Raw genomic sequence first — 72,089 nt, forward strand, 5'->3', positions numbered from 1 at the left:
TATTAGATAGCAGAACCTGATGCATTTTAAGAAAATATACATAGATTGGACCCAGCTATGACTGGGGCTATGCCTCACAGAGGTACTGCCCCATTTGATGGAGTGTTTCAGTATATTGTATTTTTCAAAGAGCTATTTTAGCAATATCTCTGCCTGGATTTAGGAACTAACAAAGGAAGATCATGCTAACTTTTAACTTGGCTGCTGAATATTGATTATAAGGGAAAGAGCTTAACCAAGGTTTAGGAGAGGCAAGTTCAGGAAGTTAGTGTTCAGTAAAAGACCTTCCAGCAACTACCTTCACAGTAACGCTCTCCAAAGATAATGAAATAACGAATTATTCCCTTATGGTCCTACTCTGAGGGCTCTGAATTATGATTTGGAATAGTCCTGGGAGGGCTTAAGTTAATGATCCCAGTTCTCTTCCATCCCTTGTGCCTGAATGTGTTCAGTTGCTAACAACCACAGTACAATGTTTTAAAACAAACCAAAATCAGCGAGCAGCCAGAGTACTGTTAGCCATTCCAAACTAGGCCAGCAGTGCACATTGTGGTTTTCATTGTACTTCATGAAATTTTTCTTATGTTCTTACAGGCAACTTTATGAAAGTACCTATATAAAATGCTGATACTACATCTTCACCGTCTATTTTAGTCTCTTTTTTTAACTTTTAAGTTGCTTCAAGCATAATTTGGGAATTGGGCTTTTATAGAGCTCTTGACTATGAAAAAAGATGAGTTGTGTAAGTTTTTATAGCTGATTCTTCAAGCTGTCATGAATTGATTTCTCTAGGGGAAATCCATAGGCTTATTCAGTTAGACAAGGGACATAGCACTGGCATACTGCCAGTATGTTTGGCATACTGGCCAAATAATCATAAATTTGACAGCTGTCCAACAGCTTTAAATCTAAAGACTATGAGTTCTGTTTCACTTTCATACAATATACACTGTTGTGTTGTATTATACGTTTGCAAGTTGGTATATAATTTCTTTGTATACCCAGTACCCATTAACATGACATTTACTATTCATTTACTACTTCATTTGACTGTTCTCACCATAGCTTGTGAAAAGATGAAACTAGTTAAATCTATTAAACTATAGATATCCTATTTCTGTTAACTCCTGTTTCTAAGGACCCAAGCCTGCCATTGTAATCAGTGTCAGTCTATTTTACACACCATATCTACATACTCAGCAGCATAGCTTTCCCTTCTTCATTTTCAAATGACCCCCAACTGCTACATACCATTGGGCATTTATTTATTCAAGACTCCAAAACAGAAATAAAAAATGCAACTCTTGAATAAATCATTCTTCACTTTTCTATCAAAACATAAATGTGATCACTGAACTTTGCAAAATTATGCAACTTGCTCCCTTAAAAAACAACAACCAAGAACAAAATCTTAAACTAATGAAAATAGTACCATTTGAAATAACCAGTGAAACACTGCAAATCAGTCCTTAAAGTAGTAATGGCTGATAAAGTAAAATTGAATGAGTCAAGAGAGAAATTCTTTTGCTTATGATCTCTCCATAGGGCTGGCAAGCAAAGCACTGACACAACAAGGAGCTGTGTGTATGCTATTGCTAAAAGACTGCATATACTGATCTAGTTCAACATATACATTTGGTATCTAGTTAGTTTCTTCTTGAAACAAAGTCTAGTACTGTTTTTCACCATTTGAGTCCACGTGGGTCCCAGTGCTATCATCAAATATTCTGAACATGGGTAATAGGGATAGGTGGTATATTCTGTGAATTCAGGGTAACACTAGGCATTTTTAGTGAAACCAAAAAAATGTTTAACCTAACCTGTCTGCTATGGCGATACATTCAGAAATACGAAAGGCATAATATTTGTAAATTTAAAAAAGTTTTCTATAAAGTCTAACTTATTAGGGACTAGTACATTATCTTTAATAATATCAAGTGGTCCACTTAAAATTTGGTACTCTCAGTCTGTACAGAAAATCTTGTCATTGAATTTGTCTTTTATTTCTGTAGTGTATAATTCTATAATCTGATTTGAAGCACACTCAGATGTATCGAACCTAATTTTAAAAAGTCTTTATCCTAGTGAAAATCATCTCCAATCAGCAATTAGAAAAGCAATGTGATAGAAAACAGGAATCCTATTTCTCTTCTCATTTAGTTCCTTCTGAAGCAGATATCTAGTGTTTGTCAAAATAGAACTGAGGAAGAGTATATTATTTGCCACATTTTGAGCCATAGAAGGAACTGCTCCCTCTTGCTAGTACTATAGCGAAATAAGCCAAGCAAAAAAATAAATTAAAAAAGGATTCTTTATTCTTAAAATCAAATGTCAAGTCAAGTGAAAGTCATGAAAAGATTAACAATTAATATTGCCCTTAAAAATCTTTTTCCTAGGGGATCTAAAGGCATGTACTGAAACCAAAGCATAGAATGAAAGTTCTGTTTGGGTTTTCTGTCTCTGTTAGGAAAAAACAGTATTCTGGTGTTATGTTATACAACCAAGAGTCTGTGTTCACTTCAGAATTAGTGAGAGTGACCAGCATCCACGTACAGGCAATCTCAGTCCAGCCCGGGTGCGAATGGGTATATTTAAAGCTGTATGTGAGTCACAGCAGTCTCACTAGCACTGCGTGTGAGGTGCTAGCTCTCCTGGGAACATAATCCTCTGTTATTGCAGTATAGGGACAGATGGAGGTGTTGCATGAACAAGATAGTTGGAGGCTTCTCCCCTCTGTGTCAAGCTGTGCATTGGAGGCACACACCCTGGCACTATGAGTTATACTCTCTCAGAGGTCATATAAGGTAAGCAGCCCCCTGGGTGAGATGCACAGCAGGCTGGACCAGCAGCGCAGCCAGAAAGGCGTATGTTTCTTGGCTGTTAAAGAAAGCCACAGCTTCATTCCAGGCACATGGGATTAAACAATCAGAGAGTAGACACAGTGCTATATGAATACCACCAGTTCCTCGTACTACAGCAGGGAGCTAGGAGATGGAGGCTAATGCTGAGGATTAGGAGGATTAAATCCTCCATTATTTTCTTCATTAAATCCACACCTGCAACAATAGCCATGAATCTCTCCCTCTTGAATGTGGGAGAACTTGTCTGCTTTTCTGGACACATGATGGGAAGCCTGGGAAGTATTGGGCGACTGTCAGCACTCAAAAGATTTCATTTGTGCTGTCACTTCAAAGCTGGCAGCTTAATAACCCAAGTGAGAGCAGCAAGCAGGGCTGGTTTTGTGTCCCAGCCAAACCAGCTTGTCTGGACTGAAATCCTACCTCCTGACTGAAGTGAGACGGATTCATGTGTCCCCAAGCAGACACATCAGTGTAAGAGCACGAGTAACACACGCGGTCAAGACTCTCCCTCAAGCATTTACAAATGGCTGATGGTCAGAGCTGAAAGGAAATAACCCTTTGTTAGTGGCATATCACAAGCATATTTAGGAAGATGGTTTTCCACATGCCAGATAGGTAGAACCTGCTGGAAATGCGGGTCTGTGCAACAACTTACACAACAAGCTATTCTGGGCCTGTTCCTGCTTAGTAAGGTTGTGTACTCTGAAACCACTGAGAATTTATGCAGCTGCAGAGCTTTATCCATCCAGAGTAGTTTGAAACTCACACTAATCTAAGTTTGAGACATCCTAACCTGAAACATTCTGGCTTCTCAAATATTTCTTATAACTAGGAGAATTGGGAAATGGTAATATTAGGATGAGTAATGTCAATATTAGATGATGTAACCTTTCACTACAAGTAATGATCCACTTGGTAACACTGACGAAGTATGCTGCAAGAGTACACATATCAGCATCATCTAGTCAGAAGAGAGACATATTGTAAATATACTTAGGTTCTCCATATCCCTTGCTTAGCCAACTGTTGATAAGAAGTAATGCTAAATTATCAGATACATCATTTTCTTCCTTCATTAACAAAGTAATCACCAGCATATCAAACACATCCCTTTTTCATCTGACATCTTTAAAGAGGACTTTAAGATTCAAAAGTGAAAGGTATTTTGTGCTGTAAATACATATAATGCTTACCTCAAAGAACTCCTGGACTGGTTGAGCCCTAGGCATGGCCACAGAATAAATTAGAAATAATAATGAAAACCAGTGGCTCGTCCTGTTGATTTTAAGGGAAGCAGAGTCAGATCAGTAACTTCTTGCTAAGAATAAAGGTTCTAGTCTCTAGTCAAAGCTTTCCAGTTGCCATCCAGGCAGACTACATCTGTGCCTCATTTAGTTCTATGGTCTTTCAGAAGGTTTCATTATAATCCTGGGATTTTGTTGTAGGACCAAAGCAATGCTGTGCAATAACTACCAGGAAAAACAACATAAAAGGATTAGTTTTTCAAAAATAGTAACATAGATGAAACAAAATGCAGAGTTCTTATGGTGAAGTGTAGTATTATTTGTGTAATATTATTCTAATGATTTTTGGATTGATGGAGATTTTGCAGATTATTCTAGATACTAACATCTTCCTGGATTTTGTATCTAGGTCTGTACTAGCTGTTTTGTTTTTTTTTTTTCCATTTGTTTGACATGGGATAGTTATGTTTAATTGTTGATTTATTCACTATGTGTCAATATTCAACTCTCTGAGGTACACAGTGGATGATAAAAAGAGTTCACCAAAATACTTTTTATTATTTCAGATGTCATAAACATTTATTTGCTGTTCTAAATGTATACATATATTTGGTACAGCACAATCTCAACAGCATCTAAACTTATTTTAATAAGGAGGAAAATGGTAACGAAATGATAGTTCCTAAAAAGATCAGGAAAAACAATCCATTAATATCTAACTGACCTTTCTTAAAGTTTCTTCTATATTTAAAACTCAAATCAAGCAAACATTCTGAACAATCAAGCAAACAACATTCTGAAGATATACAATGTAGAATTTGCTCTTGCAAACACATATACACTTTTTTTTAATGTAATTTACTCATATTGACTCCAATGTGTCCAATTCATGTAGCTAGAGTATAAACATATCTTTTGGAGGCTGTGCCTTAAACCTCTGACGCACCTAGATGAGGAATTGGTTCCCCAGATGGGTTTCCTCCACTTTTCTGCTCCTAATAGTACAACACTACAGATTGTCAGCAAGAGCTTCCTGGGTGACCTTTCAGCTGCCACTCACAGAGATCACCTAGTGCCACTTGACACACCCTTGCGTATCGGAGGCATCTGCAGAGGACTGGCAGATGCAACAAAAGACTGATGATAGACCTGCACCTTTCTGAAGCAGCAGCTGGAGGCCAGGAGAGATATCACATAGCAACTAAAATAGTACTTGACACCTACGTTTTGGCAGCTCAATTGAGCTCCTAGTTTTAGAGGTCCTGTCAGTTTCCAATACATTAACACACAGCTGCTAATAATAGCGTTGTAAGGATGATGGTCCAAGGATACAGGTGAAGCAAGGTTAAGCATTTGTAAACATGTACTAGAAATTCAGTTTCTTTTTTTTTTTAATCTATTTGCTTCTCTTATTAGGTGGGTATTTTATCCTTTTTCCTTGAGAAAACGGTGTTCTGCACCAGCCTAAAAAAACAAGAGTTATTACGCAAGAAGTTACTCAGTCAAGAACAGGGTCATATACATGATTCTCATTTTTATTGTTAACAAGCATATGTATTAATTTTTTTTCACACAGCATACGATAATTTCTTCATGCAAGTGCCTTTTGATAATACTGTTAATAAATAGAATGTCCAAGTACGTAATTCCTTTCAGGCATGTGCTTCCAAAACATGTCACTGGCAATTACTGCTCTCTTCACAAAATTCTAACTCCTTGATGGTAAACAACATACTATTTCAGCAACCATATAAATTATAATAAAGCTTTGGGCCCACCTACAAAGAACACTCTCAGTATTAAACGCTCATGTCGATTATTCAGCTACATACCAGTATATGGAATGTTTTGACAAGAGTAAACCTTAAAAGTTTTCTTTCTTCTCAGAACTGCTCTACATGCCCCAAACCCTACACAGCAAAATGAAGGTGCACCTGTAGCATAGGAAGGCATACATGTGATATCTTTAATCTAGTTAGCACAGTTATAAGTAGCAATGAAGATGCAGCAGCGTAGGCTAGATAGCACATGGTGTAAATGAGTATACAGAATCACAGGATCACAGAATAGTTGGGGTTGGCTCGGATCTCTGGAGATCACCTGGTCCAACTTCCCTGATCAAGCAGGGTCAGCTAGAGCAGGCTGGCCAGGACCACATCCAGTTGGGTTTTGAATAACTCCAAAGAAGGGGACTCCACCATCTCTCTGGGCAACTTGTTCCAATGTTCAACCACCCTCACAGTAAAGAATTATTTTCCATACAACACACACAAAAATACAAAAATCTAGTGACACCTTGATCCTTCCTGTTGTACATTTTCCCAGCTTCCCACAATCAGTGATTTAAGGATTTCTTGAGCTAGGGGTTGAATCTGGCCACTATCTTCAAAGGCCACCAACAGACATCTTCCATTCATTGTACTACTTACTCCCTTTTTTATAGTATTAGCTCTTCAGTTTCCAAACACCATCATGTTCCACAATTTGTGTCACATGGAAAAGTACTTCTTTCTGATTGTTTCATATCTGTTATATGATTCACAGGATGCTCCTATTTCTTGTATTGTGAGAAAAAGGGAATGATTGTTCCTTGTTTCCCTTTCCATGCCTTCCATTATTGTAAAGATTTCTCTGGAGCTGCTCTCAGTCATCACTCTTCTAGGGTCAAGAATTCTAGCCTATTTAACTTCTCTACACACAGTAGCTATTCTTTACCTCTGAAAGCCTCTGTTATCCTTCCTTCAACTTTTTATTGTTCTGGTATGAGCAAAACTGCATGTATGAGTAAGGATACCTCAGCAAAAATTAAAATAATTTATTCCTGTTATCTACTTTTACTAGCCAAGGACTAAACAAAAAGATGAACCCATATACTAAAAGAAAATTAAATATCTATTTATCTATCTATAAATATTAGCATTCCCACAAGTTATTTAGGGGTTGGCCATTTTTTGGTGTAACGGTGTAATTTTTTGTAATTGATTATAAAGACAAGCAAGAGTAGCTAGCTAGTCTATGCTATACAGGATATACTGTCTATAAAACCAGAGAAACAATACCAGTTCAGATCTGCAAAGACAAAGCTCTACTGAAATGAAGGCGTCAGACAAATCAGATACATTCAAGAACCTGAAAAAAATATTCAGTAACAATCCATTTGTATTGCCCAAAGCAAAGAAGAATGCAAGATGAAACCAAGTGCCTCACTTAGATGAGGGAAGCGTATCCAAGCAACAACATTAAGATTCAAAAGAAATAGGTCATGTGAAGAGAAGCACTAAATTTAGTAATCAAATGTATATTCAGCAGGAAAGATAAAAAAGGTTTAGTAAAATTACTTCAACATCAAGAAAAACAGAAAAAAATTAATAGATTCCTCATCAGAATATCTTATGAAGCTGAAAGACATTAGAGGCAAAAACTCTGCTCTCACTCGCAGCAGTGAAACTGAAAAGAAATTCCATGACAATTAATGGAGTTAAATTTGTATGAAACATAAAATAACTCAAAGCAGATTTTGGCCCAGTATTTTACTTTTTATCACCTTTATTCTAGAAGCTTGATAAGAACTCAGGCTGGCTGGGTCTCTGTACACATGCAGATGGAAGTCGGGATGTGATAAGAAGTTGGTACAAAAGTGCAATGGCAGAACTTTCACTGACAGGACTGACAGGGTCCTGCTGGCAGCCATTAGGATTTGCTTTTGATCCCAATTATGTCAATAACAAAACTCCCCTGGATTATGCAGAATCATATCTTTGATTTAATGAAAAGGTGTGGCCATAGCTGCCTTCGGCATCCTCTCTGGAGCTAGTCAGTGCAGCTGCAGAACTTGTTCACCAAGGAGCTTAACTTGAGGTGTGAGTGACAGGTAGCTGAGGCACAGATGTGCTAACACTGCACCCAGAGCGATTCTGCTTCACAGCCAGCTAAGAAAAATGATAGTTTGCCCGTCTCTTGAGGGATTTTTCTTCAGGTTCATAGACTCCATGTCTTGTTAAATCTTTGAATAATCATGGGTGGTATTTATTGTAACAGTGGAGTTTCTGTGACCTCAGAGGCACTAGCTCTGTCATTCGCAGGAGCCATTTCTTCCACTGTTGAACTTCAGGTTTGCCCACCTCTGGACAAGCTCTGAACTCTACGCCGCAGGTGAGCCTGGATCCCCTTTCCAACAAAGATGCAGATCATGCAGCCATGACAGGTAATAGCTGCTGGGTAGCTGACTTTGGGGCTCTGCTGGAGCTAAGAGACCCTGACATGCACAAAAGCAAACACCTGCCTCTGTAACATGGTCACTTGTCCTTTCCTCCTACTTAGCTCAAGACTCAGCAGGAGCTGTGATCCAGGGGTCCCTGCCTCGCTCAGCACCATGTCAGCGCCATTTTGTTGCTGTGTGCCACAGCAGCTCTGAAGGCAGCCTTCTCCTGAAGACTTGCAGGAAGTATCAGTGGCAGAAACAGAGCACTTTTCCTTCAGAAGTGGTAGCATGTTTGTATCCAGAGGAAAAAAATCCACAAATGCAGCATACATGCTGCTATATGCCACTGGATTTGGAAAACCAAGATTATGTAAATACATACTTTTTTTTTTAGTAATATGACTTCTTTCTGTAGGTTTGCTGTCTCTGGGAGTAGCCATTGATTTTGACCTCTTGGCACTGCTGAAGACAATAGACTTTCTAATCATGCTAAATTTGCCTTTATGTATGAATAACTGGCACAGTAAAAACCACTAGCTAAAATCAAAACAAGCATGACAAGACTGGGGTAGGAACAGAGCCATTTTGTGTAAAGGGTAGTCCTGTGGTTTGAATGGAAATGCAAAGGTTGAGTATTGTTTGGAAGGGCAGTGTGCATCTGTGTGTCATAAGTACCCAGCAAGCAAACAGAAGAAGCAGGGAAAAAACAGCCAGAGAGAGAGCAAGAGGAGCAATGTTTGTATGACACTGAGAGAAAGGCAAAAGAATGAACTGTGAGCAAAGAATCTGCCTCCTCTTGTTTGATTCTTCCTCTTTCCAGGGAAATAGGGCTTTGTGTACATTCCTTGTAAATGAAAACACTGTAACACAGAGATAACTGGGTTCTCTGCCTCTAAGTTCCCTAATTTAAAACAATTTGCAAGGCTTTTCCTGGCCAGTAACAGAGGCTAAAAAACAGAAAAAAAAAACCCAGTATGTTTTAAAACTGAGTTTAAGCATTTACTCATCATGACATTGCCTTACAAAAGTGATCATTATATTAAAAACAGCCAAACACCAAGGAGTGAAGTATTTCCCTCTAGTACTTACTACTACTATTTTCTAATAGCTAGAATCAGTACAAATAGCAAATATTTTGTTTTGGCCTTACTAAGCACTAATGATGGATCATTCAAAAGAATAAACAACAATTACAAAATTGTAACCAAACATATGCTTACTAACTTTAAATATTGTTTTCCATATTTTATTGACACATACTTATATAAAACAATAGGTTTCATTAGTAAAGTTCTTTACACATACTGTGTACAAAAATTACTAGGATTTAATATGGATGGAAAATAATATAAGTTATTTTTATGAATCTGGTTAATGTTAGATTAAGAATATAGAGAAGTATGAAAAATATTAAGAGAAAAACCTACAATATGAAATTATTTCTCAAGAGTAATGACTGGAAATTGTCAGGTTTGGAGCTCACCAGATATGAAGTACACACCCACAGGACACTTTCTGCTCCTGTGCCCAAGGCAGATGTTTGGAGATTGTTGACCAATTGTGTATTACAACATAAATTTTGAGGTTAAAAAAAGGATGTAGCTAGATGTAAAAAGAAAATCCCAAAACATTGCACAAGTTTTTATTTACAACGAACAGAGTTAGGATGAGATCGGAATTACACCAGAGAAGTTGCACTGTTGTTTCTTAGGTTAATTAACTAGAAGCAGGAGGAACAGGAGGATTTTAGGCAGCTGAAACCCTGCAACTAGCATCAACTGGAGTGACAAGCGCTCCAGGACACATGATGGGGAGATGGCTGTACTGGTCGGCAGGACCCTGCCTACCCCAATCTGCTTTGCAGCCACAGCTGGCCTTAATGACATTAATGATCACAGGAACATAGGGCTAAAAGATCCTCAGGAAGCCACCTTTCCAGCCTCCCTGCCTCAATAGTCATGCAATTCCAACTTAGAGTATCTTTACATAGCCCGTTCTTAAAAACCTCCAATGACAGAGCCTGACCATGCCCCCAGTATCTTAGTTTGTCCTAATGTCTAACCTAAAATCTCCTTGCTGCAATTTTTGCCCATGACAGACATAGAAAACAGATTATTCCCCATCTCAGCAATAACTTTCCACGTATCTGTGGACTGTTATCATCCCCCAGTCAGTCTTTTCTTCCCTAAATTAACCAATCCAAAATCATTGTGTATGTCCTCTAGGCCCTTCGTCATTCTGGCTGCTCTCATCTAGGCACTCTCCAGGTGGTCCACATCCTCAACATGCAACACCCAAAACTAGACACCATACTCCAACAGCTTTACAATTGCTGAGCAAAGCAGGATCACTTGCCAAGTCTTGCAGACTATAATCCTCATAATATGTCCCAGCAGGACGCTTATCTATTTGTGCAATAACAAAACATTGTTGACTCACACCCAGTCTGTGACCACTCAAAGCCTGAGATACTATTGTACAGAACTGCTACCTAACCATTTTTCTCCACCAGCTGATTATTCCTGCCTAGGTTTGCAGCTGTTTCTGTTGAATAGCATCTCATTTTTTTCATATTTCTAATCTGCTGAGATCATTCTATATTCTGTCCCTGTCCTCCAACATACTTACTCCTTTGCAGCCTGATACATCTGTGAATTCAATAAGCATTTCCCCTTTTATAAGCATCCTTTGGGTCACTAATGACTAGCACCAGATTTGATAGAGAACCACTCTGTTACTCTGGTTTTCCAACAAATTTTGCATGTGCCAAATTGTAGGTCAACGTAGACCATACTTAATTCATTTTCTTATGGGAATCACATGAAAATTTGCCTGAAAACCAAGACATATCACATCTATAGTGCTCCTCTGTCCACAAGGTATGTCATCCTGTCATAAAGGTAATCATATTTTGAGACATGATTCCTTGTTGACAGTTACTCATCCCTAGGTTATTTTTCTGTGAGGTACAAATATTTTTTATTTGTTCCAAAATTTTTCTAAGAATTGAAACTCATTTGATTAATTTACAAATTTATACTTCCTGTTTTTCTCTTATCTCCCCTCCACCATACTTGTCTCTCCACAGCCTCCCTGCATCTCATCTATCATCCATCTCAAAGAAACTTTTTAATGACACTAACTTTCTATCAGCAAAATTTTTAAATACCCTAGGATGAAGTTAAAGAGAGATCTGAGGTGAATTTGAAAATACCTGACTTCAATACTCTACCCTTAACTGAGGCTAAAATTCTACCCTCTGTTGATATTGCATCAGTTTCCTGATCTTGCTAGTCTTTTTAGTGAAGTCTACAAGGCACTGCCTTCCTGACATCCTTTAGTCTTCTCTCTCTACAGTTAGAGAACCCTTTCTATCTTACATTAGTGTGGCTTCTAGAGTGGTTTGTTATTTTCCTGGCTACTGCATTTCGTTTTCTGTCTGTGTCTTTTTGATTTTGTTTTTACATGCTTGTGTTATCGTTTTATTCTGAAACTCACTATCCTAACTTACTTTCTGCTTCGCTGTATGTTTCTTCCTTGGGTTTGAACAATTTAGCCAAGCTGATTTCTTAACTACACTTGGTGACTTTCCTTCACAATGGAAACCCGTGTTTGTGCCCTTAATAGCATTCCTTTAAAGGAGCAGCTCTTGTGAATTCACTCTTTTTTTCTTATTTTTCTGTTAGACAAGCCTCCCAGAGGACCCCTACCCTCCATTTCTCCAAGTTCATTAAGCTTCCCTTCCTGAATTTCACTGGTTTTATTTTGAACCTGCTCCTCGTCTCAGTTGTGCAGATCACTAACTCTGCTATTTCATGGACGGGCTCATCTAATGTCCACCCTGACATCTTCAGCTAGTTGCTTTTTAATGTTTATAATCAGAACTAGAATAGCCTCCTTGCTACTGTGTGCCCCTGACCAAAAACCATAGAAGGCTGACATCTCCAGCTTGTGTGTTCATGTGGGTATTCATATTCACAGCTTAGTAAAAGAAAACAGAAGGTGGTGGCACAGGGGACTCTGCTTAGATGACACGCAGTCTGATGCAGCTGAACGTACCATCAGCACTGGCTCTGGCAGCCTGCACATATGAACCAGGCAGACACAGTACTCAATGGGAGTGCCCTTCCACTCACCTGAAAACATGAGATCTTATCTCTCTCCAGCCACTCTGGTATCCAGGAGGGAATTTCAGGCTAATCACATCTGAGTCAGGCACCCTGTAATAGCCAAGTATGACAAGACAGAAGTTCTGGCTAGCAACACTGCATGTCATGGCCTCAGCTGCTGCCAGTCCATGAAGACATATCGAATTACCCCTCTGCGCCGTTCACTTGCTTCTTGGAGCACTTAGACTTCTTTTGGCCTCCCCACAGCTGACTCTTGCACATGGTTACACAACTTCCTACTGCAACTGCTGTGGGTGATGTTTCAAAATGGTGTTATAGGTGCTCCGGATGCAAACACACTCTGATTTTGTAAACAGCAACTCAGTCAAGATTGCTATTTACTTTGCTTACATGACATGACATGACCCTGAAGTAGCCAGCATGATCCTCAGTCTTCTCTTATGACTCTTTTCAGATACTTCAGAGACTCTTTTATTCAAGCGCCAGGCTTATAAAGACACTTGTTAGCCCCAACCATCCATCCCAAGTAGTGTCCCCTCACTGTCCTGGCCAGTCTGGAAGGTTTCCCAGTCCACGGACAATCTGCTCCCATGGCGGGATCAGACATGAGTCTTAGAAGGGTTACCAGGCAGCCTGCTCTCCTGCAAAGCAGGAAGATGAAGGGACAAGAGGCTGAGATAGATTGTTTCTCCATGCAGGGTAGACCTCAGACAGTAACTGTCGCAGAACACTAGCCTTGTGTGACAGAGGGACTCCCACTCCACTAGTCTCACTTAGAGCTTCCAAGACTTCGGGTATCTGTAGGAACAGCCTGCTCATGCTCACCAGAGGCAGAGACATGTTAGGTGGAAGATGCTGGCAAAATTCTTATGAAGGAGGACCTCCAGGAAGCTCAAGACTTCCACACTTAAATATGGCTGGGGAACAGGATAATACAGAGCGGTCACACTAGGAACATAACCAGCATGCTGCCACTAGTCTCAAACTTCCACTCCAATTTGCAAGGGAGCACTGATGCAGCAGGAAAACCCACCCTCATTCAGATCAGACAAGAAAAGCATGCAATAAGGATGCTCCATTAGCCAGTTGCTTCTCACATAGCAGAGGCACATAGCCTCTCCCCTCGTCCCAGCACTTGTTTGTATGCAACCCTCATTCTTTGGCAGATCACTACAGCTCATCCTAAGGCCATGCCACTTTCCCATTCTCTAGAACATCACCTGTAATGCCTGTGCTGCATTATCATGTATATCCTTCTCCCAGGAATGCTCCTGCTAGTGAATCTGCAAAGCAGTAAGACAGAAAACAGTCGTAAACACTGCCTGTGGGCTGCGCGGCCTCTGTAAACCATCAGGGTCTAAAAGCACCTAGTAACCCAAAGCTCTGGACTCCACCAGACTGACATGGTTACTGCTTTTCCTTTTTCCACTGATTTACCCAAGGCTGACACAACCAGCTGCCAAACTGCCATACTACTGAGGCCTGTAACCAGGCAGCAGAGACTCAACTGATGTCAGGATTCCTCCCCCATCTCAGCAAGACCAAGAGGTCTTCACAGAGAGACATGGACAACAGGGCTCTGAACAGACTTCCTCATTTATACATCGTGAGAGAGACAAGTCCTCCAGCAGCTGTTTGGGTTTCCCTTCAGGCTCAACCATAGCTAGCTCCAACACCTGCAGCTCTGGGCCCTGAGGCAGGTGACACATGTTGGGCTCCTCTCCTGAAAGAGCATGGGAGATAAGCCAAGCCCTCCCAGAGACAGCCAGGCATGGATGGGAGCTCATACGGGCTATGAGGGCTTCAGGGTCCTCTTGCTGTTGCAAACAGGTTTACTTGTGGAGATCAATCAATTTTATTTTGCTTGTTATCCTGAGTCGCAGCAAAATCTCAGAATAATGTGGCTGTCCTTCTCAGCCTGGGCTACCTGGGGTGCAAGACTTAAACCTTGAGCTGGAAGTCATGCCTGAAGTAAAATATGGAGAACATGTGGGTAGACACTCAGAGAAGGACCTGTGGGAGCATGAAACAAAGGGCCTGCAGAGGCTGTGTAGCAGTTAACTACATGCTTGCTGAAGTGCCACAAGTGCCACAAGTGCCACAAGGCTGCAACTGATATAAGCCCCTTCGCTTGTGAGCTGGGATGCTATCTTAGTTGCTGCTACCAAATCAGAATAGGCACAGTATATGATGTTCCTTTCATATAAGTACCAAGCATAAAAAACCCTTTCCCCTTAGTCTGTATGCTTCTTTATGCTGATTTTAGCAAGGTATTTGTGAGAAGTGGCATGCTAAGTGGGTCATTATAAAAAATACTTTGTTATTAAAAGTATGGGTACTAAATACTTGTGCTCTCTTTTCATGCTTCATTAAGTCACAAGCTCTAGTTGACAAGTAACTACATTTTCTGTGGGTCAAAAGTAGGATTTAAAGTGTAATATGCATAATATGGAAATTCTGTGTATTTTAAGTATATTGAGATAGGCAATAGTACAATCCCAAATCTTAAATAGATAAAAACAATGATAGTTATCTGTACGCTGACCTCTAACATAGTTGGCTTCAAAGTTACTATCTGAAATCCAGAGTAAGCAAGATGGTTCTGACACTCAAACTTCTATAATGTCATCTGGAGGCTTTCTCTAGCATAGAGGTTGACTCTTTTTCTCAGTCCAGGACAAGGGGGATATGTGAGGCCAGCTGTATTATTCTTCTTTTCCCAGCCAAGGGAACTTGCTTTTTTCTTCTGATGCTATCAGGAAAATACGTTTGTCTTGAAAAAATGTAACAAAGGAAGCTGTAAGGATAACAACAGTGAGCAGGCATTTCTTCTTACTTTGTCATTGAGAGAGGAAAGTCTTTCTATTTTAACCTTATCTATGCTAGACAATGGGATCTGGAAATAAAATTCAGGCTCATATAGCAACACTGGGTAACATACCTCTTTTAAAGAGAATGGCATTAAGCTAATCCAAGAAAGTCCCACTAAAAATCAATATAGAATCTTATTACTGAAGTGAGAGATTACACAGTGGTAGGGATCCTTTCCCTACAGTCTCAGAGATAGTATTTTCAGTGTCCAGAAATTTCTCTGAAATATCAAAATGAGAAAATTAATCTGAACTATTTGCTTCTCATTATGATATAGCTGTCTTTCATTCTTTCACATTGCAGTATCAGCCAACTGACATTCCTCTTCCTTCTATCAGCATTATCTCAGTGTTTTCTTCATGCACAGGAATGTAACTAATTTATCCATGTAATCAAGTAAAGTATAAAGAAACTGAGCTATTTCTATCAAAGACTAAGAAAGTAATACAGAAAGAAGGACTGTTAAAAGAGAGAAGTTACTTGTACACTTACATTCTTAAACACGTGTAACCAATTAGTGCTTTTGTGAGCACTACTGCATTGAAATCGTGGAGATAACTGTATCTAAACATTTGTGTGTTCCAGGAGTAGGGCCTAAATCTTGCTTATGAGGTTTTAAACTTATTACTCCATTGCAATTAAAAGGAAAGAATCACAGCATTCAAAGCTATTCAGGCTGTGTGCAAATTCCAGAGAGTTTCACTGCAAATGTTTGCCTGTGATCATATACTTCCATATTCATAGATATTCGTATTTTCTGTAAATAAAATCTTTCAGAGAAATAATAAAAAATGAACTCTCCGGAGAAATGTTAGATTGCTGAACAATTGTGACATAGCCAAACAAACTTTAGCTGAGATTGTGTAATCTGCACAATCACTGTTATTAAAATTATAGAATAATTTTAGCTGAGAAGAATCTCAGATACTACCAAATTAATATTATGCAAAGGATTTCAGACAGTTAAATAAACAATCTTCCATAAGATAGCATCTGTTTTTCTAAAGTGCCTCAGCTCAGTGGCAGAATTCAGAAGAAATGCAAGACTTAAACTTCTCACCACTGCTTACACTCAGTGCATCTTAGTGCCTTCTTTAAGGTTTATTTATTGTTCACTATGGATGCAGTTCTTACACAACTGAGTAATAATGCAACCTCTATCGTGACACTGAACGCTGCTTAGTTCAAGTATATCCCTTTCCCTCAGCATTCTCTTCTCCGTGGGTATGGCCAAACTTTCTTTCAAAGTACATACAAGTGTTTCAAAATACTTGAAAATGGAGAGCACGACGTGTGTTTTACTTGTTTACTTCATAATTGTCTTAAGGACAGATACTATTTAAGCTATATTCAGAAGTAATCATTTATTTCTTACATGGAAAATCAAACACAAACCAGCAACCTGAAAATCCAGTGCTGCTGTCTCTGTAGGCCTTGCCAAACAAGCTGGTGAATGATCTCACTTTGTGGAGGGGAGGAGATGTTGGTTTGGGTTCTGCCATCTCTCCTGAATGACTTGTCAACTGCATGCAGGCAAGGAGCTTTCTGCCTCTGATGTAATTTTCTAAAGCTCAGGCTCTTGCCTATTATACAGTACCTTAACTAGGGAGGAAGCAATGGCAAACATACTCATTCAGTAGACATGTATACATATTTCTCTTGGAGACTTAAGTTTCACAGTTCAGAGATGCTTCTGAAGATGATGCGGCTCACAGGCCGCAACAGAGCATCAACCCAGGCAAGACTTCACCCTCTGTCTAGCCTTTCCTCACAGAGGCAGACATCTTCATTGCTAACCTAGGCTTTTACCTCGGGATCGGGCAAGGTCCCGCAGGCACCTGGGCCCTAGGAGCACTGTCCCAGGAGCTCAGCCTGAAATGCCAGCAAAACTGCTTTCGGATGGCAAGAGCCTCGGCCCTCCCCTCTCGGGGGCGCTGGGCAGCGTGTGTTGTTCCCCCTTCAGCCAGAGTCACACGCACACCCGCTGCAGCAGGCAGCCGGCGCCATGTGCCTGACCCCCCGCGGGCAGAAGGCGACGGTTGGCACAGCAGGGCGACGGCGCGCGCGCGCGCGGCCCTTCCCCCTCCCGCTTCCGCCCGGCGACGGGGCGCTCTAGCCGCGGACGGCCTCCCCGCTCTATGCTGTGGGCGGCGGCGGCGGGGATGACGCAGGCGGGCGGGCGGGCCCCGTGATGGCCGGTGCCGCCGCGGTCGCGGTCGCGCTGTCCGTCGCCGCGCTGCCGGCCGCCGCCTCGCTGCCCGCTCGCTGCGCCGCCGCCGCCATGGCCGAGGAGGAGGCCCCCAGCGAAGGGTGAGTGCAGCGGGCGGCAGCGGCGCCGCGCCGGGCCGCTGCCTTGAGGGTGACCCTCGCCCTCCCTATAGGTGCCCTCGGCGCCCGCCCGGCCCTGCCTGTGGCGGGGGGCTCCTCCTCGCGCGGCTCGGCTTACCGCGCCCGGCCGGGGCGGCCCCCCAGCGTGTGCCCTGCCGCAGGGGCTGGCGTTCCCGTGTGAGCGGGTGTGTTTGGTAAGCGGGTCTCTGCCTCTGTCAGGTGCGTATTTTCCTCCGCGGCGTCGCGGTTCGCTGTGCGCCCGCCGTGCGCGGCCTCCCGTCCGGCCTCCCGCGCTGCCTGCCGCTTGTCCTGCCGCGAAGCCCTGCCGCGTCCTCCTCCTTTGCCTGCAGACGCAGCCCTCCTTTGCCTGCAGACGCAGCCCTCCTTTGCCTGCAGACGCAGCCCTCCTTTGCCTGCAGACGCATCCTTCCGCGTGCCGTCTCCAGGGTGATTCCGCCGCTGGGCGCACGCAGAGCCGCCTGGCGCTACCGAACCGTCCTCTGCTGCTTCGGCATCTGTGTGCGAACTTCTCAGTTCCTGTCCCGGGTTTTGTAACCGCAGTAGGTGCCTGCATGCTTCACTCACTGCCTTGCTTCAGCGTATGCACGCAGTAATTCTGCCCATCCTTCCTTTGCACCCCAGTCTCCTCTGTGCACACGTCTGTATATGCAGATGCCCCATGCTTTTGTGTGTCTTTGCAACTCTGTCTGTACAAATAAATATCCTACCTTCTTATTCCACATGTTCTGTGTTCATATGTTCATATGTTCTACCAGTTTTCCATTGTATTATGTGGTTTTAGTCCAAACAGTATTCTATCAGAGTATATCTAACTGTGCTGTAGTCCTACATATGCTGTATCTGCTCAGTCAGAGAAGTGTACGTACTTTGTATGTGCTACTTACAGACATAGGCGCAGAGCAGGCAGTAAAGTTTGTCAGTCTCTCTGCCACTCTACCATTATTCTTCTGTGTAATTCCTGATACAAGGTGGGGATGAGAGCGCATCTTCACAGAGTAAATATTTGCTCTCACTCTGACTTTTCTTCCTTTTTAGTACTGTACACCTACCTCATCTTCAGCTGTCTTCACTAAACTTTTCTTTCTATTTGGTGTCCCAGGACAGTCTCATTGACCAAACTAACTCCTCTGCTGTAGATTGTGCTGCCCTGTTCTTAACATGCATTTGATATCCCTAATATTTGTTTGTAACTACTGACTCACACCCTCATTATGTGCCTTCATTATAGCTATTAATCACTCTTCTGCCTGATGCTACGTAGTCCTGCACTGTATCTTCATACTAGGTACACCTAAATGGTTCCAAAATAAGTTATTAATCACTGCTCTGCTCTTCTTCTGTCCACATATTATTAATTGGTGTATATCTTCTCATGCCTTGTCCTTCAGTGTATGTTTTATTTCTCATTGTATGCCTCAGCTGCCAGGACAGACCTGTTATGATATCTTTCTATTGCTCTGAAATATACTTTTTGTCTTCCCTTGTCCCACTATAGAATATATAGTTATCCTATCTTTGAGTCTTTTTTATTCACAAAACATACTTCTTAATGTATCTACTGGTCACTTATCTCCCAATTTTCCATTGTATTATATGTTTTTAGTCCAAACAGTATTCTATCAGAGTATATCTAACTGTGCTGTAGTCTTACATATGCTGTATCCGCTCAGTCAGATAAGTGTACGTACTTTGTATGTGCTATTTGCAAACATTTTTCCCTTTATTCCTTCATCTCCATCCTTCAGGTAATGTATCACATGGCTGATTCCTGGCCCCCAGAAACCCACTCTTACTTTTTCCTTTTTTCTTTCTTTCCTTTCATAATTTTTTGAGGAAATCCACCTAAAATTCTTTAAGTACTGGCATGAAAATCATGCTGTGTACTCATGACTTCATATCCAGGATAATATTAGTTGCATGTGGTCATGTTACGTGTCTCTTCTGTTATTTTTGAAAGCTAGCTGCACCCTCAGTCTTGTTCTCTATTTAGCCCTTTTTACGAATTCTGGCTTTGATACTTCATCTTGGATGTTTTCTGCTGCCAGCTTAATTTGACCAAACCTGGACTATGCATCTTCTTATGCCTTCAGCTCCCTCTCATGCCTTTATGCCTGTATATACACAGCATTCTCTTTTTTAGTATAAGCTTCAAAGACTTTCCTTGCAAGCCCTGTGCCGTTTGGTCTAATCTGTATCTCTGTTCGGTCCTCCTTTCCTCAAACTTAAAACTGGTGGTTTTTTTAATATCTTTTCTTTACAACATTACTACTTGCATTTGAAACCACATTTCCCTTCTTGGTTCTGCATTCAGATGACTTTCTTATCCATTCACATTCATAAAATACACGACATTTGTAAAGCCTCTTGTTGATGATTTATAGGTTTTTTAAATCAGTCTCTTAAAATAGCTCTGCCTCAACCTGTTTTTGTTTATATGTTCATTCAGCGCATTAGCCTGAACTGTATTAGCTGCCTGATTTGATCACATGGAGTGCTGCTTAAATAGTGCCAAGTGCCATCAACTTCTGTAACCTGTCAGAATTGCAGGATTGTCATGTTAGATAATCTGGGCATAGGGTTAGGAATCACAGGCTAAATTTTCGAAAAGGACTGTGACGAATCTCTCATCATGGTTTGCTCAACTGGATAGCTTTTAAAGGGACTTGATTTTGAAGAAGTTGTCAGTGTCCCCCTTCTGAACAATCAGGGCATTTAAAGTGAATCTTTCAGAGTAAGCTTCCCAGTTCACTAAGACTTCTAAGATCAAAATCTCATGCTTTTTCTCCATAGTTTCAAAAAGTGCATTAGCTACAATGAAATGTTAATGCTCCAGGTTATTAGCACTACTGATCTGTTTCTAATATTAGTCAAAATTAGCATTTCTTCATCCTTTCAAGTTGAGCAAAGCTCAGTACCCAGAGAAAATTTATAAATGAGTGAAATGTGTTAAATACTTTTGGATTTAAAACTCTGTGACAATGAGAAGAAGAATTATTAGATACCATTAAAACCCTAGATTAAATTGTTAATGACAAGTATATCTGAAAAATAAATAGGAAGTTTACTTTATCTGCTTCAAAAGTTGGTGTTACTCATCTTGTTTTGCAGCATGCCTGGTTTGTTGAAATGTAGTAGCTATACAGGTATAGTGAAAACGGAACAGTGTCTCAGTAACTTCCTAGATGATCTTGAAGGATACTCATGACATTGTCCTAACTTGGAATGAAAAATTAATTAAACAAATGTTTTGAGTCTTCATCATGGAAGCGATTGCTTGGTTAACGTGTCACTTACTAACAACTCCCGAACCTCTTCACAGCCTTGAACCTTCTCTGTTTAAATTACAGAAGTAGATTTCTGTCTGTGAGGCAATCAGTCTAGCGTAATCCTTTTGCCAATATTGAATTCACTTATATTCACTCTGGTTTCAGCAGGACTATTTATGGCTTCTGATATAAGTAGTAGTAGCAGCTACTAAGTATATGTACATATCTGGGAAAAATCCCAAAGATGGAGCACTGTTTTCTTTCCCTCCGAGGTAAGTGGATTAACTTTCTTTGAGAAAAATAATGTAAAGGGGTCTGCACTTACTCGCTTACATCAAATTGTTTGCGTTTGGCCCGTAGTCTCACAAAATAGTGGTTTGGAATAATATTTAAAATTATATACTGTAAGTGTTACTGCAACACCAGTAATCACAATTATTTTTCCATTATCCTTCAGGCTTGTTTGTATTTTGATTGTTTAGGTATGTGGTTTGAAATCTTATAGTATTCGTTTTACAAATTATGGAAGCAAGTTACTTGATTAAAACAAAGAGGAATGTTGTATCAGACCTAATACAGCCTATGTCTGTCTCGTAGTGAGATGGTTCACACTGATATCATAGTGATATTAAAGCATCCTTTTATGGGGCAGTCTGAATTCAAATTTTTGCTTGCTTTCTTGCTGGTTTCAACATCTAGGTTCTAAAGCAAACCTTAAGCAGGTGGGCTGTTGAAAGCACAATCCTGCTTACTTTCCTTTGTGAAAGGAGACTTTTTCTAAAGGCTTGTCCTATAGCATGTATGACTAGCAGTGGGTCTGGGACTTGCAGCTTCCATTTTTTAAAGAGACAGTGAAACATAACAAATTCATTGTGATAGCGCATGTAAAAAAGGAAAAAGGAATGTTTCCTTCCTCTTTTCTGATTTTGTCTCTTTCACAGGTAGGGTTGTGTAAGTCGTGACCTCAGTGCTTAATGCCTTTTACATTACATTTTTGTAGTCATCTGAAAGTATATGTATGAGCAGGTTTTCAAGTATTTATAAGGTTCCCTCAAACAGTTTTCCTGTCCTTGTATGATTTTTGGAGAGGAGTGTCTGTGGTCATCAGGAAGATCTCTCTTCTCCCCCGACACAAACTCGAGGGAGAAAAGGAGAGATGGCAAAAAGATAGGAGCTATCTTCTCATTCCAGTGACAGAAGAAAGATGATCATGATAGTGTGTTTACTATCCCTATACAAGGAAGAATTTCATGTAAATGCTCCCTTGAGAAGCTTGAATAAGCACATTAGGGAATAGAACAGTAGTGTTCAGGCTTTTAGTCAAACATTACTGACAAAGGGGGGGAAAATTGTAGTGAATATATAGGAGTGGATGATCTGCTCTTTTCTTGTTTTTGACTGCTCTTTGGATTCTCTTGTTTATTGGATATTCCTTGAATCAAGTTTATGGCAGAGATTTAGAAGATAGTTTTTATTTGTTCATTTCTTCATTTTCTTTCCCCTTTCCTGGGTGGTCCTCCACTGTTACATGTGATGTACTAATCTCTGTGAAATGGATTTTTAGATTCAGATGGACCAATTTATATGTTTACCTGCCATCTTGCAAGCTCCTTCAGTGTAGCAGGAAATGATATGATAGAGCTGCTGGCAAGGAGCTAAAGAACCACAGCAGGGAGGAAATAGCAGTCGGTCAAGATGTGTTCATGAGGCCTCAGGGAGGCCCCTGAACTTCCTTTCACAGTTTATTAAAGAAAAAAAAAAATGGGCACGACACACTTTCCATTTATAGATCAGCAAACACATTTTTATGATTTTTTCAGGGAATTCTTTAGTGCTTCATAGTTCTATATGATTCTTAAGGCAGACTGCCTCAGGAATCATAATCTAGAGGTTTGAATACCACGTTACAAAAAAATTTTCTCCTCTGCTCTTTCTGAAATGTGTTCTTATATTAGACAATATGAAAGAAGCAATACCAATGTACTCTGGAGAGCTGCAGAAGGTCTTTCCCCCTCAGCAGTTCTTTTCGAGCAACAGGGAATCTTTCCCATTGCCCCTTTCCAGTTGCATGTGATGAAAACACTGGTTCCCATCCTAGGCGAAGCAGTATTCAAGTGCGTGGTTTTCCCTGTCAGTACTAGGCCTGAAGGTAATCCCAGGTAATCTTCAGCTGTGTTACATGTGGTTCACGCTTCAAATATCTAATAAATGGACACAGAATTCTTATAGATGCCATTACAGAGAACATACTTTTAATATCTTGCCTGAAGTTGTCCATTCCTGCTCTCCTTCAGTGATTATCTGGCTGAGTCATCTGTTGTAGTAGAAATCCCGTGTTAAAAATCCTGCTAGGTTTACCAGTCATCTGGCTCAAGTCTTTACATTTCAGAAAGACGATGAGGAGTGGAGGGGGGAAGACAGCAGTTATACAGTAGCTTTTCAATTACATGTAGGATGTTACTAAAGGGGGGTAATGCAGGATTAATAAGCAACATTAGGAAGTCTGCTACTAACACTGTGGATAAAGTGGAAACTTTTATGTTTACCAAGCGAACAGTCTAGTATGGAAATTACCAAACTGGGATCCCAGCCCCTGTAAGTGAAGTTATAAGCCCAATGGAAATTTAAGTGGACTCTCAAACTGAGAAGGTAAACTAGCTTTGGAGCTACTACTGGAAAGATTTGGGGATAATAGTCTAACACAAACTTTTGCCAGTGTCACATACCTTTGGATAAATTCTAAGTTTTTTAGAGGCTGTTTGAAGATCAGTGTTGTGCCAGAGTTCTGTTCTTTTGTTGTTGACATTATACTAAGCCTTGCCTTCTAGGCCCAGTTGGAAACCTACTCCTTGAAAAAGGACAGTGTCCATGCTGAGCAGATCTCCACAAGCTACAGTTTTTCTGAACATTACTGAGAGAATCAGAAGAACTTTCCTGGTTGATGAGGAGGGGGGAAAAAAAGAGGGTCTAATAATTTATCTGATGGCTTACAAAGATTGCTTGATGAGGAAACTTTGATTTTCATATTTCATAACTTTTCAGTGTTTACTTGCAACGCTGACATTCTTTCAGGATAGGGTTTTGTCCATAATTTGTATTGACAGCAAGAGAGAGGAGGGCATGGGAAGAAGGGTGAGTAGCTCAGTTTATATTGGCACCAAGAGATCCAGATGAGAAGCTGAACAGCAGGAGAGAGGTCAGTGGAGAAGAGAGAGATTTGTGAGTCAGTGAAGCTGTGTAATGGGATGAGGTCACTCTGGAATGAGGTTAAGAGGGTAAAAGAGGAGGAATTTAAGGGTAAAGCCTTGAGTGACAAGAAGAAAACATGGAAATCAATGGTGAAGGAGGAAGACTTTCTGAATGAGTTATAACAGAAAACTGAGGATCATGTGAGACTGCAGAAATGAGCAAAAAGTATATCCCAGAATGCTTTCCCTAATAAAGTCGCAAGAGGATCTATTGTTACTGAGAAAATCCATTCATACATTGCAGTGAGGAAGAAAAAGGTATTAAAATGGAAAAAAGAGATGGAGTGGCCTAATACTAACAGACTATTGTTGAACTTTTTTCTTGATTACATTTAGTAAGTATTATTATACATGAGCCTAAAGGCTTATTAATTGTATATATATATAATACTTTTCCATAGCAGAACATTTGAGGCAATGGCTTTTTAGACTTGTTCATCTTCTTACCTGTTTTTAAGGTTATTTACACTTTTCTTGACATCTAAAAATTTTGCAATGTAGGCATGCAAGCAAAACTATCTTCGAATTTCTGGGAGAATGGGAGGGACTATGCACTTCCTAGACAATATTCATGAGGATTTTCTAAGAAGTGGAGACTAGGCTCAGTAGGCCAAAACATTGAATGCTGCAGCTTGACATAGGAAGAAGTAACACTATGTTTAAAAAAAAAAAAAAAAAAAAAAAAAAAAAAAAAAGGATGATGTAGATGATATTCTAATGGTGTGCAGTGAAAGGCTGTGGTATGAATGTGGCTTGTGTATAGCATGTTTGGAGCTAAGTGAAATAACTGCATGCTTTAGATAGTCTTTTATCAGTGTTCTTACGCAGTTCTTTATGGAAAAATAAAACTATATATCCATCTCCTATGTAAGTTGTGATCCAAATTGTGTGTAGGAATAAGGAATATAGACTAAAGATAAGTGGGGTAATGGGCAATTATGCAGATTTACAAAAGATGCTTGTTACATATATATTTTATTCTTGTTCAGTTTGATGCAATTCAGGGATAGTCTGACATGTGGGCCTCTGGCAAGGTTGGTATTAGAAGGCTGATAAATAAGGTAAACAGTACTTGCTTATTTTTTTAATATGTTATTTATTTATTTTATTTGAGGTTATGCAATATCCGAAGGACATCAAGAGTATATCAATAGGTGAATGAAATGAGAGTAGTAGAGTTGTGTAATACCTGAAAAATATCATTTTATTTATTTTAGTAATACATTTCTTCAAAAGTTCTTCATGTGATGTACAATGTGATATTTGTAAAAACAATTACTGTGGCAATGCCAGGTTCTATCAGATTTGAATTTCCTGTGGTGGAGCTGAAGGGGTGTAGATCCTCACTAGTATCAAAGCTGTGCTATGTGCATGATCTCTGTCACGAGGCTGAGCAGTTGTAGTGTGACTGTGCAGCTCCCCCTTCCCTCTCCACTGTATCTGCATCTTTATCTGTGTATACTGTATTCTTTCTTGCATGGTCTATAGTTGCTAATATGGTTTTTTCCTAGATCATTGATTTTAGCTTTTAAATTGAGATACAATGAATCATTAGAAAAGATGGAAGGCAATAATTGTTAGCAGTTAGAATACTGTAAAGTTTTTAAGGGGAAATGCTTGCGTGTTAGGGAGTATGTTGTAAGTTAGGGAGGAACAGTGTTACTGAGAACTTTTTAGGATTAATTAGTTCTCTGCTCTGTAGTATATTTGTGACCTGGCTTTAACCGGACTATGGAGTTAGGACAGGAGTTTATCTGGTGTTTTGAAGGAAGATAGAACACTGCAATTTGGGGGGGATTTATAGTCAGTTGACAGTGATAGGAGTAAGGAATAGCTGCATGACCACAAGCATGTTTTCCTCATTCCTGCAAGCATTCTTAATGGTTTCTTGCATTAAGCACTAACGCAATTTATTTTGTAAGCAGTATGGGTGTTACAGGGTGTGGGCTTAGGCTTCTTTATTGTGGTACTCACTCAAAGAGCATGTGCCACTTACCTCTGTGTCCTGGAATGTGTACCTGCACATACACCTAGAAATGGGATGGAAGAAATGATAATAAGGTATAGAAAGGATACATGTGGATAAAAAGTGAAAGGCAGTACTGGGAGACAGAGAATAAAATGTGTTCGTGGTGGGAAAGCTCACCTATGGCTGAGGTTCAGCATGGGAGAGAGCAAAACTTAAGTGCTCTCCACTGCCTGAATGCTCAGGTTTCTCAAATTAATTTTAACATCATGAGGAACTTGAATATCACTAAGATAGCCAGAAAATACTTATTGTTCATGATTTACCTTATTTATGTTCTCCGGTTAATTTTAGTGTTAGTCCTGTGTAGCACTGCTCATATAAGTAGAGAGAGTAATAAAATTTGCCTCTGAATTTTTACATTAATTTTGATGTTGAATGTTCTGAATACAGAGTTCAAGATGCAGTAAATACATGAGAAATGCATTGTTTTTGCCTCTGACCTAATGTAGCAATATTCTGCAATAACCTACCATGGGCCTTTTGTTGAAATGGGGCTGATGTACATTACACTTCCTAGAAATATTATGCAGAGATTTTTAAAACATTATTTTCCATTTTAATGTTACTGAAGTAGCCAAGAGTTTCACAACATTTAATTGCATGGAACATCTTGGCTTGAAATTTTTCTAAACAGAACTTTATAGGCAGGCTTATAATGCTATCTGGGGAAAAAAGTGGTTTCCTTTTTAACCATAGAACTCATTTACACCAATTTCATATATTTTTTGTCACTTCATGAAAATGCTGAACAGACATTTGTTAAAGGATTAGGGTTTTTTTGTGTACCTTTCCCACACCCCTAATTCTTACTTCTGTGTCTCACCTTTTTAGTATGCTCCTCAAGGTCTTGATGTCCCTGAGGATTGCAATATTTTTGGTCTTTTTATGGAATAATCATGAAGTGGATCAATGGAATAAGTTTCTTCTCCTGATGTTTGTCTGTAATTGCCAGAACTTAACTTTTGTCCTTGGAACATCTCATTCAAATTACTTTTGTGGTTACTGCATCTGACTTCTACTGTACATGCAAAAGCTGTGCCCCTGGATATGCAGTGTTTGCAATAAGACTCACTGTGCATAGATTATGTATGCTGGAAGGATTCTGACTGCATCCATCATTCTCAGAAACCTGAAGCACTGAAGGACATGTTGTGCTTTGGGGGCAAAAATGAAAGACTACAAGAAGGACTCCTTACAGTGGTTATATTGTTAAAGCTTTCATGAAACCATATCCTGAGCCTTGTCCCTGAGATGTCCCTGGCCAGTTAAATTCAAACTATCTGACCAAGGCCGTGGTTATGTGTTACTCTCTGTCAGTGGCAACTCTGGCTTAAAAGCTTGCCACCTTCCACCTTGCCTCACTGGTCAGGCTTTTTCCACCTTGTTAGGCCATAGCTTTGCCAGTTGACTGTTTCATCTCTCTCTCAGCTGGATATCTGGAATGATCTGGTTTAAAACATAATTTCTCCTTAGGCTGAATCATTTCAGAAATCTCAGTTAGAGAACAGCCACAAAAATAGCCAAACTGGCCAAATGGAGCAACTAGTAAGCTTTTAGATCTGATTTGCTGCCAGTGGTGATGGCCATAGAATCAGGCATTGCATCTCCCAGGTTACCTCATACTGACTGTGTCAGGAATGAAAATGCAGAAATAGGATGCTTCTCAGAATTAGACTAACATACAGACTTCTTTGTGTTTTATCTTCCTCATTTAAAAATAGGCTTTTCATTACTTAACAAACTAACGTCAAAGATTAACGCCAGTCAACTTAACCAGGCAAAGGTTTATGTCTAGTACATCTTTCTTTGCTGCTCCTTGTCATCAGGTTCTTGTGACTGTGGCTTTAAAAACACGTTTTCATGATTTCAAATGCTAGTTTGAAATAGCTTTATTGCATTTTTCTCCCAAGTATTTTTTTCCAGTGCTTTGTTAAACAACCTACAATCAAGGGAAATACTCCTGGGAATAACTAGAGAACACTGTGGAACTTGAGTATAGTGAATGCTGCAGAGAGAAATATTTTTTCTGTACTTCAGATGATAGTGTTCTGTATGTAATAGTGTTGCTTGTAAACATTAACAAAGAAACACTTTTTTATTGCCATAATCAGCCATGTAAACAGCATTCAGTATTCTGGTGTTGCAGGCCATTAAATTAATAAAATGGGGAAGAAAAAGTGTACAACTTTAGCTTAGGCATAAATTAGCCAGATGTAAACTTGTATTGTTTTAGCTTGTTCCATAGCTAAAATCTTGGTAATTTGCAACATTATCTGTAGAAATACAATTTAAAAATATGTTAAGCCCTAATTTTCCCAGTGATATCATTCGTAAGTCCAGTGTTTTACAGCTGCTTCAAGTGACAGGAAATTCTGTTTTCTGCACTCCTGACACAGATAGATGTTTCAATGCCTACTTTTTGGTCTATACTGAGAGTTTTAGTTACTTTACTAATTTCAAGATACTTTGTGAAAAGCAGATTTTATAATCAGCACCATAGAAAAATCTCTGTGTATGTCATCTCAGTAGGTCAGTAACTTGTGGCAGATCATCTTGTAGTAAATGGTATTGCTCTCATTTACTCTGATTCAGTGGAGTTCTGTCACTTTGTTTTTTTGTTTTGTTTTGTTTTTTTAACACACAGGCTTTCCACAGATTATTACATCTAGCTGTACAACAGTTTTGTGCATAGGCCATACATTCTTAAATTAAAATCTTGAAAAGTGAGAGAATGTGCTGCATATATGTGTATTTATATCTCCTAGATAGAGTTATAAACAACCGTTATTGAACATTGAAACTGTCTTTATATGGTAGGGCTTCTCTTCAGTAATCCACATCACAAGCCAGAAATCAGGTGGACTACTCAGCAGTTTGAGTGTCTACTTCAGCATAACAAGAGATGTTCTCAGTCATTCAGTGTTATCCAGGTTTTCATGAGCTTTTTGTTGAGTCTGTCAAATTTTTAACTGGCCATAAATCCATCAATTGTCTTGCTTGTAATTGTTTCTCACCAAATTAAATAGCATTAATCAAACTGACAGAATGGTAGTATGGGGAGTTACCTATTTGCCACATTCTTCACCTGATTTGACCTAATTAGTAGAGGTGGATGGGTGGGTCAGGTTCACTGTGCCTCTGCCTCTGCTTGATTCTTAGTTCTTTCAAAAGTTACCCTCAGGGAATTTTAGTTGAGCTGGGACAGCAAGTATGTGATTCAAATTAACATTCAAGCAGCTAAGGAAAAGAAGTACTATCCTTAGTTGCACTTTACACACTATGCAATTATTCTTTACTCCCTAGATATCTGCAGGCAGTAATCATTATTTATTTTTCACACCTGTATCCCTTCTTATGTTTGTACAGATAAAGAGTATGTTTTATAAATGTGAAGTTGTCTGCTTTGCTGTAAGGCGTTCTGGTATTCTCTAAATCCTACTACTTTCAGCCTGGCCATGCTTATGTATGAGACTCCCTCAGCCAAGCAGACTGTAGTTGACAGCTCAGTCAAAAAACATGTCCACAATATATTTCTTGGTTGAGTGGAAGAAGATTTCTGCAATTTTCTCAACTTAGAATGAACTTGTTTGGATGAATAGATTTTTCCTCTACCTCCAAAAAGCTACAACAGGAGCATTTTTGTGTTTGGGTTTGAGTTGGGAAGCTGTAGTAACATTCCCCATTGCTTTTAAGCCTTAGTAGAAAGAACAGCAGAAGCACACTGCTGCCTGATCATCACCTTCCATTAATTCTTTGATTTTTCTTTTTATATATATCGCCAGGGACTCTTGAAGTCTTAAGCCATTTCAGACTACTTAGAATAATCAGTTAAAAAGGGAGCAGAAATACAATTAAGAATTATGTGCCTGGACACCTTAAAAGAATATACCCTCTCAGCTTTGAAATTTTCCTGTGGGAAAGAGTAGCTGTGAAGTTAGGTCTCATTTTCCAACTTCAAGTTGTGGAGTTTGTGCCTTTTCATACCAATGGAGTTTGATGGTTGTGCTATTTATAGACAGTGTCTCCTCTGAGACTAGTGTATTTGGGAGTCTAGTTTGACTTGCTCCTTTTGGGAAGTTGCTCCCTCAGAACATCCACATTATTCACTCTTGGTTGATTGTCCAGCTCTGGAAACAGATGATGTAAAATCTTTGTGCACCTCCAGAAAAAGGCCTTCATTAACTTATCTGGAGAACCAGAGTGGCATGGTGAGTGCTTTCTAAATGAGGTCTCAAACTCAGTGTCCAATTGATTAAAAATGGAGAGGAGTCTGGCAAAATACACTGAAATCAGTTCACAGCATAGTTAATAAGCATCACACCCTGTGAGGCAAAGTGAGATTGTTATACATGTTGACTAATCATAAAAATTTTGATTTTCATCAGACATCTCTTTCCTTTCATGTATCCTGCAAGAGAATCTCCTGTTTCGGGTGGTTCACAAACATCCAGCTCACCCAGTAAAAGAAAGAATATTGTACTTGATTAAGCAGCGTTTCTCTTTAGTTAAACAACGTCGTATGGTATTCTTTTGTTTGTTTTTGATTGTATATTGAATAATGATGTGATTGGGGCTGTCTGTGACTCATCCAGTGACAGCCTGTCGTGGGGGAATAGACCTTCTCCATATCTAAAGCCATTTAGTGGTTGTCTCTGGGATTTCATATTACATTCTGGTCTTCTGTCCCAAATGAGTACAAGAAGTTTGAAGTTAGCAGCAGTTAGGTAACAACAGTGGTCTGTTACCAAAGCGCGTGGGTTCTTTGAGCACCAAGGGGGCCAGCAAATCCTCTCCTGCTCCCCACTGATTTTACCTGCCTCCAGAGCTCCATGCTTTTCTAGGTGACTGGGAAGGTAAGTGACTCCAGATGGGGAGTGCAGGAAGATTCCTATGGCATGGCTGTGCCCTACTGATTATTACTTATTTTAGCAGGGATGTACAAACTGGTTTATGTTACTGCTCAGCCACAAAAGAAAATATAGGTTACATTCCACTAGTTAAGTACCTTGGTAATGTGATGTGTGACTGCAATGCGTACAATCACTATGAAAATGATAGCAGTGAATGAAATCTTTAGTTTTTTCATATTTTATTTCCATTTTTGGTGGGCAAACTCATGGAAGGTCCATTCTTTACTTTTTGGTATTGCATAACTGGTTTAACTTTATATCATAGAGGTAAAAATGGTAAGTCTTATAAGCAATTAACATTCTTATGTTCATTTAGAAGACACATTTAGCACAGATGTACAAAATAAGTTATACCTTTGGAAGACTGGAATGTGCCTATGCCAAAGAAATTATTCAAATATCAGAATAAATAGTTGATTGTTCTGCACATATAGATAATACCTAGCAATGTGATAAATTGTTTTTGGAAGGTGAGTGTGAGGAAGAGCAAAGGAATAAGCCTTGAACATAGGTAACTAAATATTTTCTACCTAAAATTCTTCCCATCACTTTCTTGACAGGACATCTTCTTCATTTACTCTCTCAGTTCAGAAATTACAGAACCACCAAATTCCCAACATAATTTTACTATAAGCATTTCAGCTTGCTTACTTTATTCATCAAGGTGTACATATGTGATGTCTTCTCTGAATGAAAATCTCAGTATTTATAAATAGTACTGATAACTAATAGATGAGAGTGAGCATCTATAATGTTCCAACCTCCTCATTCTGATGCCATTTTCTGAATATTTTTCTTCAGTATCCATGTGTCTCCCTAGGACTGGGAAATAAAATCTTGGGGCTGCGTACTTTGGATTTAATTTTTATTTCCTTGTGGTCATATCTTTGCACTGTCTTCATGTTACAGTTATACGTTTCTATAAATAAATAAATAAATAGACTTCTTTTTGGACTTTTGGGTAATGCAGGGGTTTCCCTAAAAAGAAACATTTCATATTGTTTTAGTCTGAGGGAATTAGTGACTAGGTTTTGTACTTCTGACTTGGGAATTGTGAAAGAAAATGTGTAATTCAACACATCACTAGAAAAAAAGGTTTGGCTTAAAAGGGTAGTGACATAACTACTGTTTAATATTTTATCTAAGTAGTTCATAAAATTGGACACAGTTATATAACACAATACTGTTAAACTCAGATTTAACAGTTATTTGCTGGCTATATTGCTTTTGGCTGGTATCAGCTTTAATCTCTCAGAAATACTACTTTTAAAGAGATAAGTATGTGGATTAATGTGGAAGCAAATTACTTGGATACCGATTCCTGTAAGATGCTGAGTTTTTTCAGTTCGTAGATTGCATGAGGCCTCTGAAAGAACATATGGCCTTCATTTTCAAGTTCTCAGAGACTACGCCATTAAAATGATTCCAGAATTCTGGTGGTTTAGGAAGATTATTTACAGAAAAGCCAGATATCAGTATGATTCTTAGAGAAGTAAACTGTATTGGATAACAGTGGGTGATTGGTTGATGAATTCTTTTTGCTCAGATGCTTATCTTCTGATGTCCCCTAATATGTTTCTAGGAATCTGAACTGTGCTGCTTGCAATTGCTTTGTGCGTTCTCAGAAAACCTGCCATATTGTATCATAAATTTAAATAGTCATGCAGCTGTGATAGCTCAAGCCCCTGGAAGGGTGGGGGAAAAGATCCTTTGGATAAAGAACTTGAAAGGCCAGACCTGTAATTTGTTTTTAATGTGTTCTGTAAACTCTGAAAATGTGGACATTGGTAACTTTTTGGTCTTTAACATGAACTGTTGTATAATTAATACTTCAGCATTCAATCTTTAAAATATTGTAACCAACTGGAAAGCAATTCAATCTAGGTAAAATGAGCTAAAGAAAGAAAAATGATTGTGAACTCGGTGACCTCCTCTTTTTCTCTGTAAGTAAGGGTCCAGGGTCCTACAGTTGCAACCTTCTCCCTGAAAGAAGTAGCCTGAGCCAGTTTAAGGATAAAAACAGGTGAGAGAGGGAAAAGAGAATTCAATCTTGAAAAAAGGAGTGAATTAGCACCTGGGAAGAGTTGTTGCTCTAAGATGTGGTTACAACATTAGCTTGGAGTTCTGTTAGGGGTACTTGAAATTGCAGTTTTATTTTCCTCTGTGACTTTGTTTCTAAGTTTATAATGATGGCCCTTGTTTTTTTGCTTTGCTGGAATAAACCTGCTTGGGTTTCACCTGTTAAATTTACCTGGTGTATGAGTCAATTCAGATGAAGCTGGCAAACACAAGGTGTATTGCTTTTTTGGAAGTAGTTCATGCAGAGTAGTGTGTGTGTGCAGGCAAACCTCCAAGGGAATTTAAAAGGAGCCTGGAAACTCCAGGAATTGTGTCATATTTCTTGCCAAGCTTTTCGGGTCAGTGTGAGGACCGATGACTCCAGATTCTCAGGAGAAGCCTGCTCTGACGGAGATAGATCAGTGCATTCTGATAAGGAACAGATAATGGAGAGACAGCACACTGTTCAAAGAACAGCCCTGATCATTGCACCACCACAAAAAGGAGAAAGTGAATTCCTTCCTGCAGCTCACTGGTGTCCTACATGATGTGTAACAGTCGTGTTCTTTCATGAAGAGCAACAAATGAAGCTCCTTCAAAGCTTCAGACAGTGTAGAATGTGATTATCTTACTCAAGATATTTATATTCTTTATTGCTATTGTAGGTCAGGATGGCTATTCAGCTGGCTTCCTGCCTGGTGTCCCACATCACTGCTACATCTTAAAGAGGCTGAAGACAGAATGCTAAAATGTAAGTCTGTTTGTTCTTTAATAAGATTTATAGATATGACTTGTTTTTCTGTAGATTTCCATTAAAATAATTTAAAAAATTTTTAAATGTGGCTTCTGCACTGTGATGAAATAAACAGGTTTAGAAATAGATTCTCAGTGTTACTTTGTTTGTGATATTTGATCCTAGCATCTTTGTTTTGAAAGGAATCTCCTATTTCAAACATCGGTTTCCATAGAAAGTACTTTATATTTTGTCAGTCACATCTAGCAACATCAATTTTTTCCCCCTTTTTCTTCAGGTATTGCAAGCACATACAATAAACGGTATGTGTACCTATCTAATGGAAATAAAATATGGACACTGACATTCTCTCCGGACCTTTCACATAAAACCCCGCTCGTTCTTCTTCATGGGTTTGGAGGAGGTGTTGGACTGTGGGCTCTCAATTTTGAAGATCTCTGTGAAAACAGGACCATTCATGCTTTTGACCTCTTGGGATTTGGACGTAGCAGTAGACCACACTTTGACAGTGATGCTCGGGAAGCAGAAAATCAGTTTGTGGAATCCATAGAAGAATGGAGAAGGGAGGTGGGGTTAGAAAAAATGATTTTACTCGGACACAACCTAGGTGGATTCCTGGCTGCTGCTTACTCATTAAAGTACCCATCAAGGTATGTGAAAATAAAGGAATGAAGGAATTCCTTTTCTATATTTGACTAGTGATTTTACCACTGATTTAATTTGATCAGGCTGTCTATAGATTAAATAGATGACGGTGTTGATTAAAAGAAACATGATACTGAGTTTTAAGCCCGAAGTATTAATCATGAGTTTTGTTCCCAGATGACTAGAAATATAGATATATTAGAAATGCTTCAAGTGTACTTTTCTGTACCTTATTGGTTTGATTCCATATCACTTTGCCATGCTGTAAGGCTAAATAGAAAAGATCATATTTACGTGTTAATGTTTCATGGCATCTCTGATCAAACTTAGGTTTGTCAAGGGAAAAGAGGCGTATTTCTGCCAAACTTCCCGTTATCATGGATAACAATGCAACTTACGAACCTGATCCCCCGAAGTAATTCATGCCTGTATGCTGGCAGTCAGCTTGGTGGCAGCATGATTATATAAAAATAATTTTGGCAACTGCTTGATTTAAATTGTCTGTATACCACTTCATATTTCTTTGTTGGAAAATAATCCAGCTGCAGCAGTGTTGTAATTGTATCCATCAGCATTTTCTGCAGACACATCATGGTCAACAGCTAATCCATTTTTTTCCCTAAACTGATAACTTGCCTCTTTTTTTACATAGCCTGGTTATATAGACTCTGACAAACTAGGATCCTACCAGCTGAGATCCTTCTGCATCAAGAAAGGACATTGTTTTTGTCTAGATAAGCTTAATGGGCTCCTGATTCCAGTGTGTAATCTGTGCAAACAAGAAATTTTTATATACAGTTCTTATTAACTTAGTTCAGTACAGTTCTTATTAACTACTCTTTTATCGCTCTGTATGGGTCAGAATGGAAAAAAAATATCAATACCAAAGAACATATTTTAAGACGCATCAGATTTCTGATATGATTTATTTTTTATAATATATGATTGTTGAGTTGGGCTAAAAGTGTGAATATAAGTCTAGCTTTCCAAATGTCATAGCAGATTGTATACTATACAGAATAAATAGCTTATTCTTTTATATACTGTTAATTTACACTATATGCATACCTTTCTCTCTCATTTGGAGATTTTAAAATAAATTTATAAATCATTTTTTCCTAAAACAGTGGCTGCTTCTTTCCAAGTGGGTGACAGCTGGCGCATACTGTTAGAAATGATGTTTGAGAGTAGGTGTGTGCCTAAATCCGGAATTCCAGCGAAGTGCAGTTCGAGAAATGCTGTCCTGTGCTTTGGAGATATAAACATCTTATCCTTTTGGGCATACAACAACTTTAGCTAACTGGAATTAGTTTCCTGTAGGAGTCACTATACAAGTTGCTTGTTCTTTCTTCTGGAGTATTTATAGATGGCCCCTGTAGGATGGAGTATTGTTTCTGTCATCTGATTTAGATTGAAAGGGACACTTCTGTGTTTTCAGGCTTCCCTGTGCTTAAGTTGAGGTTTAACTAATTTGGGAGGGTTTTAGTCTGCGCTCTCGTGTTACTAGTATTGTTTCTCTGAAATTAGACTAACACTCTTTCAAACTAGCACACTTACTGGTAGGGTCTTAAGACAGTGTTGGATCAAGTGATAAATATAGGGCAGCCTTCAACAAGATTATCTAACAATGCATTAGAAGCTTAAAGGATTCTCGATACATATTGTTAGGAAAGTAGATCTGTTTCTCCAAGCCTAGATGATCTATTAATTTACAACGTAGTACTAAAATTGTGCATGGAACATCATCATACATCATTATCTGAGATTGTTAGTTCAAAAAGCTTCCAATGTAGAAGATTCTTGGTGAGGTGGTGGGGAACCATGATTTTCAAATAATGCAACCTCTGGACTATTACTTTTGGAAGTATTTCTCATGGTGAGGTTCCCTTTGTCCTTGATCATCTTTTAGGCTTGATTACCAAAAGGAGGAATGCAAAACAGGGAGGACACTATTAAGAAACCAAAGCTGAAAGGAGCTTACTCTGTTTTTATTTATGTATATGATGTGTTACGTTTAATACTATAGTTTGTGCATAGAATGTTTAGTAGTCCTGAACCGCTTCTCATTGCTTGAACTCCTCAGCCTTCCCGTCTCTCCTGCTTGTTTTATATAGCTAAATTCTACCCTGTCCTCTGTTACCATTCTTGTATACTGCGGTGTGCAAATACATTCGTGGCTGAACTGACAGCTGAGAAACATCTTTGCAAGCTTAATCTTTTTCAACCCTTCATTTCAAGCACTGATTTTTGGTTTCCCAAATGATTATAGTCCAGAAATAGCCTTCAGAATCACTTCTGATATCATTTTAGACATTAAGACAACTCTGCTATATTTAATATCTAATCTCATGGCTTTGAAAGAGAAGGAAGTCATGAAGAAAAAAGTAAAGATAATGAAGCTGTACCATATGCAAAATCACCTTAAATATGCAAAACTGTAGTGAACTGTAGTGTAGTGTAGAGTCACTTTTTCAGAAATCAGCAGTGTCTGGTACAGGCCTCCTACAGTAGGTGTTTTATGGGATTAAATAGAAAAGGATGATTCCAATCCACCAAGATGAAATAAATTTTTTGCTTGAAGGGGACTCACAGGATGAAATGATTGGTAGTTGCTTGTGCTGGAAACTCCTACTATGCTTTCTGTACTGAGATTCCTTTGAATGATAATTCTGTAAATTGTCTCTCTAAAGCTTCTGTTGTGAACTAAATAAATTTAGAAAGCATCTAATTTTGATCTGCCTCTTACTTCAGATTTTACTTTGATAAGATAATTTTTTAGATAAATTTGCATCCTTTCTTAGAACAGAAAGCTTATATAGCTTGGAAAAGAAAGACTTCAAAAAGTTTACTTTAAATGAAACAGATACGATTCTCTTTTGTGTCATGCTGCTGCTGCTAATATTGACTGAGTACATGGAATAGGCCATTTTTAAAGACAGAAGCAAGACTGACCTTTTTTTTTCTAAAAAAATGTGTACGACAGTAGGTATCTATTGAATACTGAGTTTCTCTTTTTGACATGAATTTCCATTTTTCTTAAATCATACTCTTTTTCCAATTTTGATATTCTTTTTGAATTGCAGATTAGCTAAGTTTCTGGTGTTTTTAAATACAATTACTTGCAATTGTGTTTGCAGCACAACAGAATACAAATATTGGCAAGGAGCTTTGCATTCCATCTCTCCTTAAGTAGCATTCAAAAGCAAAATCATCAATGGATCGGATGTTAGGTAATAGGCCACTATGATAGAAGTGACTGAACAGGTTGCGTAATACACAGATAGCAAGTTACCATCTTTCTCAGTCAAAGAAAAATTAATGTCTAAACCTCTGAACCTTTTCTGCCAACAGAGTAAAGCACCTTATCTTAGTGGAGCCATGGGGTTTTCCAGAGAGGCCTGAGAATGCTGACCAAGAAAGACCAATTCCAATCTGGATCAAAGCACTAGGAGCTATATTGAGTCCATTTAATCCATTAGCTGGGCTGAGGATAGCAGGACCCTTTGGTGAGTGTTAGCTACTCTTAAATACTGTTTTTCTTCGAACATATACATGGGGCAGATATGACATTAAAATAAGGTTTGTTGCAAGCTCTTTTCACCCACAGAGAAAAGAATTGGAGGAAGAGGTGTGAGGGCTTGAGAAAAATGAACTCTTCAGGACAAGAGGGAAAATCTTTCTGTTGGAAATACTAATATGATAATTTATAGCATTTATGGTAGGCTACAGTTATAGTGAGATAGATTATGTGGACATCTGTTGGGGAGACCTGACAAAGATGTGTCAGTGTGAGCAGGGTTTTTTTTTTTTTTTTTTTTCCCTATAGTTGCCTCCAGTCACAATCCATTTAGTTTCCCTTCTGTTTGCAGTTTGATTGACAAACAGCATTTCCAAATTAGGATAATGTTAGAATACCATTTCTCATAAATTTGTGTGTCTTTGGCCTGAGTTTAGAGAAATTAAGCTGAAACTTTTTTTTTTCTGTCTGCTGTTTTCCTCTCAGCCATGTGCTGCATTACAGTGGCAGTCTTGCCCTTCTTTGTATTTCTACATCTCTTCAACAGCACTGACGGGATGTTAGATGAACTCTGTATTTGCCCTAATCCTAGGAATAACTACAGGTGACCAGAAATAGTAAGATTTTAGTTTGGGGGACGAGGGCATGGTTAAAAACATCAAGATGCATGCCAATTCTTAAATTATGTGTGTTCCTTCTTGAGGGAAAGAGGTTATCTGTTTATTACTCCTTGTATTACAGGAGTATCTGTTGCGGAGGCTTGGAAAAAGGTATTCTTTAGACCTCTTACAAGTTATAAATAACTTTTTGCTTATCACTTTTTTGCTTGAAGTATCTTCAGTTGCTATCATTCACCTTTCCCTCATTTTTAGTGTTTAGTTTAAAGAGAAACTAGTGGCACTTCAAGTCTTTGTTTACATTTAAACCACATCTGTTTCTTAATTCTTTTTGTATGAAATATATATTTTAATAAGCTGATATATTTCATTTGTTCTCAGAAGCATGACAAAATTAATTAGACAACATATTTTGTACAAACAATCTTTTTTTTAAGTAAAATGCTTTCTAATTTGGTTAACAAAATGACTTGAAGCATACTCAGTGGTAAATACTGATTTATGCATTTTATCCAATAACAAATGCATGCATAAGTCAATTCATGTGGAAGAGTTCAAAGCTGAAGTTGCTTCCCTTACCAAGTAAATGCAGTCATAACCAGACTGCAGAATCAGGCCCTGTCTTGCACAGGTATCCCAAACCTAGCCTTTCCTGTAGGTTGATGTTGAGGGCAGTGTTTTTCATCCTTTTCCGTCCATTTCTCACTTCAGTTTTTCAAAAAGTTTTTCAGCACTGACATAGCATGGAATTCTTGACAGATGAGGCATACTTCTCAGATAGAGAAGTGCAGGTTTAAGACACTGTCCTGGGAGATAGGCATGCATAGGCGTCGAACCCAACTTGATAAAGGCACTGAACCAAATCCAAGTTTCCCCCTTCGTGCTCATGTGCTCACTCTGCTGGGCTGGCATAGCTGTCTGGTCCTCACTGTGGGGCCAGCTGCTCATCTTCAAAGTTATATGTTAGGCATTAAAGTGGGGACAGATTTCTTGTAGTATCATGGTGGTATCACATGCATATTTATTCAGACCAGCAGGCAGTTACCTTAACCTGGGAGAGAGACAGAATTTGAGAGAGACCTTTTTCTTTAAATAGTTTCCAGTTAGTTGGTTTACTTGTTTTCCTTCACTGGAACAGTCAGCCAGTAGGCTCATAGTGTAGGGGGTTTAGGTGCTTAGTTTGGATTTGTGAAGTCCACTGCTAGAGCTGAATGCTTAAAATTACTCAGGGCAACACTAATATCACTGTGACCACATCCTTCTGTAGAACTTCGTCTTTAATGTCAATATTTCATTTATAGTTTCCCTAGATGCTACAGGAAACATCAGCCAAACAATTGAGGGTGTTTTCAGTAAACATTAAGAATAAATCAGTATGATTTCATTCCAAAATTCATTCCAGAGTATCTTGACTCCTTGTTTCATTCTCTCCCTGTAAATTTCCGGGGAAAGAGAACAGTTTTCCAATTTGATGACCCACAGATCAAAACACTTTTTCATTTGCTTTTTAACAAAATGGAAAGTGAATTCTTAAATGGGGATACTTTCAGTCCCTAATTATTGGAAATGGAGATACTGTGGCTTCTATACTGGTAGTAGGGAAGGACACAGAATTAGTCTCTTCCAGGTATTCTTATTCCAGGCCAGCTGCAACATTTATGTTCCAAAGGAAAAAAGAAAAAAAGGACAAAAATAGAACAATTGAACTCTCTAGAGAAAATACAGGCGATAGAAGAAATTGCAGAATGTTTGCAAAATCTTCATCACCTCATGACTTAAATCTCTGTTTCATAAAGCAATTGTTTCCTCTTCTACTGTGTTCATTTTCTGAATTGACTTAAGGCATACATAAGGCATGTTGCAATAGTCTAATCTCAAGGTTACAAAAGCACAGAGCACTGTGACAAAGTCTACATAAATAGTCACAGGCCTTTGGCCTGGAACAGGTAGGAAGAAATGACATCATCATAATTGCATAGATTAACAACAGTATTTTCAGTTGATAAACTTAAGTGGTAAGCTGTGAGGCTACATCTTCAGCAAGAGATGAATAATATTCATAGACTAAAATTAGCCTTTGCTGATACTCCTGTCCCTAAGATCTGCCTGGTCAATTAGAAGAGATGCATTGCTTGAGAAAGTGATTCGGAGCAGGAGCTTAACTTTGGCTGTGAAGAGAGCATGAAGAGAACAGCTTTCTTAAGTTAAATCTTTTCATTTATGCCACTTCTTCTTTACTCATATCAAAGTTTCTCCGCCAGTTCTTCAGCATAGACTTCTGTTCTTTAAACTAAATGCTAGTGAAATGAACTAGCTTCAGAAGAAGACTTTCTTTAAAAGGAGAGTATAGACATATCTAAGGAGGAAATACAACCCATTTTTTTAAGTGCCTTTCAGTTCTGAAAGATGAGATTTTTTTCTCTCACCTAGTGGTGCTGGAGCAATGGGGAGGAAAGTGTTAGCATCATGTAAAACTAAACTAGTGACAGAAAAGTCTGCTTAGCCCATTTGCTGGTCCCCTTTGCATGTTTCTTCTGTTGCTGAAGTGGCCCTTCGCAAACGTTCCCTGAATGTATTTGGCAGGGTTTGAATTGCCACTGTTTCAGTGCAGCATAAAATCATTTAGAGTATTTATATTTAGTTCCTGTTTGGCGCAATCGCGTTTGGCCATCATGTTTTCCCAAGACATGCAAGTGATGAAGCAAAATGTTCTTTAGAAATCACCAAATGCCACAAACTTCAAGGGAGTATGTTCAGGGGATTGTAACGAAAAGCATTAGACAACCTGATCAAGTTGTCTATACCAGCTTCTCCTATAATACTGTTTTCTGTTTAACAGGATTAAGCCTTGTACAGCGTTTAAGACCAGATTTCAAGCGAAAATATTCATCGATGTTTGATGATAACACTGTGACTGAGTATATCTATCACTGCAATGTACAGACACCCAGGTGAGTATGAGTTTGCCAGTGTGTTTTGAAATCTCTCTCATTTACTGAGTGTGTGCTGCTCCCTCCAATGGTCATGGTAACAGTGTGCATGCTTTTTTTTTTTTTTACTGTAACATTGATTTTATTAATTGAAGAAGAAAAAGAAGATTGCACTTTTTCTGAATTTCAGTAATTGATAAGTGTAGAAGCTATCCTAATTTTGTTCCTTTCAAACTACTTGCGTTTTAATTTTGACAGAGCGCTTGGGCACTAATTTTTAATCCAAAGGATGTTTAGTTTGTAAAGACTTTCTTAAAAACCTTAAAAATATATCATTTCATGCTTTTAAGTGTTAGCACTCAATCCTGTAAAAACATAGGCTATTTATGTTGAAAATTACATGCAAATGTTGAAAACTCATGATTTTAATTGTCAAAAATCCCAACTTAATTTATTATTGCATTTTTTTTGTGTTACCAAAAGACACAGATGTGCCAATTTAAGGGTAGTTCAAGGTATGGGGAAGGGAGAAGAGAAGAGACTGAAGAAGATTTTTTTTTTAATTTTTTTTTTTTGTTACCCTTTTTGAATGGCTAAGTGGTGAAACTGCTTTCAAGAATATGACTATTCCTTATGGATGGGCAAAAAGGCCAATGCTGAAACGGATTTCATACATGGATCAAGACATTCCGATCACTGTGGTCTATGGAGCGCGTTCATGTATAGATGGCAATTCTGGCAGCACTATCCAGTCTCTGAGACCAAATTCGTATGTGAAAACAATAGTAAGTTGACTTTTAAGACATTTTTTAGTTCATCTGTGTGGATTTGTTTTAATTATATCCAATTATGCATTTTTCATACTGGTTGTGGGAATGATGGCCCTTTGATTTAAAGCCTTGGATAAAAATTTCTGATTTCTCTAACAGAAAAAGAGAAAATAAGTGTTAGCTCAGAGAAAACTGAAACAAAAGTGTACAAGTTCCCCAAGTAAGCATCAAACTTATTTTACCACAAGAAGCTGAATTAGGTCTATGAGCAAGGTCATTTTTTTCTCTACAGAAAGTTTTACTCTACAGTATGCTAATCCTAATAGTTTTTGTGGTCACTGGTGAGTATTTGGGCATTTTTTTGTTTGCTTTAAACAACAGCTTTCTTAACACGAACATCTATGTATGAAATGGTCAGGAGGCTCTCATATTATAAATTGTTCCAATCCATTTGTATAAAGCTTTTGTTTCTCTGATGAGAGAGTGGTTTGTGCCTGGTGCTAGTGTTCTTGGAAGCACCTTTCTTTGAATCATTACAAAAATACTAAGTTTTGTTTTTCTAGCAAGTACATTCCTTTTTAAAGGTATGGCATTATTTAAAATACGTGCACTTGTAGCTTGCTGCAAATGTGCACACACTGCATTTTTTGTTTGGTTTCTTTAAAAACAAATAAATATTGAAGTATTCTTCACGCATTCTCACATCAGTCAGCCGCGATAATTGGATATGTATATATGTTACAATCTTATGAGGTGATAAAATGCTAGAATACGCCAGCTGTCGTCTTACTGATGTCGAGTCCTAACTGGATAGAAATTTACAGTACATGATGTCTACAGTATACTTGGACAAGTCATTCAAGTAAAATTTGAGAAATGATATTGTTGTGGAACTGTTTATATGTGTTAAAGAACACAAATACCTTTCATAAATGCTAACATCCAGAATTGAAAGCATTACTTTACTGCTTAACCACAGAATAAGTTTTAACAAAAAATCACTGTTAAGAAGTATACAGTAGGTTATTAGGATAGGAATATGTCAGGCAAGCAGGTTTTTCCAGTCTGGTCAGTGGTTTTTAGAAGGCACAGTAGATAATGTAATGTTTTAGTGTAATTCAGGTTAAAATTTTGTCAAGCCAGGTGCAGATTCTAAAAGGTAGTTGGAGTGGAGAAAATTACAGGGACTTTGAAAGAAATTCACAAAAGCAAAGGAATGAAAGGGCTCTCATAACGCTGACACATGGGCTTGTTCCTCTACCATTGGCTTTACCAGCCTTGGTAAAGTGCACAGAGATTTTGAGGGTTTTATTGTGTATGTTTATTTCTAACTAAATTTTACTCGAGAAATTTTCTTTTTTTAACATGCTAACATAGCTATACTTCTATTTAAGGCAATATGTTTCATTTTAGAGACTTAAGAATGAATGTTTTAATCGTGGGGGAGGGGAAAAGTAGATTTGAATACAAATAAATCTTGGATTGGTTATAACATTAGAAGAAAATAGGTCAAGCACCTTTCCCATACAGTACGATGGTGACTTGCTTCATAACAATTTTGGCAGAGAGTGATAGATTACAAAAATACTTTAACGACCATATGTGTGGTTACTTAAGCCCTTAATTTTATTACATGGTTTCAGTGAAATAATCTCGGTCAGAAAAGGCTCACAAATGTAATTTTTTTCCTCCTTCCCATATACTGCATTATTTGGATTTGACTTTTCCCTGCTTAAAATAGTAGTTAATTCAGAGGATTGAAATCTGCTTCCACGAGTCTAGAAAATCCTCAGCAATTTAAGCCTCTAAGTTCCTACTCATTTATAGTAGTACCTTTTAGTCTTTTCCATATGATTCTTTTAATAAGGGAATACAGTGATCAAATGTTCTCTCTAGTACAAACACTTATAGAAGTAAAGAGGCACTTTGCAGATTTTTTTGAGTGGAGAATGAAGGGGATGAAGGCTAACTGAAAGCTTGGTATGTCACGTGTTCTCTTAAGTTTGTTTTGCAGTGACTTCTGTGTCCACTTAAATCTTACTTTCAAGAAGGTGTGCAGTTGAATAAACAGTGTTTTTACCCTCTTTTCCTATGTAACAAAGTCCTTCAACAGGTGAAATAAACTTTCATTTTTCCTTAAGTTGAGACCATTGGCTTTTTAGGTTGCATGATACTACCTCCTGGCAGCAACTGTATTAACTTCCTTAACACAGACTGGATGCAATAGATAGTTTCAATTTTGTAGTTTTTCCTTTCAAATAATTACGTATCAAATTAGTAATGTGTAAAACTCAGTTTGTTGCAGGGATATTCTTCACATATCCCAGTTATATATATATATATATATATATATATATATATATTTTACCTTCTTCTCCTTTTGACTTCTTTCTCCACTTTCATCCTCCAGGCTATCCTTGGTGCAGGTCATTATGTGTATGCTGATCAACCTGAAGACTTCAATCAGAGGGTGAAAGATATCTGTGATTCTGTGGACTGACTGCGTGCTACTGTGTTCTCTTTAGAAATTCTTACTGTAGGTAACATGTAATAGCAATACTCTTTTGGAAATTACTAAAGAATGCAGAGCTAATGGAACAGGCCCTGCTCGCACACTATTTCTTCTAAGAAGTCATTTGCACACTTAAACCACTTAGTGCCTTTTGGGGGATAGGGTGATTTTAAGCAGACTTTGTACAGATTTGTTTGAGATCTGTCTTTAGGTATTGGCCTGTCATATATGAAATTACATACAACTTTTTTAAACCAGAGTTTTCTTCAAATTGTAATTGAATTTTGCATACCTTGAATGTTATGAAGATGTTGCATTCTCCACTGACACAGAGAACTATATCAACATAGATATAATGCATAAAATGCAATTTGGTTTCTTTATAAACTTTCATATTTTCTAGTTGATGTTTCATAGCAAGAATATGAAATTGTTCATACATACTTTATTTTTGGATTGTGGAACTCTATACACCATATTTTAAGATTTGGGGGTTCTTTTCTATTGAAGTTAAAACAGCTTGTGAAGCTGATTTTGGCGTAGAGACAGGGCCAAAATAATGCACAATGTTTGTCACTGAAACGTGTTAGTTTGTAAGGAATCAAAGCTTAATATCAGGAAATCTTTCTGCTGTAGGATGTTATTTCCATTTATCTGAAGGCATTTTCTTCCATGTGTGTAACTTTTATTGAAGCCTCAGTTTCTAAGAGTCAGTGATATCACTGACATTCATGCTTCCAGAAATACTTTGATTTGTAGATTTCAGTGATTTTAAAATACAGAAGATGGCTTGTTAGTTATTCCATCTATTTTTAACACCATATAATTACTGCAAGATTTGTTGCTAGCCTAAACCTAACAATTGTAGATAAGTTGACAAGATTTGGATTAATGCTAGGAAGTGGCCATCTGGATAGTGAGTATAGCTCCCTTTTTCTTTTGATAGAAAGCCTTGTCTGCTTTTTAATAAACTTCTGGGGGGAGGGGGAGAATACTGATGTTCTCTAATTGGGAACTACAGCAGAACAGTGTATTTTAGTTAACATGCAGCCTCCTTATAGGAAGAATTATTACTGGAATAAACAATACCACTGTAACAACTTATAATTACATGTTTTGGAGGTCCTTTATATAGTTATATATTTTAATTGAATATTTTGAAATCAGAGCTAATCCAGTCTCTGCATCTCTTTGAAACTGTAGATTGGTGTTAGTTCTTCGCATGCTTAGTAAATTATATTAAGCAAAATACTTTGTCACTTTAAAGCCAAATTATGTGGTGGTTTGTTTTTTAAAAACAAGTTTACATGAAACTATTGATCTGCTTTGGAATGTTGAATTGACTACTGCAGAGTTCTTGATACTTTTATACATAGGGGATTTGAATTTACAGTAGCACCGTCTTAAGGCTTGAGTGGAATTCTGTGCATTTTTGCTCAAATTAATGATTTGTTGCACATATTTATGATGTGAAAGGCAAAGATACCTAAAAGGTTTAGAAAATACTCTGATTATGTTCCAGGCTGAGCATAATCTCTCTCCCTCAAGGAGATGTTTACGTATATGGTGCTATGTAAACATCAAACAGTCTTTGTGACTGCATCGACTGGTAGCACTTAATATCTAACAAGTTAAATAATTTAATTAAAATAATTTATTGAATTCAGTTACATTTTCAAATAGCAGATGCCAGAATTTTTTTTAAATCTGTGTTATTTGCTAAAATCTTGCACTGAAAATGGAAAATCAGAGTATCGATTATAATGTTTAGCATAAGCTATAAATTATCAGTCATGCCACCATTTACACTGATGCTGTCAGTGTATATTTTTTCACCCTTATCATTGTCTAATTTGCATTAATCAGCTTAAATGACTCATTTAATTGTGGGTAAAAAGCTAACCTAAAACATATTCTGAGTCTCTTCCAAATAATAACAGACAAAACAAACATGGTATTTTCAGATAGCACTTACTGATGGGAATTCCAGATTCCACATCAAAAGATGTAAGTAGGGATAAAAATTGCACACTGAATGTGAATATGCTTTTGAATATCCCCTGCTTTTTCAGCTTATTGTACTAATAAAACTTATTTGCTTAAGTTTTGCACAATAAAAAAATCTTAAATTTTGTGTTTGATTTAACGTTAAGACATGATGTTGCTTTGTAGTAATCTGTGTGTGATTCAGCTCTGGAAATCACAAGTAATTAATAAGTTGTGCTAAACCATCCAAAATATATTAAAAATATAGTAAAGCTTGTTTTCAAATGCCTCTTAAAATTTCTTGTATTTAACTGAGGTAAGCGTTTGTCAACAAGTGGCTGCACGTTCAGAATCCTGATTGTACATACAAAGAAAGTGTGTGTTGGTCATATTTGAAGCAGTACTAGATACTCTAATGAAGGTCAAGGTGGAATTTTGAATATCCTATTGTGTGTAACATAACCTAATAAAGTTACTGTAATAAGTATCATAATAGGTGCTGAACAGATAATGAATAGCATATACTGAAAAGACTTGGAAGCTAGATCTTTTGTGAACAATAGCTCTCAAGGAGTAAGCTCAGTTTCTCCAGAAGTTCTGTTTCAGTACAGTGACTGGCTGCTTAAAATGTGTTGCAGCGAATGGGGCTGTTTTTATTAGAGTGCTGTAAAATAAGACAAGAATCGCAGGCCTGAAAGCACCCAGAGATCTATCCTGTTGTAGCCTCAAAATGAAGACAGCTTTGTATCAGAAGCTACGGCATAGCATAAGAAATCCTAAATATTAATAAAAATCTGAGATTAACTGTCTAAATCTCCAGGACACACTCTTCCTCCTAAGGTTGTTGTGATAAAATTTTATTAAAATAACTTAGTAATATTATGCTTGCATGGCTGACTTCATCTTGTTACGTATTGAACCCCGCCAGCTTAGATTTTAGTTCAAAAAAAAAAAAAGATTTTCAGAGAAGTAATTTATTGATAGGGTGTTAAAATGAAACATTCACAAGCGTCACAAGAAAGTCCCTGTTTGTATTTGATTGTGAAACGGAGCGTGAGCATGTGAATTCATAGGCATTGAGCTTGGAGATGGATCCAAGCAGGAGAAATGCTGTCATCCTGTTTCACTCCAATTAAACCAATGCTGGTATTTGTTTTTAAACCCTATCTTTTTTTAAGGTTGCTGTAACAGTTCATGGTGAACTGATGTGGCAGTCTCCATCTGAAATACTTACTGTGATCCCTGGCTATACTCAAAACTGTTTGAATGAGGCTTTAAATGGGTAATTTCTTAGGGCTTATCCAAGTATCTGACATTTTGTCTTGTTCACTGTTAGCCCATTGCTGCTATTTTTAAGCATGGCAGTGCACCTAAGTTGCCAGAAGGCTTCAACTAGGAAATTACTTTGCAGGAAGCATAGCTCTAAGTGAAACTTGGCAAAGGGTCAGCTTGGGGTTCAGTAAAGGTAACTGGAGAGAGACTTGTTTTAGAGGGATTAGTGAGGTCCCAACAGGACACAGATGCATGCAGCACTACTTTCTGAGATAGTGGCATTAAATGAAAATCAGTTGAGGCTTCAGGCTTTCCAGAAGGAGATGGATGGAGCAATGTGTAGCAGCAGAGGTTTGTAACTGGAACGACACCATATACCACAAGTAAGAGCTAGAAATGAGTGAGACAGCTGAAAACAGCAAAATTCAGACGAAGAGCGCGGAAAATAAACGTTTGTCTTTCCTCAAGAACTGGTTCAGAGCTGACTGAGAATAAGGGAAATGGAAAGGGGAAGAATCAGTGATGCCTGTGGCATAGAAAGTGTGTGTGAGAACTGACAAACAAGGAGAAAGAAGAATTTAACTGAAATCCCTGGAGGTAGGTGTGAAATTGTAAGCTAGAACAGAAGGTAGCCTGTTACTGTAAGGATGCATGCAAGAAGATAACTAAGCCCTAGGCAGCCAACATCTGTAATCCAGTAAGTGCTAAACTGAAGTACTTTCTCTTATAATTAATTCTTCATTGCCTCCCTAAAACACTGGATCTTTGTCTTAACTATAGCTTTTTCTCCGGGCGCTGGAACTAGATAGCAAGCTAGTACTTAGTATTTCTGCCTCCAAGCTCCCTTCTCTTTCATTTTATTTGCACTAAGATTACTGTACAATAATAAAGCTTATCAAGGTAAGGGGATTGCCTGCAGCACTAGCTAGAGGGAAGTCTGGCTGATATGTGGGGCCTTGTAAAGTTTTGGTACATCTACTTTGACTAAAGCTTGCCCTCTGAATGCACGTGATATTCCACGAGCTAGGCAACATCACCTCAGACTGGCATTTGGGTAGGAAACATTTAAAGAATGCCTGCATCCTGCTGTATTTGGAAAATAGCGAGAAATGGTATTCTTATGAGTCAAAAATATACTGGTGACAGAGCATGAGGTAAGGGGGACACTGAACTGCCTGAGGTAAAATGAAAAAACAAGATTAGAACAAGCCTGGTCACTAAGAATCATATGCCACGTTTTACAAGAGGAGTGTGGGGGGGTCTTGGCTGTATTCCAGTTTGCCTAATAGCATTTTAATCATATGAGTATCCTGCCTTCAAATTTACGTGCGATAGAATGTAGGATTTTTTTTTAACAGAACTGCTCATTAGCGCTCAGATCTGGCATTGCACTGAAATTTTTTAAAATACTGCAAACTTTTTACTGTATTTCTTACCTAGAAATTATAGAAATATTTGTTGTATATTTTTAAAGATTAAACAATCACAAGTAGCAAGAACACGTTACTGCCCTGAAATTTAGATTTTTTTGTGTGTCTACATAATTTGTAAGATAAGAGGTGACTGCACTAAACTAGGTGTTTATTGCACTTTACATGTATTTTTTGCTTTGCTTGTAAGGGAAAGTTAGCAGACAAACCCCTCTTTTGGAAAGCTGGATGAAGGCTGTGGGGTGGAGTGTTAACCCTAAATCTACAGTAAGAAGTAGATATGTTTTGAAAATAGCTGCACAAGCAGAATCTCAGTATTTTAACAGGTCCGGTTTTGCACTTTTGAATTCACATAATTAACATGTAAATCTCTGGAGCCATGGGTGGAGCAAGGCGAGACTATCGCTTCCTTTATTACTGCATGATATTTAAATACTTGCTTAATATTCAGCAGCTTTTCTGCTTTGACTTCATTTAAAAACATTTGCATTCACCCAGAGCTCAAATCTAAAACTGAAGCTAAACAGGTCAGTGGATGCAAATCCCACATGTAGAGAGCCCTCTCAGAGGAGATTACTGCTCCCATTTACCTGAGATTCATTATCATCTTCAGCATCCGCCAGCAACGCAATAGCTCTACCTGAGCTCTTCCTGCTGGACACAGAGCTGCTGTGCTTGTCTTCAGGCAAGCGGCCAGTTCTGCCTGGAAAGTGCCCCAGTAGTTGATTGGAAAAATACAGGGTTAGAAAACAATAATCATTCCTATTGTTCCTGTAGAAACTTCTTCCTCAGGAAACGCTCCATTTGGTATAGCTGTGCATGTGGAAAACCCTGCTAGCAGGGCACGTGGGATAAGGACCAGCGAAGGAGGGTGGGTGAGCGCGACGGGGTGGTCAGCCCTCTCCAGCCCTTGGCTCTGGCTTGCTTCCAGGCTGTGATGGTGTCGCCTCTGCTCGTTGCCCCTCCCCTTCTCACAATTTAATTCCCCCCGTCCAGCAGCCCTGAGCCCCCAGATGAACCCTTTGAGCTTCTTGGGCATCTTAAACACCCAAGCAATCCACCTGCAGTTAGTCTGCTTAGGGCTGAAGCCTTCAGGAACACGCAACCATGGCTGCGAAGTGGCCAGAAACTTTGCAGGGCGATAGTAGCTGCCCCTAAGGCAGGGGGAGAGCCTAGGCAACAACCTGAACACAACCCCGCTGGCTGGCTGGAGCTGCCAGCCTGCTCGTCTGCCCACTGCTCAGCTCCCAGCCTCGCCGGGCACTGCTGCAGCGTGTCTGGCAGGCAGCGGGGGCCCCCGGGGCCGCCAGCACCTCTCACTGACTGCAAATCATCATTCTTTTGTTCTCGGAAATTTCCAGTGCTTCAGCTCCCTGTGCCTGTGCATAGTTCCTTGTTCTGTATAGGCAGAGTCAGGCCATGTTTACTACTCTCTTAATTACCCTGTAGCAGCTCCCAGGCTGCATGGTATGGGCTGCGATTCCTGCCAGCAAATGGCTGAGTTGGTACCTGCTGTGGGTTAGGGCCACATCGTGTCCATAAAATGAAGAGTCCAGGTGTGGCACAGAGACAGATGCCACCAAAATGTCATGTGAGCTAGCTCCTATTATTTTTAAATGCTAACAGATTTCAGCAGTAACTTGGGAGAAAACAACTATTAACCACACAGCAGTGTCTGCTTACTGCAGAACAGCTCTAGCTTTTCTAAAAAGCATCTAAAAGTAGTATTGACTTATATGCTAAAGGGATAGTGAGAAGCTGCATGTTGGTTCTTTTTTTTTTTTTTTTTTTTTTTTTTTTCCTGGCAATATCCTGAAACACTGATGAAAATCCAGCCAGGTGAATTATTCTGAACTCTCATCAATCACATCTCTAATAAACATGCAAATCATTGCATTGCAAAGCATTTCCAGGAGCTCCTTTAGTGCAAGCCAGCTCCTGGCTGGGCCTTTGCTTCCCCCCCGCCCCAATGCCTCCCCGCCTGAAATGTCAGCCCTGCTCCAGCATCCCAGGAGCAGCGGGGAAAGCGGAGGCTTTTGCTCCCCTTCCTCCATCAGTTCCGTGCCAAACCCGCTAGAGGGGAGACAGCGCTCTGAAACCGCCGCCGCTGCCCCAGCGGCTCCCGTCAGGCTCCCGCTGCTGCGCGGCGCTCGCTGAAAAAAAGCAGCTGCACCTCAAAATCTTCTTCCACATGCACAACAGATTGATAATTATAGGTGTGGGCAGGGAAAAAGATAGAGGAAGATGAAACAGGAATTTCATGCATTTGGCCCACCCTTTTCATACAGGAAAGAGAGGGCCATGAAATGGGAGAGTGTGGTGTGGTCCCATAAAGTTAGACCTCTCTAGTTCTGTACCATTGTTTTATTTATCTTAATGTCTTTTCACAAAGCAGAAATGAAACCCACACAGAAAGACTAGGTGTTGCAAAGACGAGGGGGAGCACAAATGAACCTCCTGTGCTATTAGAGACCAACCCCGGAATGAGAATAAATGGTGATAAGAGTAAAAATAACTGCGGCAGAATTATTAAATAAGGGGCAACTTTTAAAGTGGCTCCAGTCTGGCTTCTAATTTTGTTCTCGTAATTTGATTGTGGGTTTAAATGGGACTACTTAGACATTAGCTACTTGATCTGCAAGCAACAGCAGGCAAGTAGTGCTGAAGTACGCACTGTGCATGCCGTGGTGCACGGTGGGGTCCATTCATGGGTGTGCTACATGAGGGCTAAACAAAGCTTTGTATCTTGCCAGCCTGCTAAAAGGGAGGGGTTTTACCACCTTAAGAGCCCAGGGAAGAAACTCACTGTGTTTTAATGGACCTGTCTGAGGCAGGTGTCAAGACCCCAAAGACCAGCAGGCAGTCAGTGAGGTCTGCATGGGGTACAGATTTGGGGCAGGGCAGCTGGGACCCCTCCAGCCTGTACCAGCCTGGCTTCTCGGAGCAACCTGCTTGCTCTGGAGGATGCAACATGTCTTCTCTGGCCATGTCCTAGGAAAAGTAGTGGCAGCCTTAATGCTTTTTAGCTGGGTCTCAACAGAAAACTTTGTGGAAGACTGCTGGGTGTGCATGCATGTGCATAATGCAAAGGATGTTTAAGAAAACAATGTTGTACAAAACAAGACTGATATAAGTTATTCATTATCAAGATAATACTAACATAATGAGAATATTTAGTTTTCCGTTGGAAAACAGAAAAGGTGGCCATTTACCTTGCAAAGGATTGTAATTTTCTTGCAATTTTCTTGTAGTTTCCTCCTGCAAACTGCTGTCCGTGCTCAGTCTTAGCCACATACGCACATCTCTGCAAGCTTGGGGAGAGCCAGCAAAATCCTCCCTGGGGGCTACTGTGCATGTGCAAGAATGCATGAGAACCCTGCAATGTGTTTAACCAGTAGTAAAAAACATAAACATATGACTATGGAAACTTGTTACCAGCAATTTGGGCTGAGTGCAATGGTCTCTTAAATCTCCATTGCAGTGTGCCGCCACTGCATGTCACTATTAGGACAGAACGACACAGAAAGATTTTAGTGAGGCTTATACAGCCCTGGTGGGGACAGACTCCCCTGGCCCCATAGCAAAGGCCACCCCTGGGGAAATGCTGTGGGTGAGTGCAGCACCTCAGGTTAGTTCTCTTGTGTGGACAGAGAAACCCAAAGGCTTAGCACTTCCTCCAGCAATAGATTGTCCCCAAAGTAATGGGAATGAATAGACTGAGCTATGTGTTTAATTAGAGGAGTGGAGTTTTGTCTCAGAGAAGCACCAAAGTAGCACCAGGTGGGAAAGGAGAGGAGAAAGTTCCCTGTTGGCCGTGCCCAGTTAGCCCAGTCGCCCACTGGGGTGACTGGGGGGAGACAGGCACCCTCTGGGCTGCATCCCTCGCGTGGGGGATCCTTGCCATGGCTGGCAGCGGCTGTCAGACACCCACTCTCCGAGACCCGACGCGGCCAGCACTAGGAGAAGCGGTGGCCCTTCTGTCCCTGCTGTTCGCTCCAGGCGCCTCCTCCTGCAGCTCGAAGGTAGGGAGCATTTCAGAGGCAGGAGGCCACATGACGGATGAAGCGTCCACCACGAGGAGTGTGTTACAGAAACAGGGCATGATTCATCGTTCAAGGGGAAAATTGAAATTCTACTGCATCCTGGGCATCAATCATCGGGGGACATCTGCGTAAATAAAAAAGAGGCTCTTGCTCTCTGTCTTCTCACTCCCACATGCTGCAGGACACCCTCTAACACCAGCTAGAGACAACAATTTGTGCCAAGGAGGGAAGGAGAAATACCTTGGGCAGGAGTGCTTTGATGGAAGATATAAAAGGAGAGGTGACATTGCCACATCCTGGACCCTTTTTATGATGCAGACTGTGGCCAGCAGCAGCATCATGCATTGAGCCAAGAGTCTCACCTACCTACTGCCTGATTCATCTCTGTGCTTGCCAGCTTCCACCCTGGGCTGAACAAAAACAGCACAGTACCATCCAGGCACTTAAAATGAGTTTGCTACACCCCTCCTGCTTTCAAAGTAGTCCTTGAGCCCCTGTATTTAGGGCAAAAGCAGCCCATTCCCAGTTGGCTCAGACTTGCCAGCGCTTGAATTCTCTGAGATTTGCAGCATGTCTCGGTGAGCTCTGCCATGCGGTGGCAGAGGCGGTGGTGGGCACGTGGGGCTGGGGTGCTGAGGCTCCCCGGGGCTCTGTGGGGCACCCAGCCCTGCTCCTGCCACCCGGGGTCACCGTCCCACTGCTGTTATGGGACATTTGGGGGTCTTTCAGGCTGGGATGCTTTAACCACTTCAGTGCAAGACTCCCCTCTCACTGGAAGTCATCACTTAAAATTTCAGCTGCAAAGAGGAAATTGCAACATGCGTAAATTAGCACTGGCCCCGGTGCTGCAAAGCTGTTGAAGGCGCTGGATGGAGTCACAGTGGCATCCCGGGCAGACAGGGTCCACAGTGATTGGACTCTGTGTTGGGAAGCTCCCTCTCCCAGAGGGAGAAACTCATTTTGCTGCTTGCGGCCATCCTCTTTGCAGCCTGCTGGTGACCAGGGCTCCATCTCTGCTTCCAGCGTGCCCCCCCCCCCCCCCGCCCTTGCCAGCCTTGCCCAGGCAGCTGCAGACCACGCGGCTCTCTGGCCATGAAGCGCAGGGCTGGAGCAGCTTCCCTGGCACTGGCCAGGCGCTCGGATCTGCTGCCCTAAGCGCTTCGGACAGCACCGAGCCTACGCTCGCCCACCAGCATATCAAACTGCCCACTTGCTGACACGCTGCTGCGACCACCACAAAATCGAGCCTGATGGAGAGGCCTAAGAAAGGCTCTTAGGGGCGCAGAAAACCTGCCTTAGCCGGGGGAACGGCCCGTGCAGACGGAGCGCAGTCTGGCCACCCGCGCCGCTCCCTCCCCCAGAGACCCGGCAGGAGCATTGCCTCCCTGCAATTTCTTACTGATACTTCAGCAATTACCAAGCAGTGCTGCAGATCGCTATCCGCAGATTAATAACACCATTGCATTAGGTACGGTGCCAGGGCTAGGGCCCTGCTGTGTGCGGCTGGCTGGGGTCCAGGCGGGAGCTAACGCGTCCCCGGCCCTCCGCGCGCAGCGTCAGTGCCCGCAGCGTCAGAGCCCGCCGCCTTGGCTGGCGCTCCCTCCTGCAACAGAGTGGATGTCGCCGGGGAGGGCTGAGCGGGGCCGGCTCCTGCATGCAGAGCGGCTCCCGCGTCCCCTTGTGCTCTGGCCACTCGCCGCCTTGCGGAGCACACGGAGACGCCTTTGGGAAAACGAAAGCCCCCTCGAGGTGTTTTATTCTAGTGTTTTTCAGCTCGGTCCTTGGGATGCTGCTTGCGTGATGGGAAGTGCTAGTGCAGATGCTCTCTGGGCGCGAAGAGGCCGGTGTCACACCGGGCTCCCCGGCGTAGCTCTCTGGACACCTGCCAGGGGACGATCTGGCCCGGCGCGTCTGCAGTAGTCATAGATCAGAGTCAAGGGCGAGTCACTGCAAGCAAGTATTTTTCATCCTCCTTGATCCTGACCTCGAGCGCTCACTTCCCACGGCGCCGAGAGGGGCTTGTGGAGCCGTCGCTCGCGATCGCCGCCGCTGGGGACAAGCCGTGCGGCCGGGCGCGAGCGGCCGCGGAGGGGGGCTGCTGGCCGTGTTGCACACGGGGCGGCTTGCGCTGGCAGTCCCTCCTGGGGCAGGCGGTCGGCTCCAAAAAATAACAACTCCTTTGTGCTTTTCTTCAGGCCTCCCTCGCAACGCCGCACCGATGGGAATTCAGCTGCTCGGCAGGTCTGCCCAGCGCACATGCACGGGCTGTTTGTCTCAACAGGATATTAAAAAGAGGAGATTATAAAAGCAAGGCTTGATATGAGATGAGGCTTAGCTCATAGCGCCGACATTTATCTTCCCTTCGCAGCTCGCGTTTCGTGCGCAGGAAACATCTGCAGTGCTGCTCTGCTCCTCCTCCTCCTCCTGCCCCCAGGGCACTGCTGCCGCGATCAGGGAGAAGTAACCCGGTCCCACCTGGTCTGCTTTTAATGGGGGAGCAGGAGGGTCGGGGAAGGACTAAGCCTCACCCCAGGGTGGGAAGGCTGGGCAGAAGGACCGGCAGCCGGCCGACGCTTGCCGAGTGGTATGCGATCAGCTCAAGCCATGACGTGGTGCATTTTGGTGACCTCCAAATTTACAACCCGAGTCCTCGTAGTGCCGGAGGGTCCCGGCCCGGGCCAGGGTAACAAAAGGTAGAAAGCTGGCAAGGCAGATGGAGCAATCCCGTGCTGTGGGCGACCCCATACAGCACCATGCCTGAGACAGAAAATAGCATCTCAAAGTTTTCATATAAAAATAGCTGGCCATACTTTCTCAACATGTGCAGGGACAACTTAAGACAACTTGCTGTCCACCTCATGAGCTTGGTGGTCGGGCACATGTGCTCTCAAGGTTTCTTTCTATCACTGTTGCTTGGTCTACTAGTTATTTGCTCCTATTCTCCCCCACCACCACTTCTCTCCTTTCTCCTCCCTTCTGACTTTACAATCCCTGGATAGACAGGCTCGCAGAGAACTATTTTTAGGTCTCGAAATTACTTTTCAGATCTAGTCTAAATTTATCTTCCAATAATCTGAAGCCTTGAAATCACAGGAGTAGGAATTATATATAAAAAAAGAAGGAAAAAAGTTGAATGTATGGGCTTACTGGTCTGGGCTCATTCGTGGTAGCAACTCCTTAGTCTGCACTGCTATAATGATTCCTCCTCCTTGGCTGTCACCTGTAACACTACGCATGCCCTGGCCTTGCACCTGCGCCGCTGGCCAGGTGGCCACCACCGCCCTCCGTGGGCAACCCTCCCTCACCGAGCGCTTGCAGGATGCGCTCGGGCCCCTTCCCACGCCTCCACCCCGGCTCGTCCGGGCGGCAAGCTGTCCTCCTGCTCGTGGCGGTGACAGCGTATTGGAGCAGAGGAACCCCACTCGCTCTGGCTCTGGCTCTGGCTCTGGCAGTGAATAATGAACCTCCCGCAGATCCGGGCTAGGCAGGCTGCGATGCTGCTACCAGCCCTGAGCCTTCCTTTGTGTCACAGTGGTGGAATGTGAAATACCTTGGAAAGGGGAAAAATCAACCCTGTTGGTGGTGCCAGCTGTGCAGCTGGTGATTTGTTTTCCTCCCCAGGTTCTTGGTTGGGCCAGCGCAGCCCCTGCTGCAGGCGGGGCTGGGCCTAGCTTGCCCCTTTACGGGCAAAACTGGGAAATCTGTAATTTGCAGCTGGGCAGCTGCCGAGCCTGCAGCAGGATAGCAGCTGGGCTGCAAAACCCGGTGCCCGGCTGCGCCGTGGCCTTGGAGGTGCCTGGGGAGGGTTTCAGGGTGTCACGCCTCCAGGACACGGCAGGTGAGCGAGGCTGCAATCGGCGACCGCGGCGGGGAGCACGCCGGGGCCAGCGGCAGGGGGTCTCCCGCGCAGGGCGAGCGGGCTGCGGCCCCGCTCTCCGCCCCTCGACGCGGCACCTCTGAGTGTCAGCTGGGAGGGGAGCAGGGAGCCGAGTCCTGATTTGTTAATAATAACAAAGTATCTACCTGGGAGTTGCTTTGGTCCCCTCACTGAGGCAGTTTGTTCAGTTTCCTAATGACCCAGATTCCTGGGAAAAGAGCAAAACCCGTCTATTTTGGAGAAGACAGGCTATGGAAGGGCAGGCAGAGAAAGGCAGAGGAGGAGCCGGGCAGGAGCCGGGAAGCGGGCGCCAAGCCCAGGGTAAAACTTGGGGTGCGAACACTCGCTGGCCCCTCTCCTGGTGTCTCTGTACCCCGACTCAGGTGCGACTCAGGTACCCCTCACGTCCGACAGCACCGGCTACCTAACCGGAGCCACAGCCCAGGGCAGCCTCTCCCACGGGAGGACGGTGGTTTTTTCTGTCAGTGCAGCATTTATTGCAGCGCCTTTCAGAAAGCTCCAATTACAAATGTGCCTTGATTTCCCCTGCCCCATCGCTCCTCTCTTTTCCACTCATTCTCCCGCAGGGGCTCGATCTGTCTGCGATGCTGCCCCGGTGGGGCCGCGCCAAGAGACTGGCGCCTGCCGGGAAACGCTGCTGAACGCGAGCAGGGGCAGCTCCGCGGCCGTGGGTGCCGCGGGACCGGGGGCAAAGGCAGCAGATGTGGCCGACTCCCGCCAGCAGCCACATGCCCTTGCCTGGCTTCCCCTCCGCTGTAGGATGTGGGGACGCCCTCGCCTTGCGCCGTGGGGCGCTCCGGGGAGCCGCCGCAGCAGCAGCCCAGGGCGAGCTGTGCCCACGAGGTGGTGGGAGAAGCCAGGGAGAAGCGCACGGCTCTTGCATTGGTTAACTGGATTTGCAGCTGCAGTGCATTTAACCCCACCGTTTTTTTGCACCTACAGAGTTACATGTGAAAAAAAGTTATCGTTTCTACCATATCATTATCATATAATTTCCATCATTTTCCTATTTCTGCCCAAAGCGAAAACAGGAACAGGACCCAGGAGTCCTGGTTCCCCGATGCACAACTCTGGTAGGCTGCTTTTATGCAGAGCCAGAAAATATTAGAACTTTCAAACATCCTTTCAGAGCCTGGAGCCATTCGATCCACTTCCATCCCATTGCTACAGTGTGTGAAGCACAAACCTCATCTCCCCACTTCTCCATGTTGCACACCTCCCTCATCCAACCAAACAAAAAGCCTCAACAATTTTCCTTTCCGAATATCGTGTGTGAACGATTTTATCTAGTGACCTCAAACTGATGAAACTTCAGCACAGGGCTGTGCTCCAGTCATCCTGAGTCACAGGGCTGCGAAAACTAAATGCTATTAATTTTATTTCCTCCTCCTGTCCTTCCCAGCTGCCCATTCCCAGACAAATCAGCAGGATGATGTATCGGGGCAGGGAGAAAGCAGAGCAGGAGGGTAGGAGGGAAGGGGTTAACGCCATTCCCAGCTTCAAGCACTGAGGCTGCGTGCCAGTTTTTACGAAAAGCTGCAAGTCATTCTGCCAGGATGCAAGGAGGAGGATTTGAAGTCTCGGGGATGCTCTAATGAAAGTGCTGCAGTACAAACTCAGCCTAACTGGCAGGGCATGTGGGGGGAGGGCGAGGAAGAAAGAGAGCTATCAAAGCTGGCGGGGAGGGGGAAAAAAAAACAAGCAAGAGCTTCCTGGCAGGGTTTCGAAGCACTCTTATCTTCAGGTTTCCCATTTTACCTCCTGGCCCTCGTCCCTCCCTCATGGGTGCCCTGGCCGGCAGTGGCCCAGCTCACCCTTCTGGGAGCCCCGGGGCTCCCGAGAGAGATCGCGCAGCCGGTCCGTGGCGGGGACGGGAGCAGGCCCGCGCAGCCAGGCTCCTCCACGCACTGTCCCATGCAGGTGCTCGAGCTGGAAAATATTAAAACTTTCACATGCCCTCGGACAGGAGGAGGAGTTTCCCATGCGACACTGCCTGGGTGTTTGCCCCCTTTCCCAGGCCAGGAGGGCGCAGGGACAGTGCGGAGGGATGGTAAAAGACGATTACACCTGCTGGACGATTAGCCCCGAGGATCAGCCGGCGCTCATATTCAGGCTGGAGCATGGCAGACACCGGGCGCTTGCGGGGCTGCAGCCGACTGAGCCCCTGCCACTGCCAGTGGCACCAAACCTGCTGGCTGCCCTTCTTTGCAACCACGTTCACCCAGATGCTCATCGGCATGCACAAAACATCGGAAAAGAAAATCAAAGAGACTAGGAACTGGCTTGCCCCGCAGAAATGGGATTATTTGTGCAATTTCAGTCCCTAAGCAGGCCCTCAAGGACAGCATATGGGAAGGAAAGGAGAGGTCCCCTCTTCCTTCAGGACGGGGGAACGCCTGGACCAGTGTTTGCCTGAAGAGCCAAAAAATTGGCCATCAGCTGCTTGGGGAGCAGGAAACGCGGCCGCGAGGCTGCTGGGGTGCAGTTGTACCGGGCAGAAGATGAAACCCCAACGAGGCGCACAGCTCCTGAGCCCTGCTTTGCTGTTGTAGCCAAGCAGGCGCCGACGCACGAAGAAGCAAGAGGAGGCTGCCGAATCCTTGTCCAAGTTGCCTCGATGCTCGCTAGTGCTGGCTGAGGTTTCTAGAAAGCCTGTGTGAATTTTCTGTGAATTCCTCCACGAATTTCCTGCTTCCGGATTTTGTACCCGCAGAGCTGCGAGGGGGGAAGCTGGGGCTGTCGCACCCGGCTGTTTCAATGACCTTTTCTGTGGTGCAAAGGAAAAGGGAGACTTTTGCAGTTTCCACTTCAGGGGAAAAAAATCTCTCTCGTAACTGGATTCCACTTTGATTTTGTTGCTTGGCAGCATAAAAACTGTCCAATTAAAGGCAAGTAAAACCACCAATGTAATTTCCTGTCTTATATTTTTACATTTAGAGCATATTATATCTAGCAAGACCCAGGCTTTTGAGGGAAGCTTTGGTCAATTAAGATTAGCTGTCATTTTGCATTTATTACCATCATTTATGAATACTGCTTGTTGCCAACAGGCAGGACGAAAATATGGTGCGCAAAATAAATAGATAATTGACGGCAAAGCTCATCAGGGCCCTGATTTCTGTCCCCTTCTCACCTTGGGCACGGCTCTGTGCTGTCCTGTGAGTCAGCAAAGGGTGCTGGAAAACCATCACCCACTCAGCGCTGCTCGTAATCCCTGCACATATTCCCTTATCAGCCCCGGGGGTGAGTCAGGGGAGCATGAGCAAGGTGATGGCTGGCAGCTGGGGTGTCACTGCTGGTGGAAAATAGCACTTTTACCTCTTTTCCCACCTGCTAGCAGTTTCTGGCTAGAGCTACACAGCGAGCTCAGGGTGAGATCAAAGCAGATGCCGGCAGCCTGTGCCTCTCCCCGTGCTCTGGACTGGTGGGAAAGCGACATACATTTACGCAGCGCCCTCCTTGCACAGTCCCAGCCTGGGCATAGGGAGAGCAGGACCTCAAGGCACCCTGCAAGTGGGATGCAGAGGGCATTTCTGTGCCACAGACTCAAATGGGGCTGCAAAAAATGGCAAAAACAAGAGGAAGCACGGGGAATATTTAAAACTTATCTATTTAAATGGACAGCCTTAAATCAATCTGTGCTCCTGGGAGCATTCTTTGTCTTTTTAGCCTTTCAGTGCTTGCCTTGGTTGTGCAATTGCATAATAACAAAATAACCTTGAGAGAGAAAAATGAGCCACTCCTCAGATGCTGGTTCAGAAGACAAGAGCTTGTGTAATACTGTATTTCTGGCAGGTCGTCTCACCAAAAATGTATGTCCCTAATCAAAGGTAGATTTTTAAAAATACTTCCCCTCACTGCTACCACAGCACTATCTCTGAGATATTAGCAGTGTATTGTTGGGACAAAAGGGTTAAATCTATACATCTTTTACATTGCATGATATGTGCCTATCATCTCTACACAGATCTAGAGTGAAGATGAAATAGCTCATTACTCGTGAGTGGCGAACAAAAAGTACCATGAATCAAATTAACAGTCAAGGGGAAAAAAGGAAGATTATTGGCTTCCCATTGTTTAACATCTTTCTTATCGTGCAGGAGCACTGAGGAACAAACAGCCCCTCGGGAATGTGCTGAATATCTTATCCGAGTGAGGTGCTCCGCAGTAACACGCGCAGTAAATGCTGAGCCTTTCTGCGCAGTTAATAATTAGAGAATCTGTTGACAGCAAAAGAAAGCAAACACCATTTAATTTTTTACTTAAGAGGAAGGTTAGGGCCGTTCTTTATGCTCCCGGCCAATGGGTTTTGCAAAGCTCAAAGGGGCAGCGCAGTTTGGTGGGAAGATGCCGAGGGCCCCTATCACCTGGCCTTAGCTGGTGACCCAAGGTATAAGGTAGGGAGGCCAGGCAGGTCTTCTGCTTTTCCTTCCACTGTCTGCATTTTGCTCTTCAGTTGCTGCTTGGCGCAGGGCAGGAGGGTGGCAGGGAGGAGGGAGGGTATTACGGGTCTGAGCCAGGGGGATCTGAAGGCAATGCAGCAGCTCCCCGCCAGCGCTGGGTCACGTCGTCCCTGCAGGTTGGACTGGCCAAAGATATGCTCGATATGTGGAAAAGCCAGACTGCACACCCCCGTGAGCACTGTGTCCCTTCTCCGCATGTGCCCCACACCTGTATCTGGGTCTGACTATGGGCCCAGCTTTTATAAGGCTATCTTACAGCGTACGTGTGCTCGCCACATGTTTCCTGGCATCTCCCTTACGTTAATTGTAAGGCACGCACATCACAAGCGTAGCTACAACCTCCCCACCCCACAGCAACTGCCACTTAAGCCAAAGGGCTTCCTTTCTCTTCCTTCCCACAGCTGGTGACTTGCATAATTATCCTTCAGTGTCCTTCATTTTGGACATCGATTCATCACCGAAGTCTCAAACAGCTGTCGACAGGACAGACAAAACTATGGCTGGGCATTACACTGACTCCTCGCTGATTCCTTTTCTGCAGTATCACTTCTTCGGGGTCACAAGAGTCACTCGGGCTGCCAAGCATTCATGTGGGCAAGGACTGCTGCCCTTGGTCTGAATGTGGTTTCACTGCTAATGAGAAGCCCTCACACCCTTTCCTTGGAAAAAGAGTTTCCACAAAGTATAGTCCAAGAAAGAAAGACTTTCTCCTTGGTGCCGATGATTAAGTTGTATTATGTCATATCTATATATGATGATTGCCTTTAATTGCATAGGCTAAACAATAGTAATAACCAGCTGAGCTGAGCCACAGAGGGTGGCTTGCAGCAGGGCCTGTGGGGCAATTGACATCTGGAGGAGGGCCACTGCCAGAGCTCAAGCATCTGCCGTGTTTCCCCCCATCGTAGGACCTGCTCTATGTTTGATGGAGATGGAGACGCACATCATTTTCAAAACAAACTCCCTTCTATCATTTTTCCCCTCTCAGAAATGCTTCTTGCTTATTCTCTCTCCCCTCCCAGGAGGCTCTCAGCCACACCGAGATGTCGCCAGTGATTTCCCCAGCCTCACAGCCGGACCTGGCATGCACTGTCCTTCCTGTTCCTCCAGGGCCCCTCAGCTGTAGGTGGCTCCAGGAGACCCTCTGCTTGTGACACTGGGGAAAAAAATCAGCCGGAACAAAACGGTTTGCATGATGGGATGGCTGCTGACAATGACAGCATTTCTTTGCTTTTAGAGAAAGTAGTGAGTGACTGATATGGATACAGTGAATCTTCGGCAAAATTACAGCACTTACTCTTCTGAGTAGAGGATGAATTTTCAAATAATTTGCAAATAAATTGGATAATTAGGTTGAGTTAAAAGTACTTTGAAAATGCATCCTCTAACAAATTTAGCACCCGTCTTCAGACTTTTCCTTTCGCATGAATGTTGCAGAGGAAATGGGTAGATGTTTCTTCAGCCTTCGCCTGCAGTTAAAGTGTTTTGTCCAGGCTGCATTTAGGGGCTTGCAAAGGACAGTGGGTGAGCTCCTCCACTCTTGTTCATCACTGAAATGTCTTTGGGAAGGGACGAGCAGTAACTGCTGTGTCACAGGTTGCCCCATTTTGTAAAGAATCCAGCTGTCCCCACAGCATCCTGCCACTGCTCTTGGGAGAGCTGAGGCTGCAATTTAGCACAGATCAGTGACCCTTTAGAGAAGAAGATTCTCCCCAAAAAGCATAACATGGAAGCAGGTGTCCATTTTGAAAATGGGCAGGAATAGCCTTAATGTAATTGAAAATAACTGGGACTGACGGACATTTCAGAAAAACACGAGAACTGCACATGTGAAATGAGGATGATGGAGTATGTGAAAGCACACACATGCCTGTGTGGTAAATATATGTACAAGATATACGGGGGAGAAGAAGTGAATAGGAGGATGGTGCAGGGGGATGCAAGGTGGCACAAGCCCCGGAGGCAGCGTGGAGGTCTTGGGGGGCAGCTGAATTACCTGCTTCAGTAGCTTTGCTACAAATGAACATGGTCAGAAAAATTAAGACAAGAAATTTAACTAACACCGGTGTTCTCCAGCTTTAAATCATTTCTCGTTCTGCACAGCAGCATTGTTTTCTCATTTCATGGTCACTGTACAAATCTAACATTTTCAGCATGTGGAAGAGAGGAAGCTACTCAAACAAAAATACTTACCATGGAAGCATGGCTAAAAAAAAAAAAAAATCAATATTGCACATGCAGCAATCCTCCCCTCTCCCACCACCACCACTAAAATCTGAAGAAATGCAAAGAGGAGTAAAACTTAATAAAAAAGGAAAGCCATAGTTAAGGCATCCCCAAACCTCTGACTTTGCCCAGTGTTGATGATAACATCAGAAAAATTAAAAAGGGGTTAACTAGGTTATGGTTTGCAAACCAGACTCATCCAGTGTTGGGCTAAAAGCTTAGTGAAAATGTCATAGTCATAAGGTTATTGCACAGTGTTGCTGATGAGCAGAGTTAAGGCTTGTTTGGCTCTATCAGATATATGACTCCCTACTGTGAACATGTTTGGTTCCTCCTGAACTTAACCATCATTCTGGATTTCCAAGATTTACAACATTTTGTTCTGGCGTAATCAAAATATGCCAGTGATATGCTTTCCCTTAAATTACTGATATGCATGTTGTGCCCTATCCCACTCAATGTCTTGAGCTTTTTGGTTTTGCTTGTAGTCTGGCCGTAATAACAACAAAGCATAAAACTGTACTTAGAGAGTTAGCTATTAAGATGATATGAAGTATTTTCACACCTTTTTGCATTTCCTGGGTGCTCATACCCTCCCACGTGGGAGCAGCGGCTGGCTCAGAGACGGGCTCCAGGCTCTCCCTCTCCCTTAGCCGTGGTTCTCCACTTCCCAGGAAACTGCAGCATGTGGCTCTGTGGGCGGCTGCACCGGAGAGGTGTGGGCCAGCTGGGCTGGGTCCTCGTCTCTCCCCTGTACGGATGCACATGCAAACGCACACATGTTTGTGTGCGTGACTGCGTGAATGAAACAGCCTTGTTACCCTTCCCGTGTTTCACTTCCCCTGTGGGACTGCTGCTTGTTACGTGAGCCAGGGAGGCAAACGGGATGAACCACCTCGAAGCTGTCTGGATTTAAAAGGAAATGCTCCATGAGGAACCACCCCACCTGCAGCTGTCAGACTCCTCTGCACAAAACGATGGTTTTGGCCCAGTTTGGCCCAGCTCGGCCCTGCAATTCTCATGCGCGCTGCCTTTGCCCCGTCTGTACATGAGGAGAGCGAGGCCCATGCTGCACTCGCTGGCGTAAGTCAGCCTTGCCGTCACGGTGGGGCCAAATGCAGCCTCGCGGCCGGCCCCGCTGCTCGCAGCGCCTCGCCCCGCCAGTGCAGACTGCAGCATCTCCAGCCGTGTCGTCCCACCTCATGTGCTTCAAGAGGAGCAGAAGACGCCTGGCTTCTTTTTGGCTGCGTTTCCCCCTTGGGCTGGGGATGGCTGCTGTTGAGGATGCTTTCAGCCAGGGAGGTGGGCAGCGCAGGGCTGTGGCAATCAGAAACAGCCCTTGTACACCTGCCCGCTGCATGTGGGCGCCGACCTCCTGACCAGGCAGAAGTGCTGACCACGGTTCTTCTCTTCCTCCTCCTCCGTTTGCTCTCCAGCAGTAATGCACATGTGCTTTGTCCATAAATATATTATTTTGTGTTCCTGCCAGCCCAGACTAATAGGGCTAATGTTTCCTGAGGAGCAGCCCAAAGCTACATTAGCCGCAGATGTTTGATTGATTTAAAACAAAGAGCCCGACCGCCAAACTGCTCCATATGGTTTCTCTTCCTGTCACTTTGCCTGCAGGGTTATCTCTAAAATGCAATTAAGGTGCTTAAAAGTACATTTTCAGGAAGATGCAGAATTGATGAGGGTGGGTTTGCCGATGGGTACCTCCAAATTGTTAGAGCAAGAGTGAGGAAAGTCATGCCCCACTCTTTGCAGCTGTACACATCTTTCTTCCACTTACATGAAGGTCTTAAATAGGAGGGCAGGCCAAAGGAAAAAAAAAAAGCCCCCATTGTAAAGACTTTGCCGTAGATGTACTTTGCCAGTACTTGTGTCTCCTGATATTCTGCTCATTTATTATTGAAGTCAAATGTTTCTCTAATTAGATATTTACTTTGGAACTTAAGTGCTGCAAAGATTTCATTCAATCCTGCTTCTCCCCAGCCCCTGCTATTTAGGCACCAGAGACAAAATCCATCCCTTGTGTAACTCTGCTGAAGTCCCGGCAATTACACCAAAGATGAACTCGGCTCTGTATATTATTTTCTGTGAGAGGGGTGCCATTCGCACCTGAGCACCCAGAGACAGCAACCCTACCCACCAGCACTGGCCAGAGGCCCTGATGCCTGCACTGCAGGCTGGGCGTGCCAGGCAGGATGGGTGAAAGCTCCACCTGGTGCCTCCTGGCAGGCCATCGGTATTGAAAAACTGGAGATACCTCGTCCTTCCCACTCCCACCGGGAGCACAGCTTCACCTGCCACATGGCTGTGGCAAGGCTGGAGCCAACAAATAAAAGTTATGGCCCTTTGTTTTAAAACACAGTGGAAATGTTTGTGGGTGAGGAAGCACTTTTTTTTATACCGACCCTTCACGTTCTCCTCAGCCCAGCTATTACAGACAAACAACGGTCCCTTACGCTGCACTTTGAAGAAGTTAAATGCTTTGGATTCTGGAAACAGCTTTGCTTAAATCCTCTTCCATGAAAATTCCAAAAGTTGGTTCCTGACATCTGGCATCTTAATTCATGTCTTGGTGCCTAAGAAAAGGAGAATGGGATGAGCCATCTTCAGTGAAGCGAGGGACTACCAGTACCTCTGAAACTTTTGCCCTTCTCCGGACTGAAACATTGACAAAAAAATATCCATGAATCTGAGCAGGGAATCCCAAGCCATCATGCAGAATCAGTTTGGTTTGTATTTTAAAAACCAGAAATAATCACATTGCAACAAGTCTGAAAATTCATGACAGCAGTACCTGTTGTAAATAAACAGCAACTTCCCTGTAAGCACAGGATAATTATCTGATGCTTTACTGTCTTCAGACAAGACCTCCGTTAACCTTGCCCTCACCTTTTTCAGAATTAAAATGCTAAGGTATGTGGTAATTCATCATAGAAATTCTTGGTAACTTCAAGTATAATTGCTAAGTAATCTTCAAGCACATGTAATTACAGTGCCCGATTAATCTCATCATGAGTCTCAAAGCCAGGTTATTTAAGGGACTTTATCTCTAAATAGATTCTAGTATATGTCTGTATATATGTATATATGCATGTATGTGAGCCTGTGTGTATAGGAGAGAAAGTGATAGAGGCCCTCAGAAATGCATCTTTCTCAATAGCCTGCTTTACTCCCTAATTAGGCATTTGTAGAAATATTACCCTGGTTGTTTCATTGTCCTTAAATTCACATGCACGAGCAACATTATCCAGATCCCCATAACCATTAAAAGTGAAGTTTTCCATGGAAAACTGATCGTACAAACACCACCATATTGCACTGTGCTTGTTTTCTTTCAAAGGCTTCCAGTGCAAATGTTCTTCAGCTACAAACAAGAAAAGATGCTTTTTTTTTTTTTTTTCCCATATTGCCCATCCTACAAATCAACCGGAGATCTGAAACTTCAGCTATTCTTCTCCTCTTGGCTTTCGTGCCCCCCTCAGTGAGTGAGCTGAGCTTGCCCACCCTTCACTACCTGGCCTGGAGCATCAAACAAACAAATTTAGCCACTTTCGGATTGATTCCTACATCACTGCTCAGCAGCAGCAGTCTGCTGGAATATGTACTGCACAGCCAGGCCTGCAACACCAGCAAACCTCAATGGATGGCAGGCTCCTACAGCAGCAATGTCCACATGTATTTGCTGTCCCCAGGAGACAAGGGTCTTTACTAGGGCCACTGCAAGACCAGTCTTTCAGGGCTAATAATGACGTGTCCATTACAAACTCCTTGAGGATAAAATTCAACAGACAGTTTGTAAACTCAGAGAAATTTCCCCTGAAAATATCTAGTTGGTCATCATGAATGTTATAGCAAGAGACTGAGCAATGAAGGCCTTTGGTGCTTGGGAAATATGTTAGCATAACATGACGGGTAGTGGGAATCATCCATCTGTCACTCTAACTCAGCACAAATTTCCCCACAACAATTTACCACAGCTATAACCTGGAAACTCTCTCTCTGTATTGAGGACACCTACAGGGACCCAAACACAAAACCCAGAAACCTCAAAGCAAGAAAACTGTTACTGGCCTGAGGCCCTTAGAACTCAACGATTCCTTTAGGCTTTGAATACATTTTATAGAAATCATTCTCAGAAAGCTTGTTAAAAAAAAGAGAGAGCAAGATTCACTCTATGAAATTTGAGAAAAAGGTCTATAAAGACCTCTATAAAGAGACAGACAACATTTTTTCCCTTGCATTCTGCAGCCTCAGATTTCCAAACAGGTTTGCATCTGCAATTTCATGCTGCTTTCCTTTTCTTCTGAAAAATATTCTTTAAAGGGAAGTGCCAGGAACACTGTCAGCCAGGCAAAGTAAGAGGTTTTATTTGCAAAATGCCTTCCCAACACTTGCAGACAACTTTGTCCCCTCCCTTCTCACCTTTGCAGACCCTGAGCTTCAGCAATACCTGTCCATAATTTTTTGTTGCCCTCGGCATCTAACGCACCTCATGCCAGCACTGCCAGCTGGAGCTCTTTGCAACAGGGCATTCGGAGGGCAAAGCTGGAGGCAGCAGGTCTCAAAATTATGAAGAAAATAGAGATTCTCCATTGACCACTAGGTCTGCGAGGATCCAAGGGATCCCTCCTCCCTGGGACAACCCTGCTGCCTGTTTTATACAGGGATAAAGCCTGTTCCTCCCCCGTCTCTCCATCTCCCAGCAAAAAGTGCAGAAAACTCTGTGCGAGAATCTCATTTTCACTTGAGTGGCACTGACTAGGCCCTAGGACTAGACTGCTTTGAGTAGCAGGAAATGCTGATATCTAGGGAGACTTGTTAATAGGAAATAGCCATGGCACCGAGCCAATGCCAGCTTTGGACCCTTCTTTTATTCCTCTTTAAGCTACAGCAAATTCAGCTGGTTCTCAGAGCTATGCTTTATCTCCCCTTTGGGAGGTTTCTGGGTCAGCTGTATTAAAATGCATTTATTCTTAGTGGGGTCAGTAATCTGACACAATAGTGATGTATGAGTGAATGAGGAGAATACATAAATTTCCAGCAACGTAGAAAGAAGAATCCCAGAGTTTTGCTATCGGTAAAAAACGGAACATGGAATCTGTCGCTTTGTGTCACGACAACCAAATTAAACAAATGGAATCTGACAGGAAGAAAAGAAACAAAGGACTTCTGTCCAATTACTTCCAGAAGAATATTAAATTATGGAGACACTTGCTTTTGTGCTAGTGAATAAGCATTTAAATGGATCTAAAGTCCTTCATATTCTGAAAGTTGGATTTATCTACACAGAAAAAATGGAATCCATGGACACTGACCCCTGAAAGGAAAGGGGAAGATGGACGCTGAAAGTTGCAAGCTGGCACGTGGAGATTCACCCCATGTGGCTGGAAATGGCATTTCTCCAGCTGTTGAGACGAGGGGAGGAGGGCTGTGAGAATACCTGATGCATCCCATTTCAGATGCCTTCATCAGAGCTGCTGAAGCAATGACTCTAGGGTCTTATGAGAGCCGAGAGCCCTTGAGAGGGAAAAGCCTCTTAAGTGATAGCTCAAGCTTTCTTTTTGTAGTACATCGCTAATTGATTTGGGTGACCAATATCATGGAGAAAAGAAGTCCACTGTCTTCTCAGACTTTACATATTCTTCATTAAAGCTGGCAAACTTTGAGAGCACACCAAGGTTCAGAAGACTGCAGGCCACAGATATTTGAAAGTGTGAAGAAGATTGAAAGTAAGATGTAAACTCTGACATACGGTGAGCTGGAGTAGCAGTTTTGCTACCATGAGATGCGATGGAGGAGGGACTCCGAGCATTGCTGGAGCAAACACAATGGACCAGGGCTTTTTGTGGCAGAGCTCTGATGGACACAGGGAGGACATAGTCAATTACAGTGGGCCACCTTTGGGCACCGGCAGGATGCACAGCCTGATTGCAAGCCAGGGGGAATCACCATGAAGGAGCCACTGCCAATGGCATCCAAGTGTCTGCAAAACTCACAGTAGCAGGGTCTCTACATGTCCATGGAGCAGGACATACCTCCGGCATGAGCAGGACACAGGGGGTACAACCCAAGCAACTCAACAGAAGAAAAGATTGACTCTACCAACCTTGTTGTGTGACTTGGCCTCTCTCACATGAGGCTCCAGGCAATCCTGTGAAGTGCTGAACGGGATAGTGGTGCAGGTGAGTTGGAGGTGGTAAATCAGGGCTGGCCAGACTGCAAGGACCCGGCATCCTATGCTACCTCCAGCATCAGAAAGTGATGAGCAGTGTGTACAGAACGGGACTTTGTTTAAGACAGACTGCTCAGTAATGCTAGCAAACTGAAGAGCTGGCAGCATGAAACAGATAAACATTTCTCTTGTGGAGCCAGGTGAGCTGCGCATAAGCCACAGCGTACATATCCTGCTCGAATGGATGCCCAGTGGGAGGGTGAGAGGCTTGCAGAGTCATAGGAAAAGCACAACCTTCAGCCAAGTGAAAATTCCAGCCTGACCCGAGGAAAAGGCCAGCATGGACCTGCAACCTTTTGATGAGGAGGGCTATGAGATCAAACTCCCCACTTGACCGATCTGTGAGAGGTGGACTATGCAGAGGCTGCTCTCATAAGAAATGTAGTTAGGAAATGGAAGACAAACCTTTGTGAGCTCTGGCGTATCTGACATGCTAAGCTCAGACAAGGGATCAGGGCAGGCTGTAGAAGAATTGAAATGAGTCATCATGGAGTGGGAATGAGAGTCAAAGACTCTTTCCCTGCGGTAGGCACAAGGAAGAGGAAGGTGAAATTGTCAGGAAGTATCAAGACACTCAGGACAGAGAGAAAACAGACACTGCAAGATAGCTGTGAGCAGCTGCAGACAATAACCATGTGCTTTCCTAGAGTCCAGGCAGCAACCCACCGAATGCGCGGAGTCTGCCCAAGTAGCTTGTGAAGATGGTTGATGTGAAGCGGCCGCAGTCGGACTTGCACAGGCAATCCGTGGGACCCCAAGCCCAATGGTCAGTACCTGGGGCCCAGACTGAGTCAACAGGGGCTGGGAATCGTGGTCTTTGCTGGGACATGGGTACAATGCCAGAGAGCAGGGGGATAAGCATGCCAGAGATAGCAGGACAGCAATTACCTGGTTCGGCCCTTGGCACAACAGGAGCCTTGGTCAAATTTTAGGCTCACAGGGAAATTTTCTGCCATGCACATGCCCAGGAGTATTTCTGTTTAAGGAGAAAGAAGCAGCAGGGAGCCCCTTTGGAGCTGCACTCCCCACAGGGCAGTACCGTCTGGTCCTTATATCATTGAGGACTAAGATGGGGGGCAGAGGGGAAGAAAGGAGGCCAGATTCCTCTGTCACATACCCTGCTGTAAATCCAGAGTAATGATATTAAATGTAATGAGCCTTCACAGTTCTTTCTAGCTCCCGCTCGGGAACAGTCATTTGCCGCTGGCCAGTTCCTGCAGTAAATTATCCCCCTACCCAGCAAGCTGGCAGAAGTCCACTGGGCAGAGAAGAACAGAGCAGAGCAAAGCTCGTGCGGCTCCTGCATCACCTTTCCCTTGTCTGTACCCAACACTTCCCTCTGGCGTGGTCCTGGCCCTGCACCAGCCAAAGCGGGGATTCTTGCACCCTTATTACAGGCTTTAGCAACCTAACCTAAATTTTAACTATGCCTTAGCTTTAAATGCATCTCACCAGTGCTTTCACCTCCAGATTCCCACTCTGTTCTGCTGCTCTACACTATTTTTGCCTCTCTCCACCTGAAGAGGATGTTCTACCTGAAGAGGACGCACGCTTTTCCAGCAGTGTGGCTTGCACTGCACCAGGTGGGCTATTGCTCTTTCACAGCAAAAGCCAAGAG

General features: G+C 42.1%; 1 protein-coding gene across 3 annotated transcripts; it reads left to right on the forward strand.

The window, feature by feature from the left end:
* The first annotated feature begins 17,448 nt into the window (after positions 1 to 17,448).
* On the forward strand, positions 17,449 to 47,183 carry ABHD5 (abhydrolase domain containing 5, lysophosphatidic acid acyltransferase). 3 transcript variants are annotated; one of them, XM_026098680.2, is made up of 7 exons: positions 17,449 to 17,617; positions 33,833 to 33,918; positions 34,199 to 34,571; positions 37,918 to 38,072; positions 41,540 to 41,651; positions 42,229 to 42,415; positions 44,811 to 47,183. In XM_026098680.2, exons 1-7 carry the CDS (start codon positions 17,499 to 17,501, stop codon positions 44,898 to 44,900), a joined length of 1,122 nt encoding a protein of 373 aa, XP_025954465.2. In that variant the 5' UTR covers positions 17,449 to 17,498; the 3' UTR covers positions 44,901 to 47,183. The 3 variants fall into 3 exon arrangements, with proteins under 3 accessions (XP_025954465.2, XP_025954466.1, XP_025954464.1); XM_026098681.2 differs by lacking the exon at positions 17,449 to 17,617 and adding an exon at positions 17,733 to 17,854; XM_026098679.2 differs by lacking the exon at positions 17,449 to 17,617 and adding an exon at positions 20,905 to 21,194.
* The last annotated feature ends 24,906 nt before the right edge of the window (positions 47,184 to 72,089 follow it).

The sequence above is a fragment of the Dromaius novaehollandiae genome, chromosome 2 (assembly GCF_036370855.1).
Source record: "Dromaius novaehollandiae isolate bDroNov1 chromosome 2, bDroNov1.hap1, whole genome shotgun sequence".
NCBI lineage: Eukaryota > Metazoa > Chordata > Aves > Casuariiformes > Dromaiidae > Dromaius > Dromaius novaehollandiae.

What these genes read in the sequence shown, in the direction of transcription:
- ABHD5 (XM_026098680.2), top strand. Translation starts at nt 17,499, where the DNA reads ATGGCCGGTGCCGCCGCGGTCGCGGTCGCGCTGTCCGTCGCCGCGCTG. An exon ending in GAGGAGGCCCCCAGCGAAGG is followed by an intron (nt 17,618 to 33,832) that starts GTGAGTGCAGCG and finishes TTGCTATTGTAG; the next exon opens with GTCAGGATGGCTATTCAGCT. An exon ending in TGCAATGTACAGACACCCAG is followed by an intron (nt 41,652 to 42,228) that starts GTGAGTATGAGT and finishes TGAATGGCTAAG; the next exon opens with TGGTGAAACTGCTTTCAAGA.